General features: G+C 53.4%; 3 protein-coding genes across 3 annotated transcripts in view; all 3 read left to right on the top strand.

Annotated features, from left to right (window-relative positions):
* Positions 1–12,592, top strand: part of LOC132479144 (forkhead box protein J1-like) — a 14,199-nt gene extending 1,607 nt beyond the window's left edge. Inside the window, exons 3-4 of the mRNA XM_060082725.1 lie at positions 9,718–10,137; positions 11,825–12,592. Of these exons, the coding sequence (XP_059938708.1) occupies positions 9,718–10,137; positions 11,825–12,592 (1,188 nt within the window). The remainder of the gene's footprint in view (positions 1–9,717; positions 10,138–11,824) is intronic.
* A 20,999-nt stretch (positions 12,593–33,591) lies between these two features.
* On the top strand, positions 33,592–55,028 carry LOC132479143 (forkhead box protein J1-like). The gene is made up of 4 exons (XM_060082724.1): positions 33,592–33,732; positions 34,019–34,090; positions 52,166–52,573; positions 54,261–55,028. The coding sequence occupies exons 1-4, from the start codon at positions 33,592–33,594 to the stop codon at positions 55,026–55,028; spliced, it is 1,389 nt and encodes a 462-aa protein (XP_059938707.1).
* A 3,410-nt stretch (positions 55,029–58,438) lies between these two features.
* The window catches only part of LOC132479142 (forkhead box protein J1-like), a 14,193-nt gene continuing 2,428 nt past the window's right edge, over positions 58,439–70,203 (top strand). Inside the window, exons 1-3 of the mRNA XM_060082723.1 lie at positions 58,439–58,579; positions 58,866–58,937; positions 69,769–70,176. Coding sequence (XP_059938706.1) covers positions 58,439–58,579; positions 58,866–58,937; positions 69,769–70,176 — 621 coding nt within the window. The remainder of the gene's footprint in view (positions 58,580–58,865; positions 58,938–69,768; positions 70,177–70,203) is intronic.

The raw sequence follows: 70,203 nt of genomic DNA, 5'->3' as shown, positions 1-70,203 counted from the left end.
TCAGCAGCCTTCCTGGCTCTTTCTGGGCCTCTGAGCCAAGGCTGCAGAAGATACATGGAGTTCTCCACCTACGTTGAGTAGATCCTGAAGCTTCTTGGGCAACTGCCATCACCTTCCTTCCTGCTTCAGCTTCTCAGCTGAGTCTCACAGAACTGCTCTAGCAGCCCCAAAGTTCATCTGCAGCAGGAGAACAGCTTCCTCCCCTTGGGGGAACCGACTGTTAGGCAGTAGGTTTTCCTGCTTTAGTGAAGAAAACGGCTGATGTTACAGTAGCAGAAGGATCACAGCCCTGGCGGCACAGCAAAGGTGAGGTGAAGAGACGTTAGCAGCTCAGCGTACACTAGTGTTTGTAGGCTATTGGCACGAGTCTCTTTACCATCGTTCAGGCCTCAAGTAGATATTTTTTTTTAATTGGAAGAGTTGGTTTACAATGTTGTGTTAGTTTCTGCTGTACAGCAACGTGAATCAATTATACATATACATATATCCACTCTTTTTTTAGATTCTTTGCCCATATAGGCCATTACAGGGTACTGAGTAGAGTCCCCTGTGCTCTACAGCAGGTCCTTATTAGTTATCTATTTTATATATAGTAGTGTGTATATGTCAATCCCAATCTCCCAATTTATCCCTCCCCTCCCTTGCCCCCCGCCATAATCATAAGTTTGTTTTCTACACCTGTGACTCTATTTCTGTTTTGTAAATAAGGTCAACCATATCTTCAGTCGGAAGAATTTGGTTTCTAGTAAGCCAAGAAGCGAAGGAACGACCTACATATAGAGCAAGGAAGTGGCGGGGGGGGGAGGGTAGGCGAGCTGGGAATCCCACCTGGGAGTGTAGGACCAGGCGTCCCAGGAACCGGTGTCTCTTCCCTCTGCTCCTCTGAGGTGCCTCCACAGAAGGGCAACCTCCAGAGCAAACCTGGATCCCAGCCTGGATGCAGATGTCACACTAGTCACCTCTGCTTTGGCCATGGCAGTTGCTTGGGGGGCGGTGTGGTGTGCAGGGGTGCGCATGCGCACATGACCACTCTCTCCTGGCCAAGTAGTGCCGGAGGAGGGGTGGTCGCCCAGGCTGTGCCTCTGCCACACGCACACGCCAACCAAGCCGGGGTTGGGCGCTACCTCCCCTCGGTTGATGTCTTCAGGGCACAAGGCTCCGAGATCTCCATTGTGATTGCCGTCCCCAGTAGAATATTTGCTTCTAAAAGGCACAGGGCAGTACGTGGTTTCCGCCTGACATTCCATATGTGGTTTCCACCTGACATGCCGTACGCAGTAGATGTATGTTTCTTCCTCTCCCTTTCACCAAGGAAAAAAAAACGAGTGGGGTGCTTGAAAAAATAACATCTAAAACTGTCCCCTTCCCATCTTACACGACTGTAGGTTTCTGGTCAGCCCCTTAAAACATCCTCAGAATAGCAAATTAAGTCTCAAAGAAAATAAATCGTAATTTTGTGAACAATGCGATTCTTTGATTTGAGGTGCAAAATTACGGGACCAAAGAGCTTTAATTGCCATTTTATGTATTAGTCATTTCGCAGAGCCTTGTGGTCATAAACACACCCCACGTGCACCGACAGACACAGGCCGGAGTCCGGGGTCACTTCCCCCGTGGCTCTCCTAGCTCTTCCAGCCTGGCTTAGCTCTACTGTGGGCCCGGGTCTGCGTGTCCGAATCCCACAGACCTCCCCAGGGTCTGATTTCCCAGGAACGAAGGCTGGAAAGGGGCCAGTTAAGGAAACAGAGCAGAACAGAGCGAGAACACAAACGTACCCACACAGTTTCCTTTATTGTCCACTCTACCCACTTAATTCTTGTTTTTAATTTTAATTATTTATTTTTTTTAACATATGATTTGATGTTTTTTGTCTCCATCCTTAAGATTTTTATTTTAAGGACAGCAAAGCAGAGAAAAACACAGCCAGGTCCTCTCTAACTGCCTTAACTCCGTTACAGGCCAGAGGACATTCGCATTTCTAGGTATGGAGTGTGACAATAACAATGACTTTGACATCGCCAGCATGAAAGCACTGGACAATAAGCTGTGCTCTGCGGTCTGCTTACCCGGTGAGTGGCAGTCTGCTGAACATGAACTTGGTGGGAGACGCTCCCCTGCTCGCACCCCTGCTCTCACCCTGGGACACCCATCTCCTGCCCTGCAGTTCCTGCAAGAAGGCATGGGCTTTGCTAAGGTGCTGGGAGCCAGTTGCTGAAAGGAAGTGAGGCGGCCTCGGGAGAGTCCTTGGGCAAAGAGCGACTCTGCTCTAAGCGAAACTATTTGGGCATGGAGAAAGGCACAAAAATACCTCCAAAGCCTTCCAATTTGACCTGGCCGTGTCCTCTCCATCATGATCTTGCAGATCTCATGGCAGGGGGCCTGGTCTTGTTTCCATCAACAGGCAGTTTAAGGCAGACACGGCGTCTGTGATAAGGTCTTGGAAAGAGAGCCTGAGCCCTTGAAAAGGGAACCTGTAGCCCCTCAGAGGAGAGTGGTTAGTTAGGATCAGAGAGGAATTTCAAAGGCTGCATTTTATAGACTAGCTCTGTGACCCAGTGAGCACTGGGCCACCACCAGTTGCCTTGTGCTCCCTAGATTTGGATCCCAAAGGAACGATCAGGGGTCGAGGGTGACTCTTCTCCCTGGAGCCCTAACTCTGTAAATTCAATCAGGGCCATCAACGTGCCCCTTATTCCTTCTCATGACACTAAACTGAATCCGGGATGAGTTCTCAGGAGGAGCCCACCTGTCAGTCACACTCTGGGCACTGATGTCCCCCTGCTCCATGCTCACCAAGGGCTTCACCAACCATGGCTCTAAAGCCACGTCTTGCCCGGTGGACTAGGTCGAAATTGCCCCTTCTGGGTTCACGGCAGAGACTGCCTTCATGTTGCATGGTTTGTAATCTCTTAAACATGCCCTGGACATGTTTAAGCTTCAGGACAGCCACGTCCCATCGTGGGTCCAGTGCTTTACTCCCTTGGCAACGTGGCTACAGGTGCTGGAGGGACACAAACTCCTGTGGTTGCCACTCTCCATCAGCTTGCAAAAGACCCAGGTCCTCACCCCTCTGGCCCCATGCAGGCTTGTGGGGGAGGAAGCCGTAATCCCCAGAGACACCTCCCACGGCCTTCCCAGGGGCTCGCCAGCCTTTCCACTTAGCGTTGACCCAGCCAGGCCTGGGCCAGAGCGGCTGAGGTCCAGGGTACACTTCACTTCCTGCCTTCCCACTCTTTACCTGGCTTCTGTCTGTCCATTGGTTTCTCATGTCTTTTTGCCAAATGTACGTCTGTCTGTCCAGTTTGTTTATTTTGAAACTCATTTAGGTTATCCAGACTTCGTGTGAAAGTTCATGTTCACCCACACCCAACCCCAAGCTTGCTGGGCACGCGCACATCCGAGGGGCCCTCGCTGAGGCTTCCATTCCTAACTGGCAAGAGCCTGTATTTAATATGCTGAAATTTTCCAGGAAAAAAAATATTTGTGAGACTAGATTAATCCCTGTTCCACAAAAGCAGGGATGCTTCTGTGGCAAAGGTTACAGGCAGGATTTGTTTTGGTCACTAGTTGGGGAAGACGCCATCTCTGCCCTCACTCCGCCCTGAGTCTGGGGCAGCGGTGCCGGCCAGCCGCTCACTGGGCTTCAAGAGAGGAATCTAGGCTCCTGCCTCCCCGCAGTGGCCGCCCACCAACCCCCGAGTTTGGCAGAGAGAGCTCCTGGGAATTGTTTCAGCCACCCATGCTGTTGGAAACTGACCCCAGGCCTTGTGCTTCCTCCTCTCCCTAACTCCTTCGGGCCAACCTGCTGGTGGATGTTTATTCCACTCTGGGATGGCGGCAGGGGAGCGACACCTGGAAGGAAAACAATGCCTGGGCTTCTTTACAGTGATCTCGGGAGCCAGCCATTCTCAGATTAAACTGGCTTCACCGTTCAGGCCAGACATGAAACCGAATGACAGTGGCGGCTGCCGGGAGAGGGAGTTGAGGGTCGCATCGTAGCCTCACCCCGAGGTCTCAAGGGCTCTTACGGGAGAAGGAAAGTGCATCTGCTCTCTTGGTAAAAGGTTTCTCGGGTTCTGCTGTTAGCGTCACACTGGTAATAAAGAGCTGGGGAACTCTCTGGAAGCATCTGTCGGGTTAATGTCAGGTTAATGACAGGATCATCCACTGTGGTAGTTCCCGTGGAATCAACAGACCTCACCACGCTCAGCTGTAAGTTCAAAGTTCCATCCTATGACTGAGGTGCCTCAGGCTGGCTTGGCCGTCAGGACAGCTTCTCAGGCACTCGGTCTCCCTCTCCACGCTGTTTCCCTCCCCACACGGATGCCACTCCCCTCACGGAGCGCCCACAAGGAGGGAGCCCGGGGAGCATCCCATGGTCCACCCTCCCCAGGCCCAAAGGTGCTCTGCCAGGAGCCCCAGCTGGTGGCAAGTATGGCTCAGGTCCCCATCCTCGCTGCTCTCATCACCCTTGTGGGAGTGATGCTGAGAAAGGACCCGTGTCATTCCAGCACCTCTTCCCCTAAGAAGCCTCTGGGTCTTCTTTGGCCCCAAGACCAATGCGGTGCGGCGGGGGGGGGGGGGGGAGGCGATGGTATGTTCTGAGATTGTTCTGCAAGGTTCACAAAGGGAGGAAATCTGAGTTGACCATTGTAGGTGGTGAGCCGATTAGAATCACGAGGCCGTGCTAGGTAGACGGGCCTCCAAGGAATCTGATGGAGTATCACACAGGCGGCAGGATAGTGGCCAGGGGACCAGTGACAATTCTGTGAAAAGGCTCTGGGGCGTGTGATGGGAAAAAGCAAAGATAATTTGAGTTTATTAGTGGAAATACAAATGTTTTTGTTTTGTTTGGTTTTGTTTTTTGTGGTACGTGGGCCTCTCACTGTTGTGGACTCTCCCGTTGCAGAGCACAGGCTCCGGACGCACCGGCTCAACGGCCATGGCTCATGGGCCAAGCCGCTCCGTGGCATGCGGGATCTTCCCGGACCGGGGCACGAACCCATGTCCCCTGCATCGGCAGGCGGACTCTCAACCAAGGGTAAGCTGTGAAAAGGCGAAAGAGAGGCATGGACATATATACACTACCAAACGTAAGGTAGATAGATAGTGGGAAGCAGCCGCAGAGCACAGGGAGATCAGCTCGGTGCTTTGTGACCGCCTGGAGGGGTGGGATGGGGAGGGTGGGAGGGAGGGAGGTGCATGAGGGAAGGGATGTGGGAACAGATGTATATGTATGACTGATTCACTTTGTTATAAAGCAGAAACTAATAAAAAAATAAAAATAAAATAAAAATTAAAATAAAAGCAAAAAATACTTGGGAAGAAAAAAAAAACTTTGACTCAAGACAAGCTGGACATGGAGGAGTGAGAGAGGGCAAGGGGTAGAGGGAAAGACATGTTTCTGCGTGGGGGCTGGTGTACCATCCCCCGGGCACAGCTCCTGCGCAGAGGCTTGATATGGAGCCCTCACCTCCACCCACCCACAGCAATCAGAGAAGAAAAGGAAATAAAAGGAATCCAAATTGGAAAAGAAGATGTAAAGCTGTCACTGTTTGCAGATGACATGATACTAGACATAGAGAATCCTAAAGATGCTACCAGGAAAACTACTAGAGCTAATCAATGTATTTGGTAAAGTAGGATACAAAATTAATGCACAGAAATCTCTGGCATTCCCGTCCACTAATGATGAAGAATCTGAAAGTGAAATCAAGAAAACACTCCCGTTTACCATTGCAACAAAAAGAATAAAATACCTAAGAATAAACCTACCTAAGGAGACAAAAGACCTGTATGCAGAAAATTATAAGACACTGATGAAAGAAATTAAAGATGATACAAATAGATGGAGAGATATACCATGCTCCTGGATTGGAAGAATCGATATCGTGAAAATGACTCTACTACCCAAAGCAATCTACAGGTTCAATGCAATCCCTATCAAACTTCCACTGGCATTTTTCACAGAACTGGAACAAAACATTTCAAACTTTGTTTGGAAAAACAAAAGACTCCGAATAGCCAAAGCAATCTTGAGAACGAAAAACGGAGCTGGAGGAATCAGGCTCCCTGACTTCAGACTACACTACAAAGCTACAGTAATCAAGACAGTGTTTTACTGGCACAAAACCAGAAAGATAGATCAATGGAACAGGATAGAAAGCCCGGAGATAAACCCACGCACATATGGTCAACTGATCTTTGATCAAGGAGGCAGGAATGTACAGTGGAGAAAGGACAGCCTCTTCAATAAGTGGTGCTGGGAAAACTGGACAGGGACATGTAAAAGTATGAGATTAGATCATTCCCTAACACCATACACAAAAATAAGCTCAAAATGGATTAAAGACCTCAATGTAAGGCCAGAAACTATCAAAGTCTTAGAGGAAAACAGAGGCAGAACACTCTATGACATAAATCACAGCAAGATCCTTTTGGACCCACCTCCTAGAGAAATGGAAATAAAAACAAAGATAAACAAATGGGACCTAATGAAACTTCAAAGCTTTTGCACAGCAAAGGAAACCATAAACAAGACCAAAAGACAACCCTCAGAATGGGAGAAAATATTTGCAAATGAAGCAACTGACAAAGGATTAATCTCCAAAATTTAAAAACAGCTCATGCAGCTCAATAGCAAAAAAACAAACAACCCAATCCAAAATTGGGCAGAAGACTTAAATAGGCATTTCTCCAAAGAAGATATACAGACTGCCAACAAACACATGAAAGAATGCTCAACATCATTAATCATTAGAGAAATGCAAATCAAAACTACAATGAGATATCATCTCACACCAGTCAGAATGGCCATCATCAAGAAATCTAGAAACAATAAATGCTGGAGAGGGTGTGGAGAAAAGGGAACACTCTTGCACTGCTGGTGGGAATGTGAATTGGTACAGCCACTACGGAGAACAGTATGGAGGTTCCCTAAAAGACTAAAAATCGAACCACCATATGACCCAGCAATCCCACCACTAGGCATATACCCTGAGAAAACCATAATTCAAAAAGAGGCATGTACCAGAATGTTCATTGCAGCTCTATTCACAATAGCCCGGAGATGGAAACAACCTAAGTGTCCATCATCGGATGAATGGATAAAGAAGATGTGGCACATATATACAATGGAATATTACTCAGCCATAAAAAGAAACGAAACTGAGCTCTTTGTAATGAGGTGGATAGACCTAGAGTCTGTCATACGGAGTGAAGTAAGTCAGAAGGAGAAAGACAAATACCGTATGCTAACACATATATATGGAATTTTAAAAAAATGTCATGAAGAACCTAGGGTTAAAACAGGAATAAAGTCACAGACCTACTTGAGAATGGACTTGAGGATATGGGGAGGGGGAAGGGTAAGCTGTGACAAAGCGAAAGAGAGGCATGGACATATATACACTACCAAACGTAAGGTAGATAGATAGTGGGAAGCAGCCGCAGAGCACAGGGAGATCAGCTCGGTGCTTTGTGACCGCCTGGAGGGGTGGGATGGGGAGGGTGGGAGGGAGGGAGATGCATGAGGGAAGGGATGTGGGAACAGATGTATATGTATGACTGATTCACTTTGTTATAAAGCAGAAACTAATAAAAAAATAAAAATAAAATAAAAATAAAAACAATAAATACTTGGGAAGAAAAAAAAAACTTTGACTCAAGACAAGCTGGACATGGAGGAGTGAGAGAGGGCAAGGGGTAGAGGGAAAGACATGTTTCTGGGTGGGAGCTGGTGTACCATCCCCCGGGCACAGCTCCTGCGCAGAGGCCTGATAAGGAGCCCTCACCTCCACCCACCCCCTTCAACCAGAGAACTTCCAACTGCAGCTCCTCAGTAATTGAAGAGCAGGAAAGCTGGTGACTGGAGAGAGGCTGGGGGAGGGGAGGAGGAAGGACCACAGTCCACCGTTAGTCCGTCACTTAAAGGCTGGTGAAATTAATGGGGCAAATGACCCCAGTCAAAGAATTTGGCAAGTCCACGGCTTTCCTGGGTTTCACCCAGCGGCTCTGTTTCCTCGGCTATCTGGAAAGGAGGGAGAGCACTTGCGAAGAAGCCTCTGGAATGTCAGCTTCTGGGAATCTTGCTGAGGACGGGGCGGGGAGGGAGCGCTTACCGGGAAACACTGGAATACCCTAGCCGCCTTGGGGTGCCTGCGACCGGGGCTGCGGTTTCTGCGGACCTGAGCGGCAGGTGGCATCAGAGAGTCAGACCTGCTTGCGGGCACCAAGACGACACTCGGTCGGGAGACCGGGACAGGCCGCAGAAACGTGAGCAAGTGCCACTCGCAGCCCAGAGGAGAGGAAAGGAAAGCCCCAAGCATGCACCCAGCCCTGGCCCCCACGCCACGGGCTGCGTCCCAGGAGCCGTCGCCACCTCTGAGCAGCCCAGATGGGAAGGGGGTGGGGCGGAGGACGGTTCCCGCGGCGAACTGCTCGCCGAGGGCCCCGGGGCCTCTGCGGGAGCGCCAAGCCGCGCGCCTCTCCGAGCCCTGCGCGGGGCCCTCGGGCGGGAATGCGCGGAGCCGGGACGCGGTGGCGGGTAGGGGGCTGGGTCGCGCGCGGGAGAGGGCAGCAGGAGGGAGCTGGAAGAGAGTTACCGCGTGAGAGAGCGGTTAAGAGCGCGCGGTCTCTTTGGAGATGCCCTGGCCAATGGCAGAAGCGGAAGCTGTTTATATGGGCGGGGCGTCGCCACGGCAGCAGGAGACGCCTTGCGAGCGGCTACTGAGTGCCGGTCCCCGGCCGCTGGCTTTCAGAGAGGCGCCGTTGGGCGTGAGTGGCGACGAGGATTGCTGGCTGGGCCCTCGAGCTGGGAGCAGAGAGCCGCGGTGAGGGTGGGCGGTGGGAGGAATTTCTTTGAGAACCTTCCTTTGGCCCGGGCTGCGCTCTGAGCCAGGTAAGGGACGGGGAGGGCTGCAGGCCGTGGGAAGGGAGGGCGTCAGTACCAGCCCGCTCTCCCATCCGTCCCCGACGGAAGTGGTGGGCCCGGGGACTGACATCAGAGGCGTTTGGGGGACACTCACTTCCCACCCCCTTATAACTCTCTGTATTGTTTCCTTCCTTCCCCTTGATCCCCATCCTAATATCCCTTTTCAAAGATCAGACGACCTCCCCCGCCCCCCGACCCGTCGTACTGCCCTCCTGGACTCTCTCGCCCCATTTCCATTGGTTGTGGACGGAGAGAGGGGGGTTAATTCCCCGCTTTGAGGGAGAAAGGGGTGGCCTCGCATGCCCCTACACTCTTCCCTCGTTTGGCTAATTAAGTCTCCTCTAAAAGATCCAAGAGGAAAAGAGCGAGGCGAACCCCCTGTGGGTCGGACCCCCGGGCACACCTTCTGTTTCCCAGACCTCGGCAGTAAAAGATCCTCCCCAGCTGCAGGAAGGATTTTAGTAAGAGCCTCCCCCCTCGCCCACACTCTCCCCTCGGGGGTGGGGAAAGAGGGCTCAGTTCCCGCTCTGGTCCCCGCAGGCACCACACTCCGTTTGGAGGAGGCTACCCCCGGATCGCGGGATGGAAGCCCGCTTCCGGGAGGCTGCGTAACTGAAGCGGCGGGAGTCAGCGGGCCGGAGAGCTCGGCGGCCACCCTCGGCTCGGCTCGTGGATGTTGACAGCCCCCTCGGAGAGTCCCCGCAGATATGGCGGAGAGCTGGCTACGCGTCTCGGGAGCAGGGGCAGCGGAGGAGGCCGGACCGGAAGGCGGCCTGGAGGAGTCCAACGCCCTGAATGACAGCCTGACCAGCCTGCAGTGGCTGCAGGACTTCTCCTTTCTCAACGCCGAGGTCCCCGCCCTGCCTTCGGCGGACACCGACCCCCACGGCTACCACGAGCTGTCAGGCTCGGCCGAGCCGGGGTCTCCCCTGGCGGCGGACCCCGCCTGCCTGGGGCAGCCGCACACACCCGGCAAGCCCACGTCCTTGTGCACGCCGCGGAGCGCCCCCTCGGGGCTGCAGGCCTCGCCTCCCAACGACGTGGACTACGCCACCAACCCGCACGTGAAGCCGCCCTACTCGTATGCCACGCTCATCTGCATGGCCATGCAGGCCAGCAAGGCCACCAAGATCACCCTGTCGGCCATCTACAAGTGGATCACGGACAGTTTCTGTTACTTCCGCCACGCTGATCCCACCTGGCAGGTAGGGAGGCACTCCCTCCCTCCCTCCCCATGCCCGCGCGGACTGGACTCACATCCCAGATCCGCAGGCCAAGTAGGCGCGGTACGGCCAGGGCCCCGAGAGAGGAAGGCCGTCCAGGAAGGACCTCAAGGGAGCCCAGTGCTTGGACTGCTGCCCCTTTGACTTCAGAGACAGAGGAGGGAGGATGTTCAGAGGGCTGTAGGGGTGCCGACCTAGAGGTTCAAGTGGAAAGAACTTGTCACTCATCCGGCAGGCTCAGCCCAAAGACCAGGGCTGAACTATGCGTGGACACAGCCCCCCAGGGTAGGTTGATGGACTGAGGGACACATTTTTGTCCCAAGTCCTGGAATTCCTCGACACTACCCTCCTCAAGGTCAGTTTGTCAGGGCCTGACTGGAGGCAGAGCATCGTTCCTGCCAGGCTCTGCATCCCGCCTGCTTTCAGTTGGCTGGAGGGGCTCTGGGAGGGGAGAGGGGCGTGCTGCAGGGTGTGAAGGCCATCTGTGTCCCAGTGGAAGGGCTCCGGGGCCTTCCGAAAGCTGCCGTGCCAGCCCCCACCCCAAGCCCTCCCTAGTTTCCTGCCTACACTCCTCCCCCTCTTCTCATCAACCTCCCTGGGGGGACAATTACCTCAGCCACGTGCTTTCCACAGGGGCTCTTTCCTCCCACACTGGCTTCATGTTCCAAGTCTCCGGAACCTGGCACAGAGCAGCCAAGGGGCCCAGACCACCATGTAAATCTCCCAGTCTTGCCAGGGGGCACTACTCACCTGCCGGCCCCACCCACCAGGCCCCAGACCCCTGTGCCCCAGCGTGGTTTGGACTGTGCACCCAGGCGTGAACAAGGCAGGATGGTGATTCAGGCTGGGCACACACTGCCCTGAGCCTCTTCGACCATCAGGATGAGGGGCTACTTGGGGACAGAGACCCTGAGGATGCACAGATCCTTCCCTGTGGCACAGGTCACAGGATCAGAGTTCCTGTGATCACACCTATTCCACGTTTGCTTGGGCCCTGACCCTGGGGCAGGTACCATTTGTAACCTTGGTGAGAAAGCAGAGACCCTCCACCCCCCCCCACCCCACCCCAAGCCTGAGAGGCCCCAGGAATGAGCGCTATGCTCTTGGCTGGGTAATAATCAACTGAGGCCTCAGAGCCTGGGGTGGGAGGAGGGGGACATGGTGGGTGAGGGCCCAGGCCAGCAGCCGGCTCTAGAAACAAGGAAAGTCATCAGATCCTCCCACACTTCATCCCCCCCGCCACACACACCCCCTCACACCCACTCACTCATTTCACAAACAGAGAAGGCCAGCCAGGCCCAGGCAGAGGGAGATGGCCGTCCAGGACCTGGGGGAGCCAAGGCCTTTGAGCAGAGGCCGCAAGCAGCGGGGTAAGGGAGGGAGGGCAGGACAGGCTGGCACTGAGAGCCACCCTGCGGCTCAGGGCTCGGATGACTGAGCAGGCAGATATCCTGGCAAAAGGGAACAAAAGCCCCCGACAGCACTCCCAGCTCCTGGTGCCCCGTGGCTGGTGTCCCAGAGCCTCCCGCTCGGAGCAGCGCCTCTGTCTCCCCTGCCCGCATCGGAGAGAAGGTGGCGGTGGGACTGGCAGTGGCGCTAGGAGCCCCCCATCACTGACCCCACCCACTCTCCCAGCTGTCTTCCTTCTCTCCTATCTCCCTGTGTCCAGAACTCCATCCGCCACAACCTGTCCCTGAAGAAGGGCTTCATCAAGATGCCCCGGGAGAAAGACGAGCCAGGCAAGGGGGGCTTCTGGCGCATCGACCCCCAGTACGCCGAGCGGCTGCTGAGTGGGGCCTTGAAGAAGCGGCGGCTGCCCCCAGTCCACATCCACCCGGCCTTTGCCCGCCAGGCCGCGCCAGAGCCCAGCGCCGCCCCATGGGCCGGGTCACTGACCGTGAGCACCGAGGCCCAGCAGCTGCTGCGGGAGTTCGAGGAGGCCACTGGGGAGGCGGGCTGGGGTGCAGGCGAGGGCAGGCTGGGGCGTAAGCGTCAACAGCCGCTGCCCAAGCAGGAGGCCCAGGTCCCGCGGCCCTCCAGCCCCCTGCTGCTGACCCCGGAGGAGCAGGGTGAGCTGGAACCCCTCAAGGGCAACTTTGACTGGGAGGCCATCTTGGACGCTGGCACGCTGGACGGGGAGCTGGGCACGCTGGAGACCTCGGAGCTGATCCCGCCGCTGAGCCCTGCCTCCCACGGGGACGTGGACCTCACCATCCATGGCCACCACATCGACTGCCCTGTTACCTGGGGGCCTCCAGTGGAGCAGGCTACCGACAGCCTGGACTTCGATGAGACCTTCCTGGCCACATCCTTCCTGGAGCACCCCTGGGACGAGAGCACCCGTAGCTCCCTGCCCCCCGAGCCCCTCTTTGAGGCCGGGGATGCCACACTGGCCTCTGACCTGCATGACTGGGCCAGCCTGGGCGCCTTCTTGTAAGAAGCCAGGCCCTGCCCCACCTCCAGACAGCACCGAAGTCTGGGCCCAGACTGCCCCCCTCCCCGCCAGTGCAGGCCCATGGACACCCTACCGCCCAGGCAGGGGCTGGGCCAGGTCACCCCACCAGGCCACACGGCCCCCAGCCCAGGCCATCCTCAGATTCTAGTCCAGCAGGCTGAGAATTGGGGCCCAGGACCAAAATTGCTGCCTCCGCTCCCCAGCCCCCCATACACACAGTGTTTCATGGATCCACTTCTTCCCTGCCCCAGAGACACGCTAAGGGCCCTGCACTATGAGAGCTGCGGCTTGGAGGGGCCCTGGCCAAGCTGGAAACATCAGTACGGGGCCCGCCCCAAACACCTTAGCTTCTGAAGCTTCTCTCTCTCCTGCTCTCCTCCCCAGGTCTCTATCCAGAGCAAGTTCCCAGGTACAACACATGCTGATTAGGTGACTGCAAATTAACACCCAAGAGGCCTCTCCCGGCAGTCTGTGAGGAGGAGCTAGGCGGAGGGGGGAAGAGAGAGGAGACAGAAAGGAGGCCGGGGTGCCGGGTGGAACCAGGAGATTTTCTAAGACCTCTGGGATCTTCTGGCTTCATCCCTAGAGGTGGGGCAGAGGGTATGTGTCCCTAATCTTTGAGCCCAACTTGAGGCTGAGAGCAGCGGGGAGATGGGGATCTGGGGGTTAGGGGCTGGGGCAGCCAAGCTGCAGAGGGAAAGGGCACAGACAGACTAATGTAGTGAGTGTAGCTATAGCTGAGGCTTAACTGGGAGGGACGCAGTGCTTGCTAGAACCACTGGGACCAGGAATGGGGGGATGGCCCCGTGCCCTTGCTTGCACTCCTGCAGGGGAGTGTCTTGCTCCACCATAAACGCCCTGGCCTGCATCCCACATCCACTCTCCTAACCCGTCGGGCATTTTAACCTTTTTCATAGAAAGTTATTTACAATAAAAACAGTTTTAAAAATAAAGTTTTAAAAAGTCTCAAAATGGACCTGCTTGCAACTTTCTCTGGGGAAAAGCATGGGCCAGTTTTGGGGAGGCCACGGCCCAAGGGGGAATGGCTGGGAGGAAGATGGGGGGCACCAAAGGCCTGCAGAGTGTCCCCTGATGCACTCCTCATGATCTCTGGGTGCCCAGAGAGAAAGGGGGTGAGAGGCGGCCCTCGGGGGTCCCCTGCAGCCAGGGCCTCGGCACCTCTATATGTGCAATGGGGAGACTGTACCCACAGCCCCGAGGAGCAGGCGGCAAAGGAGGCCCAGCCCCCTCCCTGGCCCTGGGGACTCACTCACAAAGGCCGTTCTTGCCCAGGGCTCGGCTCACGTTCCCCACCTCGCCCAAGTTGAGGGCCTGCCCAGACTCACCTGCGGTCCTCGCCTGGGCCTGTCTCCAGCTCCTCCCTCCCTTGGTCCCTTCCTGAAGGGACAGGGTGTGAGGTCAGAGGGCCCCAGCCCCTGGGGCCCCACTTGCCACCCTGGGGTTCATTCACCCCGCCCAGGGCCTTCCCTCCAATGCAGGTTGGGGCTGAGGGAGGCCATCAGGGCAGACGGAAGACAGGGTGCCTAGACCCTACAGCTCCAGCCTGTGCGGAATCAACGTACCAGAGTTCTGATGGGGAAACTGAGGCACAGCAAATATGTGACACTCAGCAGGCACCTTTCAACCCCCTCACCCCAGCTTTGCCGGGAACCCATCTCTCCCCCGAGCCCGCACCTGGCCCCGCCAGCACGTCCTTGTGGTGCACAGCCCCTTCCCCCAGCACTCACGTGCACGTGCGCACAGACACACACACACACACACACACACACACACAAACGGGCACTGTCCTACACAATCCTGCCCATCCTCCACGGGCCCCTTTCTCCTGAAGCCCCTTTCTTTCCTTGCACTGGAGGCTGGCTCCAGAGCACCCTGGCATTCCCCCGCCAACTTGCTGCTTTCCCTTGCTAATTATTCCAAATATTTCAGAAGGGTGCGCCCACTGCAGGGCCAGCCGGGTTGGGGCCTTACAGAGCTCAGGAGGCAGCCCATCCCCTTCCCACCGCTTGCTGAAGAGGCTGCCCCAACCTCCCTCTGAGACTCCCTTCACCCCCTAAGCAACGACTCCCTCCCTCTCCCCACCACCCTCCGGCCTTCCTCCCCACGCTCCCCAGCACTGGGGGAACATGGGGGCTCCAGCCTCTCCACTGGTCCCCAGGCTCAGCCTCCAGCCCCCGCCAAAAGGGGTACACCCTGGATTGACAGGTGGGGCCGGTCACTGTCCCCCCTCCTCACCCTCTGCCTGGGCCCATGCTGGGGGAAGAGGGGCAAGGTCAGGGGCTGGCAGAACTGCCTGCCAGGTAAGGAAAGGCTGAAGAAGCTTCTGGCTGCCAGGAAGAATCCCCAGGAGCTCCTGGAAATCCCTATGCTTGGCACTAGCGTCTCTGGGGCTGGGACCCAAACACTGGCACTTTTAAGGGTCCATGGATGCTGCCAACGAGCAGCCAAAGCTAAGAGGGGGCTCCGAAGCGGCCAGAACACAGGGCTTCACACACCCTTTCAGCAGGCAGCGTTTGGGGGTTGGCGGTGGAGGGGGCGGGAAGCGTGAGTGGATCCTGTCCCTCCTATTCATCCCTGCCCCGGCCCTTGGCTGGGTGGCTTTTTCAAAAAACGTTCAGTGACTCCGTATTTATTTAGAGATTCAATGTAATCCCAGTCAATATATATTTGGCGCCCTTAACAGTAAGTTGCAGACAGGCTGCCCCATTAGCACTAGATACTTTAGTGTGTGTTTCCTTAGAACAAGGACATGCCTCCATAATCCCAGTACCACCATCACAATCAGGAAATGAACACTGACCTGGTAATCCCATGTAACCGCAGACCCCCTTCACATCTTGCAGATCACCCCAGTAATGCTCCTCTCCATTCCAGCATCCCAATCCAGGACCCCATGTTGCACTGAGTTGTCCTTTCTCTTTTGCCCTGTGTGGCTTTGAGCCCATGACTCAAGCTCTCTGGGCAGGTTTCGCATTTCCTTTGATCTCCACTTTTGAGGTGAGAAGCCCTTCAGCCACTTCAGCCTCAGGTGTGGTACAGTCCCTTCCCGAAGCAAGAAGCCAGCTTTCTGTCTCCTCACTTTCCACCTCTTCCCTATCCTCCCTCCCCCATGTATCGCCAGCCAGGAAAGGGATGAGGGGCAATGTTCAGGAACTCAGTGTTTGGGGACCCTCGCCGTCTGCCCACGGGACAGGCCACCCCCAGCTCCAGTGACGGCAAGGCCCCCGGGATGGGATTCCATGCTGGCCTGAAGCAAATGCGCCAGGCCTCCTGAAGAGCTGAGCTGAGGGCAGGAAACACTCTTCTCCCCGCCTCTGCCCCCCTCAACATACTGGGGACCCAGACTTGAAGAAGGAAGGTCATGTCCATGGTGTCCTCCCAGATCAGCACCGACACCGTCTCCTCCATGTCCGGCTCCTACATCGCCCCTGGCATGGAAGAGGACGGGGAGGCTCTCCCCTGCCCCCGGGCCGCCAGCAGGACGCCCTCAGAAGAAGGAGACGTAAGAGAGGAGCATGGGATCGCCCTCGCCGCTCTGCTCTGCTCTGTACTCGAGTCCCAAGGAGCTCAGTCCAGGGCCTGCCAGGGAGATCGGCAAAGCCCCCCAGTGCTCGGGAGGGGAGCCCTGGAAAACACGGTACCGGGTTGTTGAATCAAAGACTCCCTCAGATGTGATCTTCCATGTGGCACCACTTCTGTCCTGAGGACTTGGTTTGGGTTTGCTGCCAGGCGAGCTGGGTAGGAGAGCCGGTGGCATCTGCACCTTGACTTTTGTTGCTCCTTTGCAGGTGACGCCAGCGGCGTCTCCAGACTGCAACTTTGCGGGCCTCGTCGCCACCGCCGAAGAGCAGGATGCAGAGGTAAGAGCAAGGTGGACGCTGGTGCCCCTCCCCGGTCAGAGGGACTGCCGGCGCTGGCACAGGATGCAAATAGGATGGGGGCTCTTCTGGAAGAAGCCTTCCAAGGTGGTGCACTTGGATCTGTTAGAGGCAGGGTGCAGAGCAGAGGGACTGTCCAGTTAGCAGAGGGCGCTGGTCTCAGCGTAATAGGCGTGGGGTGAGTTCCAGAGGGAAGTCTTCCAGGCCAGACCCTTGAGAGGGCGTTTGTCCTCCAATTCACTTAGTATTTACCTGGCACAGGCATCTCACATCTTCCTGGCACTGGGGGACACAAAGACCGAGTGACATGGCTTTTGCCTGCCCACACCCCCAATCCACCCATCCCATCCATTCCGGAGCTCCATCTGATGGAGGAATCAGAGTTATAACTCAGCGTGAGAAGTGCTCTGACGGAGGTGTGCCTGAGGTATATGGAATGCCCAGCTCCCAGTGGGGACTCTACAACTTTCTCTTGAGCCAGATGTTCTCAAAGGAGTATCTGGATGGGATTGGGGATCCTAAAGGGTTTCTGAAAGTTTTATGATCTCACGGTTTGCTTTTTCATTTGGCAACTTTGATTTCCACCTGAGAGAAACAGTGTGAGCTAAACTATTACCAAGGCTATTCCTGACAGTCCCAGGGTCCCTCTGTAAGGTGCCTCAGACCTGGTCCCCCTGTAATGTGTCTCAGACCTGGTCCCTACGGGCCGATCCTGCCTCGCCAAGCAAAATCTGCCTCTGCTGGGCCTCCCAGCCATCTCACACGGACAGGAAATGTATGGATACCATGAGGGTGATTAGTTCTGTCTTCTGACAATCAGTAGACTCATTTCACTGCTTTATGGACTCACAGTGCCTTCCTTCTGTCCTAGGGGAATGATGTTCTAGAAGAAGAGGACGGATCACCCACACAAGAAGATGGTAAAAGACCTGGTCTTTTGCTCCCTTTTATTATATTTCTTTCCCGGGTATTCTCTGAAGGGTACAGAAAGGGGCACTGGTGTGACTTGGTGGCACTGCTCAAGGGTGTGGCTTTGGGGAAAGGTCGTCTTCTTGATGGAATATCAAAGCAAGCAGGGTATCTGAGGACCTCAGCAGCCTTCCTGGCTCTTTCTGGGCCTCTGAGCCAAGGCTGCAGTAGATACATGGAGTTCTCCACCTACGTTGAGTAGATCCTGAAGCTTCTTGGGCAACTGCCATCACCTTCCTTCCTGCTTCAGCTTCTCAGCTGAGTCTCACAGAACTGCTCTAGCAGCCCCAAAGTTCATCTGCAGCAGGAGAACAGCTTCCTCCCCTTGGGGGAACCGACTGTTAGGCAGTAGGTTTTCCTGCTTTAGTGAAGAAAACGGCTGATGTTACAGTAGCAGAAGGATCACAGCCCTGGCGGCACAGCAAAGGTGAGGTGAAGAGACGTTAGCAGCTCAGCGTACACTAGTGTTTGTAGGCTATTGGCACGAGTCTCTTTACCATCGTTCAGGCCTCAAGTAGATATTTTTTTTTAATTGGAAGAGTTGGTTTACAATGTTTTGTTAGTTTCTGCTGTACAGCAACGTGAATCAATTATACATATACATATATCCACTCTTTTTTTAGATTCTTTGCCCATATAGGCCATTACAGGGTACTGAGTAGAGTCCCCTGTGCTCTACAGCAGGTCCTTATTAGTTATCTATTTTATATATAGTAGTGTGTATATGTCAATCCCAATCTCCCAATTTATCCCTCCCCTCCCTTGCCCCCCGCCATAATCATAAGTTTGTTTTCTACACCTGTGACTCTATTTCTGTTTTGTAAATAAGGTCAACCATATCTTCAGTCGGAAGAATTTGGTTTCTAGTAAGCCAAGAAGCGAAGGAACGACCTACATATAGAGCAAGGAAGTGGCGGGGGGGGAGGGTAGGCGAGCTGGGAATCCCACCTGGGAGTGTAGGACCAGGCGTCCCAGGAACCGGTGTCTCTTCCCTCTGCTCCTCTGAGGTGCCTCCACAGAAGGGCAACCTCCAGAGCAAACCTGGATCCCAGCCTGGATGCAGATGTCACACTAGTCACCTCTGCTTTGGCCATGGCAGTTGCTTGGGGGGCGGTGTGGTGTGCAGGGGTGCGCATGCGCACATGACCACTCTCTCCTGGCCAAGTAGTGCCGGAGGAGGGGTGGTCGCCCAGGCTGTGCCTCTGCCACACGCACACGCCAACCAAGCCGGGGTTGGGCGCTACCTCCCCTCGGTTGATGTCTTCAGGGCACAAGGCTCCGAGATCTCCATTGTGATTGCCGTCCCCAGTAGAATATTTGCTTCTAAAAGGCACAGGGCAGTACGTGGTTTCCGCCTGACATTCCATATGTGGTTTCCACCTGACATGCCGTACGCAGTAGATGTATGTTTCTTCCTCTCCCTTTCACCAAGGAAAAAAAACCGAGTGGGGTGCTTGAAAAAATAACATCTAAAACTGTCCCCTTCCCATCTTACACGACTGTAGGTTTCTGGTCAGCCCCTTAAAACATCCTCAGAATAGCAAATTAAGTCTCAAAGAAAATAAATCGTAATTTTGTGAACAATGCGATTCTTTGATTTGAGGTGCAAAATTACGGGACCAAAGAGCTTTAATTGCCATTTTATGTATTAGTCATTTCGCAGAGCCTTGTGGTCATAAACACACCCCACGTGCACCGACAGACACAGGCCGGAGTCCGGGGTCACTTCCCCCGTGGCTCTCCTAGCTCTTCCAGCCTGGCTTAGCTCTACTGTGGGCCCGGGTCTGCGTGTCCGAATCCCACAGACCTCCCCAGGGTCTGATTTCCCAGGAACGAAGGCTGGAAAGGGGCCAGTTAAGGAAACAGAGCAGAACAGAGCGAGAACACAAACGTACCCACACAGTTTCCTTTATTGTCCACTCTACCCACTTAATTCTTGTTTTTAATTTTAATTATTTATTTTTTTAACATATGATTTGATGTTTTTTGTCTCCATCCTTAAGATTTTTATTTTAAGGACAGCAAAGCAGAGAAAAACACAGCCAGGTCCTCTCTAACTGCCTTAACTCCGTTACAGGCCAGAGGACATTCGCATTTCTAGGTATGGAGTGTGACAATAACAATGACTTTGACATCGCCAGCATGAAAGCACTGGACAATAAGCTGTGCTCTGCGGTCTGCTTACCCGGTGAGTGGCAGTCTTCTGAACATGAACTTGGTGGGAGACGCTCCCCTGCTCGCACCCCTGCTCTCACCCTGGGACACCCATCTCCTGCCCTGCAGTTCCTGCAAGAAGGCATGGGCTTTGCTAAGGTGCTGGGAGCCAGTTGCTGAAAGGAAGTGAGGCGGCCTCGGGAGAGTCCTTGGGCAAAGAGCGACTCTGCTCTAAGCGAAACTATTTGGGCATGGAGAAAGGCACAAAAATACCTCCAAAGCCTTCCAATTTGACCTGGCCGTGTCCTCTCCATCATGATCTTGCAGATCTCATGGCAGGGGGCCTGGTCTTGTTTCCATCAACAGGCAGTTTAAGGCAGACACGGCGTCTGTGATAAGGTCTTGGAAAGAGAGCCTGAGCCCTTGAAAAGGGAACCTGTAGCCCCTCAGAGGAGAGTGGTTAGTTAGGATCAGAGAGGAATTTCAAAGGCTGCATTTTATAGACTAGCTCTGTGACCCAGTGAGCCCTGGGCCACCACCAGTTGCCTTGTGCTCCCTAGATTTGGATCCCAAAGGAACGATCAGGGGTCGAGGGTGACTCTTCTCCCTGGAGCCCTAACTCTGTAAATTCAATCAGGGCCATCAACGTGCCCCTTATTCCTTCTCATGACACTAAACTGAATCCGGGATGAGTTCTCAGGAGGAGCCCACCTGTCAGTCACACTCTGGGCACTGATGTCCCCCTGCTCCATGCTCACCAAGGGCTTCACCAACCATGGCTCTAAAGCCACGTCTTGCCCGGTGGACTAGGTCGAAATTGCCCCTTCTGGGTTCACGGCAGAGACTGCCTTCATGTTGCATGGTTTGTAATCTCTTAAACATGCCCTGGACATGTTTAAGCTTCAGGACAGCCACGTCCCATCGTGGGTCCAGTGCTTTACTCCCTTGGCAACGTGGCTACAGGTGCTGGAGGGACACAAACTCCTGTGGTTGCCACTCTCCATCAGCTTGCAAAAGACCCAGGTCCTCACCCCTCTGGCCCCATGCAGGCTTGTGGGGGAGGAAGCCGTAATCCCCAGAGACACCTCCCACGGCCTTCCCAGGGGCTCGCCAGCCTTTCCACTTAGCGTTGACCCAGCCAGGCCTGGGCCAGAGCGGCTGAGGTCCAGGGTACACTTCACTTCCTGCCTTCCCACTCTTTACCTGGCTTCTGTCTGTCCATTGGTTTCTCATGTCTTTTTGCCAAATGTACGTCTGTCTGTCCAGTTTGTTTATTTTGAAACTCATTTAGGTTATCCAGACTTCGTGTGAAAGTTCATGTTCACCCACACCCAACCCCAAGCTTGCTGGGCACGCGCACATCCGAGGGGCCCTCGCTGAGGCTTCCATTCCTAACTGGCAAGAGCCTGTATTTAATATGCTGAAATTTTCCAAGAAAAAAAAATATATGTGAGACTAGATTAATCCCTGTTCCACAAAAGCGGGGATGCTTCTGTGGCAAAGGTTACAGGCAGGATTTGTTTTGGTCACTAGTTGGGGAAGATGCCATCTCTGCCCTCACTCCGCCCTGAGTCTGGGGCAGCGGTGCCGGCCAGCCGCTCACTGGGCTTCAAGAGAGGAATCTAGGCTCCTGCCTCCCCGCAGTGGACGCCCACCAACCCCCGAGTTTGGCAGAGAGAGCTCCTGGGAATTGTTTCAGCCACCCATGCTGTTGGAAACTGACCCCAGGCCTTGTGCTTCCTCCTCTCCCTAACTCCTTCGGGCCAACCTGCTGGTGGATGTTTATTCCACTCTGGGATGGCGGCAGGGGAGCGACACCTGGAAGGAAAACAATGCCTGGGCTTCTTTACAGTGATCTCGGGAGCCAGCCATTCTCAGATTAAACTGGCTTCACCGTTCAGGCCAGACATGAAACCGAATGACAGTGGCGGCTGCCGGGAGAGGGAGTTGAGGGTCGCATCGTAGCCTCACCCCGAGGTCTCAAGGGCTCTTACGGGAGAAGGAAAGTGCATCTGCTCTCTTGCTAAAAGGTTTCTCGGGTTCTGCTGTTAGCGTCACACTGGTAATAAAGAGCTGGGGAACTCTCTGGAAGCATCTGTCAGGTTAATGTCAGGTTAATGACAGGAGCATCCACTGTGGTAGTTCCCGTGGAATCAACAGACCTCACCACGCTCAGCTGTAAGTTCAAAGTTCCATCCTATGACTGAGGTGCCTCAGGCTGGCTTGGCCGTCAGGACAGCTTCTCAGGCACTCGGTCTCCCTCTCCACGCTGTTTCCCTCCCCACACGGATGCCACTCCCCTCACGGAGCGCCCACAAGGAGGGAGCCCGGGGAGCATCCCATGGTCCACCCTCCCCAGGCCCAAAGGTGCTCTGCCAGGAGCCCCAGCTGGTGGCAAGTATGGCTCAGGTCCCCATCCTCGCTGCTCTCATCACCCTTGTGGGAGTGATGCTGAGAAAGCACCTGTGTCATTCCAGCACCTCTTCCCCTAAGAAGCCTCTGGGTCTTCTTTGGCCCCAACACCAATGCGGTGCGGCGGGGGGGGGGGGGGGCGATGGTATGTTCTGAGATTGTTCTGCAAGGTTCACAAAGGGAGGAACTCTGAGTTGACCATTGTAGGTGGTGAGCCGATTAGAATCACGAGGCCGTGCTAGGTAGACGGGCCTCCAAGGAATCTGATGGAGTATCACACAGGCGGCAGGATAGTGGCCAGGGGACCAGTGACAATTCTGTGAAAAGGCTCTGGGGCGTGTGATGGGAAAAAGCAAAGATAATTTGAGTTTATTAGTGGAAATACAAATGTTTTTGTTTTGTTTGGTTTTGTTTTTTGTGGTACGTGGGCCTCTCACTGTTGTGGACTCTCCCGTTGCAGAGCACAGGCTCCGGACGCACCGGCTCAACGGCCATGGCTCATGGGCCAAGCCGCTCCGTGGCATGCGGGATCTTCCCGGACCGGGGCACGAACCCATGTCCCCTGCATCGGCAGGCGGACTTTCAACCAAGGGTAAGCTGTGAAAAGGCGAAAGAGAGGCATGGACATATATACACTACCAAACGTAAGGTAGATAGATAGTGGGAAGCAGCCGCAGAGCACAGGGAGATCAGCTCGGTGCTTTGTGACCGCCTGGAGGGGTGGGATGGGGAGGGTGGGAGGGAGGGAGGTGCATGAGGGAAGGGATGTGGGAACAGATGTATATGTATGACTGATTCACTTTGTTATAAAGCAGAAACTAATAAAAAAATAAAAATAAAATAAAAATTAAAATAAAAACAATAAATACTTGGGAAGAAAAAAAAAACTTTGACTCAAGACAAGCTGGACATGGAGGAGTGAGAGAGGGCAAGGGGTAGAGGGAAAGACATGTTTCTGCGTGGGGGCTGGTGTACCATCCCCCGGGCACAGCTCCTGCGCAGAGGCTTGATATGGAGCCCTCACCTCCACCCACCCACAGCAATCAGAGAAGAAAAGGAAATAAAAGGAATCCAAATTGGAAAAGAAGATGTAAAGCTGTCACTGTTTGCAGATGACATGATACTAGACATAGAGAATCCTAAAGATGCTACCAGAAAAACTACTAGAGCTAATCAATGTATTTGGTAAAGTAGGATACAAAATTAATGCACAGAAATCTCTGGCATTCCCGTCCACTAATGATGAAGAATCTGAAAGTGAAATCAAGAAAACACTCCCGTTTACCATTGCAACAAAAAGAATAAAATACCTAAGAATAAACCTACCTAAGGAGACAAAAGACCTGTATGCAGAAAATTATAAGACACTGATGAAAGAAATTAAAGATGATACAAATAGATGGAGAGATATACCATGCTCCTGGATTGGAAGAATCGATATCGTGAAAATGACTCTACTACCCAAAGCAATCTACAGGTTCAATGCAATCCCTATCAAACTTCCACTGGCATTTTTCACAGAACTGGAACAAAACATTTCAAACTTTGTTTGGAAAAACAAAAGACTCCGAATAGCCAAAGCAATCTTGAGAACGAAAAACGGAGCTGGAGGAATCAGGCTCCCTGACTTCAGACTACACTACAAAGCTACAGTAATCAAGACAGTGTTTTACTGGCACAAAACCAGAAAGATAGATCAATGGAACAGGATAGAAAGCCCGGAGATAAACCCACGCACATATGGTCAACTGATCTTTGATCAAGGAGGCAGGAATGTACAGTGGAGAAAGGACAGCCTCTTCAATAAGTGGTGCTGGGAAAACTGGACAGGGACATGTAAAAGTATGAGATTAGATCATTCCCTAACACCATACACAAAAATAAGCTCAAAATGGATTAAAGACCTCAATGTAAGGCCAGAAACTATCAAAGTCTTAGAGGAAAACAGAGGCAGAACACTCTATGACATAAATCACAGCAAGATCCTTTTGGACCCACCTCCTAGAGAAATGGAAATAAAAACAAAGATAAACAAATGGGACCTAATGAAACTTCAAAGCTTTTGCACAGCAAAGGAAACCATAAACAAGACCAAAAGACAACCCTCAGAATGGGAGAAAATATTTGCAAATGAAGCAACTGACAAAGGATTAATCTCCAAAATTTAAAAACAGCTCATGCAGCTCAATAGCAAAACAACAAACAACCCAATCCAAAATTGGGCAGAAGACTTAAATAGGCATTTCTCCAAAGAAGATATACAGACTGCCAACAAACACATGAAAGAATGCTCAACATCATTAATCATTAGAGAAATGCAAATCAAAACTACAATGAGATATCATCTCACACCAGTCAGAATGGCCATCATCAAGAAATCTAGAAACAATAAATGCTGGAGAGGGTGTGGAGAAAAGGGAACACTCTTGCACTGCTGGTGGGAATGTGAATTGGTACAGCCACTACGGAGAACAGTATGGAGGTTCCCTAAAAGACTAAAAATCGAACCACCATATGACCCAGCAATCCCACCACTAGGCATATACCCTGAGAAAACCATAATTCAAAAAGAGGCATGTACCAGAATGTTCATTGCAGCTCTATTCACAATAGCCCGGAGATGGAAACAACCTAAGTGTCCATCATCGGATGAATGGATAAAGAAGATGTGGCACATATATACAATGGAATATTACTCAGCCATAAAAAGAAACGAAACTGAGCTCTTTGTAATGAGGTGGATAGACCTAGAGTCTGTCATACGGAGTGAAGTAAGTCAGAAGGAGAAAGACAAATACCGTATGCTAACACATATATATGGAATTTTAAAAAAATGTCATGAAGAACCTAGGGTTAAAACAGGAATAAAGTCACAGACCTACTTGAGAATGGACTTGAGGATATGGGGAGGGGGAAGGGTAAGCTGTGACAAAGCGAAAGAGAGGCATGGACATATATACACTACCAAACGTAAGGTAGATAGATAGTGGGAAGCAGCCGCAGAGCACAGGGAGATCAGCTCGGTGCTTTGTGACCGCCTGGAGGGGTGGGATGGGGAGGGTGGGAGGGAGGGAGATGCATGAGGGAAGGGATGTGGGAACAGATGTATATGTATGACTGATTCACTTTGTTATAAAGCAGAAACTAATAAAAAAATAAAAATAAAATAAAAATAAAAACAATAAATACTTGGGAAGAAAAAAAAAACTTTGACTCAAGACAAGCTGGACATGGAGGAGTGAGAGAGGGCAAGGGGTAGAGGGAAAGACATGTTTCTGGGTGGGAGCTGGTGTACCATCCCCCGGGCACAGCTCCTGCGCAGAGGCCTGATAAGGAGCCCTCACCTCCACCCACCCCCTTCAACCAGAGAACTTCCAACTGCAGCTCCTCAGTAATTGAAGAGCAGGAAAGCTGGTGACTGGAGAGAGGCTGGGGGAGGGGAGGAGGAAGGACCACAGTCCACCGTTAGTCCGTCACTTAAAGGCTGGTGAAATTAATGGGGCAAATGACCCCAGTCAAAGAATTTGGCAAGTCCACGGCTTTCCTGGGTTTCACCCAGCGGCTCTGTTTCCTCGGCTATCTGGAAAGGAGGGAGAGCACTTGCGAAGAAGCCTCTGGAATGTCAGCTTCTGGGAATCTTGCTGAGGACGGGGCGGGGAGGGAGCGCTTACCGGGAAACACTGGAATACCCTAGCCGCCTTGGGGTGCCTGCGACCGGGGCTGCGGTTTCTGCGGACCTGAGCGGCAGGTGGCATCAGAGAGTCAGACCTGCTTGCGGGCACCAAGACGACACTCGGTCGGGAGACCGGGACAGGCCGCAGAAACGTGAGCAAGTGCCACTCGCAGCCCAGAGGAGAGGAAAGGAAAGCCCCAAGCATGCACCCAGCCCTGGCCCCCACGCCACGGGCTGCGTCCCAGGAGCCGTCGCCACCTCTGAGCAGCCCAGATGGGAAGGGGGTGGGGCGGAGGACGGTTCCCGCGGCGAACTGCTCGCCGAGGGCCCCGGGGCCTCTGCGGGAGCGCCAAGCCGCGCGCCTCTCCGAGCCCTGCGCGGGGCCCTCGGGCGGGAATGCGCGGAGCCGGGACGCGGTGGCGGGTAGGGGGCTGGGTCGCGCGCGGGAGAGGGCGGCAGGAGGGAGCTGGAAGAGAGTTACCGCGTGAGAGAGCGGTTAAGAGCGCGCGGTCTCTTTGGAGATGCCCTGGCCAATGGCAGAAGCGGAAGCTGTTTATATGGGCGGGGCGTCGCCACGGCAGCAGGAGACGCCTTGCGAGCGGCTACTGAGTGCCGGTCCCCGGCCGCTGGCTTTCAGAGAGGCGCCGTTGGGCGTGAGTGGCGACGAGGATTGCTGGCTGGGCCCTCGAGCTGGGAGCAGAGAGCCGCGGTGAGGGTGGGCGGTGGGAGGAATTTCTTTGAGAACCTTCCTTTGGCCCGGGCTGCGCTCTGAGCCAGGTAAGGGACGGGGAGGGCTGCAGGCCGTGGGAAGGGAGGGCGTCAGTACCAGCCCGCTCTCCCATCCGTCCCCGACGGAAGTGGTGGGCCCGGGGACTGACATCAGAGGCGTTTGGGGGACACTCACTTCCCACCCCCTTATAACTCTCTGTATTGTTTCCTTCCTTCCCCTTGATCCCCATCCTAATATCCCTTTTCAAAGATCAGACGACCTCCCCCGCCCCCCGACCCGTCGTACTGCCCTCCTGGACTCTCTCGCCCCATTTCCATTGGTTGTGGACGGAGAGAGGGGGGTTAATTCCCCGCTTTGAGGGAGAAAGGGGTGGCCTCGCATGCCCCTACACTCTTCCCTCGTTTGGCTAATTAAGTCTCCTCTAAAAGATCCAAGAGGAAAAGAGCGAGGCGAACCCCCTGTGGGTCGGACCCCCGGGCACACCTTCTGTTTCCCAGACCTCGGCAGTAAAAGATCCTCCCCAGCTGCAGGAAGGATTTTAGTAAGAGCCTCCCCCCTCGCCCACACTCTCCCCTCGGGGGTGGGGAAAGAGGGCTCAGTTCCCGCTCTGGTCCCCGCAGGCACCACACTCCGTTTGGAGGAGGCTACCCCCGGATCGCGGGATGGAAGCCCGCTTCCGGGAGGCTGCGTAACTGAAGCGGCGGGAGTCAGCGGGCCGGAGAGCTCGGCGGCCACCCTCGGCTCGGCTCGTGGATGTTGACAGCCCCCTCGGAGAGTCCCCGCAGATATGGCGGAGAGCTGGCTACGCGTCTCGGGAGCAGGGGCAGCGGAGGAGGCCGGACCGGAAGGCGGCCTGGAGGAGCCCAACGCCCTGAATGACAGCCTGACCAGCCTGCAGTGGCTGCAGGACTTCTCCTTTCTCAACGCCGAGGTCCCCGCCCTGCCTTCGGCGGACACCGACCCCCACGGCTACCACGAGCTGTCAGGCTCGGCCGAGCCGGGGTCTCCCCTGGCGGCGGACCCCGCCTGCCTGGGGCAGCCGCACACACCCGGCAAGCCCACGTCCTTGTGCACGCCGCGGAGCGCCCCCTCGGGGCTGCAGGCCTCGCCTCCCAACGACGTGGACTACGCCACCAACCCGCACGTGAACCCGCCCTACTCGTATGCCACGCTCATCTGCATGGCCATGCAGGCCAGCAAGGCCACCAAGATCACCCTGTCGGCCATCTACAAGTGGATCACGGACAGTTTCTGTTACTTCCGCCACGCTGATCCCACCTGGCAGGTAGGGAGGCACTCCCTCCCTCCCTCCCCATGCCCGCGCGGACTGGACTCACATCCCAGATCCGCAGGCCAAGTAGGCGCGGGTACGGCCAGGGCCCCGAGAGAGGAAGGCCGTCCAGGAAGGACCTCAAGGGAGCCCAGTGCTTGGACTGCTGCCCCTTTGACTTCAGAGACGGAGGAGGGAGGATGTTCAGAGGGCTGTAGGGGTTCCGACCTAGAGGTTCAAGTGGAAAGAACTTGTCACTCATCCGGCAGGCTCAGCCCAAAGACCAGGGCTGAACTATGCGTGGACACAGCCCCCCAGGGTAGGTTGATGGACTGAGGGACACATTTTTGTCCCAAGTCCTGGAATTCCTCGACACTACCCTCCTCAAGGTCAGTTTGTCAGGGCCTGACTGGAGGCAGAGCATCGTTCCTGCCAGGCTCTGCATCCCGCCTGCTTTCAGTTGGCTGGAGGGGCTCTGGGAGGGGAGAGGGGCGTGCTGCAGGGTGTGAAGGCCATCTGTGTCCCAGTGGAAGGGCTCCGGGGCCTTCCGAAAGCTGCCGTGCCAGCCCCCACCCCAAGCCCTCCCTAGTTTCCTGCCTACACTCCTGCCCCTCTTCTCATCAACCTCCCTGGGGGGACAATTACCTCAGCCACGTGCTTTCCACAGGGGCTCTTTCCTCCCACACTGGCTTCATGTTCCAAGTCTCCGGAACCTGGCACAGAGCAGCCAAGGGGCCCAGACCACCATGTAAATCTCCCAGTCTTGCCAGGGGGCACTACTCACCTGCCGGCCCCACCCACCAGGCCCCAGACCCCTGTGCCCCAGCGTGGTTTGGACTGTGCACCCAGGCGTGAACAAGGCAGGATGGTGATTCAGGCTGGGCACACACTGCCCTGAGCCTCTTCGACCATCAGGATGAGGGGCTACTTGGGGACAGAGACCCTGAGGATGCACAGATCCTTCCCTGTGGCACAGGTCACAGGATCAGAGTTCCTGTGATCACACCTATTCCACGTTTGCTTGGGCCCTGACCCTGGGGCAGGTACCATTTGTAACCTTGGTGAGAAAGCAGAGACCCTCCACCACCCCCCACCCCACCCCAAGCCTGAGAGGCCCCAGGAATGAGCGCTATGCTCTTGGCTGGGTAATAATCAACTGAGGCCTCAGAGCCTGGGGTGGGAGGAGGGGGACATGGTGGGTGAGGGCCCAGGCCAGCAGCCGGCTCTAGAAACAAGGAAAGTCATCAGATCCTCCCACACTTCATCCCCCCCGCCACACACACCCCCTCACACCCACTCACTCATTTCACAAACAGAGAAGGCCAGCCAGGCCCAGGCAGAGGGAGATGGCCGTCCAGGACCTGGGGGAGCCAAGGCCTTTGAGCAGAGGCCGCAAGCAGCGGGGTAAGGGAGGGAGGGCAGGACAGGCTGGCACTGAGAGCCACCCTGCGGCTCAGGGCTCGGATGACTGAGCAGGCAGATATCCTGGCAAAAGGGAACAAAAGCCCCCGACAGCACTCCCAGCTCCTGGTGCCCCGTGGCTGGTGTCCCAGAGCCTCCCGCTCGGAGCAGCGCCTCTGTCTCCCCTGCCCCCATCGGAGAGAAGGTGGTGGTGGGACTGGCAGTGGCGCTAGGAGCCCCCCATCACTGACCCCACCCACTCACCCAGCTGTCTTCCTTCTCTCCTATCTCCCTGTGTCCAGAACTCCATCCGCCACAACCTGTCCCTGAAGAAGGGCTTCATCAAGATGCCCCGGGAGAAGGACGAGCCAGGCAAGGGGGGCTTCTGGCGCATCGACCCCCAGTACGCCGAGCGGCTGCTGAGTGGGGCCTTGAAGAAGCGGCGGCTGCCCCCAGTCCACATCCACCCGGCCTTTGCCCGCCAGGCCGCGCCAGAGCCCAGCGCCGCCCCATGGGCCGGGTCACTGACCGTGAGCACCGAGGCCCAGCAGCTGCTGCGGGAGTTCGAGGAGGCCACTGGGGAGGCGGGCTGGGGTGCAGGCGAGGGCAGGCTGGGGCGTAAGCATCAACAGCCGCTGCCCAAGCAGGAGGCCAAGGTCCCGCGGCCCTCCAGCCCCCTGCTGCTGACCCAGGAGGAGCAAGGTGAGCTGGAACCCCTCAAGGGCAACTTTGACTGGGAGGCCATCTTGGACGCTGGCACGCTGGACGGGGAGCTGGGCACGCTGGAGACCTCGGAGCTGATCCCGCCGCTGAGCCCTGCCTCCCACGGGGACGTGGACCTCACCATCCATGGCCACCACATCGACTGCCCTGTTACCTGGGGGCCTCCAGTGGAGCAGGCTACCGACAGCCTGGACTTCGATGAGACCTTCCTGGCCACATCCTTCCTGGAGCACCCCTGGGACGAGAGCACCCGTAGCTCCCTGCCCCCCGAGCCCCTCTTTGAGGCCGGGGATGCCACACTGGCCTCTGACCTGCATGACTGGGCCAGCCTGGGCGCCTTCTTGTAAGAAGCCAGGCCCTGCCCCACCTCCAGACAGCACCGAAGTCTGGGCCCAGACTGCCCCCCTCCCCGCCAGTGCAGGCCCATGGACACCCTACCGCCCAGGCAGGGGCTGGGCCAGGTCACCCCACCAGGCCACACGGCCCCCAGCCCAGGCCATCCTCAGATTCTAGTCCAGCAGGCTGAGAATTGGGGCCCAGGACCAAAATTGCTGCCTCCGCTCCCCAGCCCCCCATACACACAGTGTTTCATGGATCCACTTCTTCCCTGCCCCAGAGACACGCTAAGGGCCCTGCACTATGAGAGCTGCGGCTTGGAGGGGCCCTGGCCAAGCTGGAAACATCAGTACGGGGCCCGCCCCGAACACCTTAGCTTCTGAAGCTTCTCTCTCTCCTGCTCTCCTCCCCAGGTCTCTATCCAGAGCAAGTTCCCAGGTACAACACATGCTGATTAGGTGACTGCAAATTAACACCCAAGAGGCCTCTCCCGGCAGTCTGTGAGGAGGAGCTAGGCGGAGGGGGGAAGAGAGAGGAGACAGAAAGGAGGCCGGGGTGCCGGGTGGAACCAGGAGATTTTCTAAGGCCTCTGGGATCTTCTGGCTTCATCCCTAGAGGTGGGGCAGAGGGTATGTGTCCCTAATCTTTGAGCCCAACTTGAGGCTGAGAGCAGCGGGGAGATGGGGATCTGGGGGTTAGGGGCTGGGGCAGCCAAGCTGCAGAGGGAAAGGGCACAGACAGACTAATGTAGTGAGTGTAGCTATAGCTGAGGCTTAACTGGGAGGGACGCAGTGCTTGCTAGAACCACTGGGACCAGGAATGGGGGGATGGCCCCGTGCCCTTGCTTGCACTCCTGCAGGGGAGTGTCTTGCTCCACCATAAACGCCCTGGCCTGCATCCCACATCCACTCTCCTAACCCGTCGGGCATTTTAACCTTTTTCATAGAAAGTTATTTACAATAAAAACAGTTTTAAAAATAAAGTTTTAAAAAGTCTCAAAATGGACCTGCTTGCAACTTTCTCTGGGGAAAAGCATGGGCCAGTTTTGGGGAGGCCACGGCCCAAGGGGGAATGGCTGGGAGGAAGATGGGGGGCACCAAAGGCCTGCAGAGTGTCCCCTGATGCACTCCTCATGATCTCTGGGTGCCCAGAGAGAAAGGGGGTGAGAGGCGGCCCTCGGGGGTCCCCTGCAGCCAGGGCCTCGGCACCTCTATATGTGCAATGGGGAGACTGTACCCACAGCCCCGAGGAGCAGGCGGCAAAGGAGGCCCAGCCCCCTCCCTGGCCCTGGGGACTCACTCACAAAGGCCGTTCTTGCCCAGGGCTCGGCTCACGTTCCCCACCTCGCCCAAGTTGAGGGCCTGCCCAGACTCACCTGCGGTCCTCGCCTGGGCCTGTCTCCAGCTCCTCCCTCCCTTGGTCCCTTCCTGAAGGGACAGGGTGTGAGGTCAGAGGGCCCCAGCCCCTGGGGCCCCACTTGCCACCCTGGGTTCATTCACCCCGCCCAGGGCCTTCCCTCCAATGCAGGTTGGGGCTGAGGGAGGCCATCAGGGCAGACGGAAGACAGGGTGCCTAGACCCTACAGCTCCAGCCTGTGCGGAATCAACGTACCAGAGTTCTGATGGGGAAACTGAGGCACAGCAAATATGTGACACTCAGCAGGCACCTTTCAACCCCCTCACCCCAGCTTTGCCGGGAACCCATCTCTCCCCCGAGCCCGCACCTGGCCCCGCCAGCACGTCCTTGTGGTGCACAGCCCCTTCCCCCAGCACTCACGTGCACGTGCGCACAGACACACACACACACACACACACACACACACACACAAACGGGCACTGTCCTACACAATCCTGCCCATCCTCCACGGGCCCCTTTCTCCTGAAGCCCCTTTCTTTCCTTGCACTGGAGGCTGGCTCCAGAGCACCCTGGCATTCCCCCGCCAACTTGCTGCTTTCCCTTGCTAATTATTCCAAATATTTCAGAAGGGTGCGCCCACTGCAGGGCCAGCCGGGTTGGGGCCTTACAGAGCTCAGGAGGCAGCCCATCCCCTTCCCACCGCTTGCTGAGGAGGCTGCCCCAACCTCCCTCTGAGACTCCCTTCACCCCCTAAGCAACGACTCCCTCCCTCTCCCCACCACCCTCCGGCCTTCCTCCCCACGCTCCCCAGCACTGGGGGAACATGGGGGCTCCAGCCTCTCCACTGGTCCCCAGGCTCAGCCTCCAGCCCCCGCCAAAAGGGGTACACCCTGGATTGACAGGTGGGGCCGGTCACTGTCCCTCCTCCTCACCCTCTGCCTGGGCCCATGCTGGGGGAAGAGGGGCAAGGTCAGGGGCTGGCAGAACTGCCTGCCAGGTAAGGAAAGGCTGAAGAAGCTCCTGGCTGCCAGGAAGAATCCCCAGGAGCTCCTGGAAATCCCTATGCTTGGCACTAGCGTCTCTGGGGCTGGGTCCCAAACACTGGCACTTTTAAGGGTCCATGGATGCTGCCAACGAGCAGCCAAAGCTAAGAGGGGGCTCCGAAGCGGCCAGAACACAGGGCTTCACACACCCTTTCAGCAGGCAGCGTTTGGGGGTTGGCGGTGGAGGGGGCGGGAAGCGTGAGTGGATCCTGTCCCTCCTATTCATCCCTGCCCCGGCCCTTGGCTGGGTGGCTTTTTCAAAAAACGTTCAGTGACTCCGTATTTATTTAGAGATTCAATGTAATCCCAGTCAATATATATTTGGCGCCCTTAACAGTAAGTTGCAGACAGGCTGCCCCATTAGCACTAGATACTTTAGTGTGTGTTTCCTTAGAACAAGGACACGCCTCCATAATCCCAGTACCACCATCACAATCAGGAAATGAACACTGACCTGGTAATCCCATGTAACCGCAGACCCCCTTCACATCTTGCAGATCACCCCAGTAATGCTCCTCTCCATTCCAGCATCCCAATCCAGGACCCCATGTTGCACTGAGTTGTCCTTTCTCTTTTGCCCTGTGTGGCTTTGAGCCCATGACTCAAGCTCTCTGGGCAGGTTTCGCATTTCCTTTGATCTCCACTTTTGAGGTGAGAAGCCCTTCAGCCACTTCAGCCTCAGGTGTGGTACAGTCCCTTCCCAAAGCAAGAAGCCAGCTTTCTGTCTCCTCACTTTCCACCTCTTCCCTATCCTCCCTCCCCCATGTATCGCCAGCCAGGAAAGGGATGAGGGGCAATGTTCAGGAACTCAGTGTTTGGGGACCCTCGCCGTCTGCCCACGGGACAGGCCACCCCCAGCTCCAGTGACGGCAAGGCCCCCGGGATGGGATTCCATGCTGGCCTGAAGCAAATGCGCCAGGCCTCCTGAAGAGCTGAGCTGAGGGCAGGAAACACTCTTCTCCCCGCCTCTGCCCCCCTCAACATACTGGGGACCCAGACTTGAAGAAGGAAGGTCATGTCCATGGTGTCCTCCCAGATCAGCACCGACACCGTCTCCTCCATGTCCGGCTCCTACATCGCCCCTGGCATGGAAGAGGACGGGGAGGCTCTCCCCTGCCCCCGGGCCGCCAGCAGGACGCCCTCAGAAGAAGGAGACGTAAGAGAGGAGCATGGGATCGCCCTCGCCGCTCTGCTCTGCTCTGTACTCGAGTCCCAAGGAGCTCAGTCCAGGGCCTGCCAGGGAGATCGGCAAAGCCCCCCAGTGCTCGGGAGGGGAGCCCTGGAAAACACGGTACCGGGTTGTTGAATCAAAGACTCCCTCAGATGTGATCTTCCATGTGGCACCACTTCTGTCCTGAGGACTTGGTTTGGGTTTGCTGCCAGGCGAGCTGGGTAGGAGAGCCGGTGGCATCTGCACCTTGACTTTTGTTGCTCCTTTGCAGGTGACGCCAGCGGCGTCTCCAGACTGCAACTTTGCGGGCCTCGTCGCCACCGCCGAAGAGCAGGATGCAGAGGTAAGAGCAAGGTGGACGCTGGTGCCCCTCCCCGGTCAGAGGGACTGCCGGCGCTGGCACAGGATGCAAATAGGATGGGGGCTCTTCTGGAAGAAGCCTTCCAAGGTGGTGCACTTGGATCTGTTAGAGGCAGGGTGCAGAGCAGAGGGACTGTCCGGTTAGCAGAGGGCGCTGGTCTCAGCGTAATAGGCGTGGGGTGAGTTCCAGAGGGAAGTCTTCCAGGCCAGACCCTTGAGAGGGCGTTTGTCCTCCAATTCACTTAGTATTTACCTGGCACAGGCATCTCACATCTTCCTGGCACTGGGGGACACAAAGACCGAGTGACATGGCTTTTGCCTGCCCACACCCCCAATCCACCCATCCCATCCATTCCGGAGCTCCATCTGATGGAGGAATCAGAGTTATAACTCAGCGTGAGAAGTGCTCTGACGGAGGTGTGCCTGAGGTATATGGAATGCCCAGCTCCCAGTGGGGACTCTACAACTTTCTCTTGAGCCAGATGTTCTCAAAGGAGTATCTGGATGGGATTGGGGATCCTAAAGGGTTTCTGAAAGTTTTATGATCTCACGGTTTGCTTTTTCATTTGGCAACTTTGATTTCCACCTGAGAGAAACAGTGTGAGCTAAACTATTACCAAGGCTATTCCTGACAGTCCCAGGGTCCCTCTGTAAGGTGCCTCAGACCTGGTCCCCCTGTAATGTGTCTCAGACCTGGTCCCTACGGGCCGATCCTGCCTCGCCAAGCAAAATCTGCCTCTGCTGGGCCTCCCAGCCATCTCACACGGACAGGAAATGTATGGATACCATGAGGGTGATTAGTTCTGTCTTCTGACAATCAGTAGACTCATTTCACTGCTTTATGGACTCACAGTGCCTTCCTTCTGTCCTAGGGGAATGATGTTCTAGAAGAAGAGGACGGATCACCCACACAAGAAGATGGTAAAAGACCTGGTCTTTTGCTCCCTTTTATTATATTTCTTTCCCGGGTATTCTCTGAAGGGTACAGAAAGGGGCACTGGTGTGACTTGGTGGCACTGCTCAAGGGTGTGGCTTTGGGGAAAGGTCGTCTTCTTGATGGAATATCAAAGCAAGCAGGGTATCTGAGGACCTCAGCAGCCTTCCTGGCTCTTTCTGGGCCTCTGAGCCAAGGCTGCAGTAGATACATGGAGTTCTCCACCTACGTTGAGTAGATCCTGAAGCTTCTTGGGCAACTGCCATCACCTTCCTTCCTGCTTCAGCTTCTCAGCTGAGTCTCACAGAACTGCTCTAGCAGCCCCAAAGTTCATCTGCAGCAGGAGAACAGCTTCCTCCCCTTGGGGGAACCGACTGTTAGGCAGTAGGTTTTCCTGCTTTAGTGAAGAAAACGGCTGATGTTACAGTAGCAGAAGGATCACAGCCCTGGCGGCACAGCAAAGGTGAGGTGAAGAGACGTTAGCAGCTCAGCGTACACTAGTGTTTGTAGGCTATTGGCACGAGTCTCTTTACCATCGTTCAGGCCTCAAGTAGATATTTTTTTTTAATTGGAAGAGTTGGTTTACAATGTTTTGTTAGTTTCTGCTGTACAGCAACGTGAATCAATTATACATATACATATATCCACTCTTTTTTTAGATTCTTTGCCCATATAGGCCATTACAGGGTACTGAGTAGAGTCCCCTGTGCTCTACAGCAGGTCCTTATTAGGTATCTATTTTATATATAGTAGTGTGTATATGTCAATCCCAATCTCCCAATTTATCCCTCCCCTCCCTTGCCCCCCGCCATAACCATAAGTTTGTTTTCTACACCTGTGACTCTATTTCTGTTTTGTAAATAAGGTCAATCATATCTTCAGTCGGAAGAATTTTGTTTTTAGTAAGCCGAGAAGTGAAGGAACAACCTACATATAGAGCAAGGAAGTGGGGGTGGGGAGGTGACCTGGGAATCCCACCTGGGAGTGTAGGACCAGGCGTCCCAGGAACCGGTGTCTCTTCCCTCTGCTCCTCTGAGGTGCCTCCACAGAAGGGCAACCTCCAGAGCAAACCTGGATCCCAGCCTGGATGCAGATGTCACACTAGTCACCTCTGCTTTGGCCATGGCAGTTGCTTGGGGGGCGGTGTGGTGTGCAGGGGTGCGCATGCGCACATGACCACTCTCTCCTGGCCAAGTAGTGCCGGAGGAGGGGTGGTCGCCCAGGCTGTGCCTCTGCCGCACGCACACGCCAACCCAGCCGGGGTTGGGCGCTACCTCCCCTCGGTTGATGTCTTCAGGGCACAAGGCTCCGAGATCTCCATTGTGATTGTCGTCCCCAGTAGAATATTTGCTTCTAAAAGGCACAGGGCAGTACGTGGTTTCCGCCTGACATTCCATATGTGGTTTCCACCTGACATGCCGTACGCAGTAGATGTATGTTCCTTCCTCTCCCTTTCACCAAGGAAAAAAAACCGAGTGGGCAGCTTGAAAAAGTAACATCTAAAACTGTCCCCTTCCCATCTTAGACGACTGTAGGTTTCTGGTCAGCCCCTTAAAACATCCTCAGAATAGCAAATTAAGTCTCAAAGAAAATAAATCATAATTTTGTGAACAATGCGATTCTTTGATTTGAGGTGCAAAATTACGGGACCAAAGAGCTTTAATTGCCATTTTATGTATTAGTCATTTCGCAGAGCCTTGTGGTCATAAACACACCCCACGTGCACCGACAGACACAGGCCGGAGTCCGGGGTCACTTCCCCCGTGGCTCTCCTAGCTCTTCCAGCCTGGCTTAGCTCTACTGTGGGCCCGGGTCTGCGTGTCCGAATCCCACAGACCTCCCCAGGGTCTGGTTTCCCAGGAACGAAGGCTGGAAAGGGGCCAGTTAAGGAAACAGAGCAGAACAGAGCGAGAACACAAACGTACCCACACAGTTTCCTTTATTGTCCACTCTACCCACTTAATTATTGTTTTTAATTTTAATTATTTATTTTTTTTAACATATGATTTGATGTTTTTTGTCTCCATCCTTAAGATTTTTATTTTAAGGACAGCAAAGCAGAGAAAAACACAGCCAGGTCCTCTCTAACTGCCTTAACTCTGTTACAGGCCAGAGGACATTCGCATTTCTAGGTATGGAGTGTGACAATAACAATGACTTTGACATCGCCAGCATGAAAGCACTGGACAATAAGCTGTGCTCTGCGGTCTGCTTACCCGGTGAGTGGCAGTCTGCTGAACATGAACTTGGTGGGAGACGCTCCCCTGCTCGTACCCCTGCTCTCACCCTGGGACACCCATCTCCTGCCCTGCAGTTCCTGCAAGAAGGCATGGGCTTTGCTAAGGTGCTGGGAGCCAGTTGCTGAAAGGAAGTGAGGCGGCCTCGGGAGAGTCCTTGGGCAAAGAGCGACTCTGCTCTAAGCGAAACTATTTGGGCATGGAGAAAGGCACAAAAATACCTCCAAAGCCTTCCAATTTGACCTGACCGCGTCCTCTCCATCATGATCTTGCAGATCCCATGGCAGGGGGCCTGGTCTTGTTTCCATCAACAGGCAGTTTAAGGCAGACACGGCGTCTGTGATAAGGTCTTGGAAAGAGAGCCTGAGCCCTTGAAAAGGGAACCTGTAGCCCCTCAGAGGAGAGTGGTTAGTTAGGATCAGAGAGGAATTTCAAAGCCAGCATTTTATAGACTATCTCTGTGACCCAGTGAGCCCTGGGCGACCACCAGTTGCCTTGTGCTCCCTAGATTTGGATCCCAAAGGAACGATCAGGGGTCGAGGGTGACTCTTCTCCCTGGAGCCCTAACTCTGTAAATTCAATCAGGGCCATCAACGTGCCCCTTATTCCTTCTCATGACACTAAACTGAATCCGGGATGAGTTCTCAGGAGGAGCCCACCTGTCAGTCACACTCTGGGCACTGATGTCCCCCTGCTCCTTGCTCACCAAGGGCTTAACCAACCATGGCTCTAAAGCCACATCTTGCCCGGTGGACTAGGTTGAAATTGCCCCTTCTGGGTTCACGGCAGAGACTGCCTTCATGTTGCATGGTTTGTAATCTCTTAAACATGCCCTGGACATGTTTAAGCTTCAGGACAGCCACGTCCCATCGTGGGTCCAGTGCTTTACTCCCTTGGCAACGTGGCTACAGGTGCTGGAGGGACACAAACTCCTGTGGTTGCCACTCTCCATCAGCTTGCAAAAGACCCAGGTCCTCACCCCTCTGGCCCCATGCAGGCTTGTGGGGGAGGAAGCCGTAATCCCCAGAGACACCTCCCACGGCCTTCCCAGGGGCTCGCCAGCCTTTCCACTTAGCGTTGACCCAGCCAGGCCTGGGCCAGAGCGGCTGAGGTCCAGGGTACACTTCACTTCCTGCCTTCCCACTCTTTACCTGGCTTCTGTCTGTCCATTGGTTTCTCATGTCTTTTTGCCAAATGTACGTCTGTCTGTCCAGTTTGTTTATTTTGAAACTCATTTAGGTTATCCAGACTTCGTGTGAAAGTTCATGTTCACCCACACCCAACCCCAAGCTTGCTGGGCACGCGCACATCCGAGGGGCCCTCGCTGAGGCTTCCATTCCTAACTGGCAAGAGCCTGTATTTAATATGCTGAAATTTTCCAGGAAAAAAAATATTTGTGAGACTAGATTAATCCCTGTTCCACAAAAGCGGGGATGCTTCTGTGGCAAAGGTTACAGGCAGGATTTGTTTTGGTCACTAGTTGGGGAAGATGCCATCTCTGCCCTCACTCCGCCCTGAGTCTGGGGCAGCTGTGCCGGCCAGCCGCTCACTGGGCTTCAAGAGAGGAATCTAGGCTCCTGCCTCCCCGCAGTGGCCGCCCACCAACCCCCGAGTTTGGCAGAGAGAGCTCCTGGGAATTGTTTCAGCCACCCATGCTGTTGGAAACTGACCCCAGGCCTTGTGCTTCCTCCTCTCCCTAACTCCTTCGGGCCAACCTGCTGGTGGATGTTTATTCCACTCTGGGATGGCGGCAGGGGAGCGACACCTGGAAGGAAAACAATGCCTGGGCTTCTTTACAGTGATCTCGGGAGCCAGCCATTCTCAGATTAAACTGGCTTCACCGTTCAGGCCAGACATGAAACCGAATGACAGTGGCGGCTGCCGGGAGAGGGAGTTGAGGGTCGCATCGTAGCCTCACCCCGAGGTCTCAAGGGCTCTTACGGGAGAAGGAAAGTGCATCTGCTCTCTTGCTAAAAGGTTTCTCGGGTTCTGCTGTTAGCGTCACACTGGTAATAAAGAGCTGGGGAACTCTCTGGAAGCATCTGTCAGGTTAATGTCAGGTTAATGACAGGAGCATCCACTGTGGTAGTTCCCGTGGAATCAACAGACCTCACCACGCTCAGCTGTAAGTTCAAAGTTCCATCCTATGACTGAGGTGCCTCAGGCTGGCTTGGCCGTCAGGACAGCTTCTCAGGCACTCGGTCTCCCTCTCCACGCTGTTTCCCTCCCCACACGGATGCCACTCCCCTCACGGAGCGCCCACAAGGAGGGAGCCCGGGGAGCATCCCATGGTCCACCCTCCCCAGGCCCAAAGGTGCTCTGCCAGGAGCCCCAGCTGGTGGCAAGTATGGCTCAGGTCCCCATCCTCGCTGCTCTCATCACCCTTGTGGGAGTGATGCTGAGAAAGCACCTGTGTCATTCCAGCACATCTTCCCCTAAGAAGCCTCTGGGTCTTCTTTGGCCCCAACACCAATGCGGTGCGGCGGGGGGGGGGGGGCGATGGTATGTTCTGAGATTGTTCTGCAAGGTTCACAAAGGGAGGAACTCTGAGTTGACCATTGTAGGTGGTGAGCCGATTAGAATCACGAGGCCGTGCTAGGTAGACGGGCCTCCAAGGAATCTGATGGAGTATCACACAGGCGGCAGGATAGTGGCCAGGGGACCAGTGACAATTCTGTGAAAAGGCTCTGGGGCGTGTGATGGGAAAAAGCAAAGATAATTTGACTTTATTAGTGGAAATACAAATGGTTTTGTTTTGTTTTGTTTTGTTTTTTGTGGTACGTGGGCCTCTCACTGTTGTGGCCTCTCCCGTTGCAGAGCACAGGCTCCGGACGCACCGGCTCACCGGCCATGGCTCATGGGGCAAGCCGCTCCGTGGCATGCGGGATCTTCCCGGACCGGGGCTCAAACCCATGTCCCCTGCATCGGCAGGCGGACTCTCAACCAAGGGTAAGCTGTGAAAACGCGAAAGAGAGGCATGGACATATATACACTACCAAACGTGAGGTAGATAGATAGTGGGAAGCAGCCGCAGAGCACAGGGAGATCAGCTCGGTGGTTTGTCACTGCCTGGAGGGGTGGGATGGGGAGGGTGGGAGGGAGGGAGGTGCATGAGGGAAAGGATGTGGGAACAGATGTATATGTATGACTGATTCACTTTGTTATAAAGCAGAAACTAATAAAAAAATAAAAATAAAATAAAAATAAAAATAAAAACAATAAATACTTGGGAAGAAAAAAAAACTTTGACTCAAGACAAGCTGGACATGGAGGAGTGAGAGAGGGCAAGGGGTAGAGGGAAAGACATGTTTCTGGGTGGGAGCTGGTGTACCATCACTTGGGCACAGCTCCTGCGCAGAGGTTTGATATGGAGCCCTCACCTCCACCCACCCACAGCAATCAGAGAAGAAAAGGAAATAAAAGGAATCTAAATTGGAAAAGAAGATGTAAAGCTGTCACTGTTTGCAGATGACATGATACTAGACATAGAGAATCCTAAAGATGCTACCAGAAAACTACTAGAGCTAATCAATGTATTTGGTAAAGTAGCAGGATACAAAATTAATGCACAGAAATCTCTGGCATTCCCGTCCACTAATGATGAAGAATCTGAAAGTGAAATCAAGAAAACACTCCCGTTTACCATTGCAACAAAAAGAATAAAATACCTAAGAATAAACCTACCTAAGGAGACAAAAGACCTGTATGCAGAAAATTATAAGACACTGGTGAAAGAAATTAAAGATGATACAAATAGATGGAGAGATATACCATGCTCCTGGATTGGAAGAATCGATATCGTGAAAATGACTCTACTACCCAAAGCAATCTACAGGTTCAATGCAATCCCTATCAAACTTCCACTGGCATTTTTCACAGAACTGGAACAAAACATTTCAAACTTTGTTTGGAAAAACAAAAGACTCCGAATAGCCAAAGCAATCTTGAGAACGAAAAACGGAGCTGGAGGAATCAGGCTCCCTGACTTCAGACTACACTACAAAGCTACAGTAATCAAGACAGTGTTTTACTGGCACAAAACCAGAAAGATAGATCAATGGAACAGGATAGAAAGCCCAGAGATAAACCCACGCACATATGGTCAACTGATCTTTGATCAAGGAGGCAGGAATGTACAGTGGAGAAAGGACAGCCTCTTCAATAAGTGGTGCTGGGAAAACTGGACAGGGACATGTAAAAGTATGAGATTAGATCATTCCCTAACACCATACACAAAAATAAGCTCAAAATGGATTAAAGACCTCAATGTAAGGCCAGAAACTATCAAAGTCTTAGAGGAAAACAGAGGCAGAACACTCTATGACATAAATCACAGCAAGATCCTTTTGGACCCACCTCCTAGAGAAATGGAAATAAAAACAAAGATAAACAAATGGGACCTAATGAAACTTCAAAGCTTTTGCACAGCAAAGGAAACCATAAACAAGACCAAAAGACAACCCTCAGAATGGGAGAAAATATTTGCAAATGAAGCAACTGACAAAGGATTAATCTCCAAAATTTAAAAACAGCTCATGCAGCTCAATAGCAAAACAACAAACAACCCAATCCAAAATTGGGCAGAAGACTTAAATAGGCATTTCTCCAAAGAAGATATACAGACTGCCAACAAACACATGAAAGAATGCTCAACATCATTAATCATTAGAGAAATGCAAATCAAAACTACAATGAGATATCATCTCACACCAGTCAGAATGGCCATCATCAAGAAATCTAGAAACAATAAATGCTGGAGAGGGTGTGGAGAAAAGGGAACACTCTTGCACTGCTGGTGGGAATGTGAATTGGTACAGCCACTATGGAGAACAGTATGGAGGTTCCCTAAAAGACTAAAAATCGAACTACCATATGACCCAGCAATCCCACCACTAGGCATATACCCTGAGAAAACCATAATTCAAAAAGAGGCATGTACCAGAATGTTCATTGCAGCTCTATTCACAATTGCCCGGAGATGGAAACAACCTAAGTGTCCATCATCGGATGAATGGATAAAGAAGATGTGGCACATATATACAATGGAATATTACTCAGCCATAAAAAGAAACGAAACTGAGCTCTTTGTAATGAGGTGGATAGACCTAGAGTCTGTCATACAGAGTGAAGTAAGTCAGAAGGAGAAAGACAAATACCGTATGCTAACACATATATATGGAATTTTTAAAAAATGTCATGAAGAACCTAGGGGTAAAACAGGAATAAAGTCACAGACCACTTGAGAATGGACTTGAGGATATGGGGAGGGGGAAGGGTAAGCTGTGACAAAGCGAAAGAGAGGCATGGACATATATACACTACCAAACGTAAGGTAGATAGATAGTGGGAAGCAGCCGCAGAGCACAGGGAGATCAGTTCGGTGCTTTGTGACCGCCTGGAGGGGTGGGATGGGGAGGGTGGGAGGGAGGGAGATGCATGAGGGAAGGGATGTGGGAACAGATGTATATGTATGACTGATTCACTTTGTTATAAAGCAGAAACTAATAAAAAAATAAAAATAAAAATAAAAATAAGAATAAAAACAATAAATACTTGGGAAGAAAAAAAAAATTTTGACTCAAGACAAGCTGGACATGGAGGAGTGAGAGAGGGCAAGGGGTAGAGGGAAAGACATGTTTCTGGGTGGGAGCTGGTGTACCATCCCCCGGGCACAGCTCCTGCGCAGAGGCTTGATATGGAGCCCTCACCTCCACCCACCCACAGCAATCAGAGAAGAAAAGTAAATAAAAGGAATCCAAATTGGAAAAGAAGATGTAAAGCTGTCACTGTTTGCAGATGACATGATACTAGACATAGAGAATCCTAAAGATGCTACCAGAAAACTACTAGAGCTAATCAATGTATTTGGTAAAGTAGCAGGATACAAAATTAATGCACAGAAATCTCTGGCATTCCCGTCCACTAATGATGAAGAATCTGAAAGTGAAATCAAGAAAACACTCCCGTTTACCATTGCAACAAAAAGAATAAAATACCTAAGAATAAACCTACCTAAGGAGACAAAAGACCTGTATGCAGAAAATTATAAGACACTGGTGAAAGAAATTAAAGATGATACAAATAGATGGAGAGATATACCATGCTCCTGGATTGGAAGAATCGATATCGTGAAAATGACTCTACTACCCAAAGCAATCTACAGGTTCAATGCAATCCCTATCAAACTTCCACTGGCATTTTTCACAGAACTGGAACAAAACATTTCAAACTTTGTTTGGAAAAACAAAAGACTCCGAATAGCCAAAGCAATCTTGAGAACGAAAAACGGAGCTGGAGGAATCAGGCTCCCTGACTTCAGACTACACTACAAAGCTACAGTAATCAAGACAGTGTTTTACTGGCACAAAACCAGAAAGATAGATCAATGGAACAGGATAGAAAGCCCAGAGATAAACCCACGCACATATGGTCAACTGATCTTTGATCAAGGAGGCAGGAATGTACAGTGGAGAAAGGACAGCCTCTTCAATAAGTGGTGCTGGGAAAACTGGACAGGGACATGTAAAAGTATGAGATTAGATCATTCCCTAACACCATACACAAAAATAAGCTCAAAATGGATTAAAGACCTCAATGTAAGGCCAGAAACTATCAAAGTCTTAGAGGAAAACAGAGGCAGAACACTCTATGACATAAATCACAGCAAGATCCTTTTGGACCCACCTCCTAGAGAAATGGAAATAAAAACAAAGATAAACAAATGGGACCTAATGAAACTTCAAAGCTTTTGCACAGCAAAGGAAACCATAAACAAGACCAAAAGACAACCCTCAGAATGGGAGAAAATATTTGCAAATGAAGCAACTGACAAAGGATTAATCTCCAAAATTTAAAAACAGCTCATGCAGCTCAATAGCAAAACAACAAACAACCCAATCCAAAATTGGGCAGAAGACTTAAATAGGCATTTCTCCAAAGAAGATATACAGACTGCCAACAAACACATGAAAGAATGCTCAACATCATTAATCATTAGAGAAATGCAAATCAAAACTACAATGAGATATCATCTCACACCAGTCAGAATGGCCATCATCAAGAAATCTAGAAACAATAAATGCTGGAGAGGGTGTGGAGAAAAGGGAACACTCTTGCACTGCTGGTGGGAATGTGAATTGGTACAGCCACTATGGAGAACAGTATGGAGGTTCCCTAAAAGACTAAAAATCGAACTACCATATGACCCAGCAATCCCACCACTAGGCATATACCCTGAGAAAACCATAATTCAAAAAGAGGCATGGGGCCTCCCTGGTGGCGCAAGTGGTTGAGAGTCCGCCTGCCGATGCAGGGGATACGGGTTCGTGCCCCGGTCTGGGAGGATCCCATATGCCGCGGAGCGGCTGGGCCCGTGAGCCATGGCCGCTGAGCCTGCGCGTCCGGAGCCTGCGCGTCCGGAGCCTGTGCTCCGCAACGGGGGAGGCCACAACAGTGAGAGGCCCGCATACCGCAAAAAAAAAAAAAAAAAAAAAAAAAAAAAAAAAAAAAAAAAAAAGAGGCATGTACCAGAATGTTCATTGCAGCTCTATTCACAATAGCCCGGAGATGGAAACAACCTAAGTGTCCATCATCGGATGAATGGATAAAGAAGATGTGGCACATATATACAATGGAATATTACTCAGCCATAAAAAGAAACGAAACTGAGCTCTTTGTAATGAGGTGGATAGACCTAGAGTCTGTCATACAGAGTGAAGTAAGTCAGAAGGAGAAAGACAAATACCGTATGCTAACACATATATATGGAATTTTAAAAAAATGTCATGAAGAACCTAGGGGTAAAAGAGGAATAAAGTCACAGACCACTTGAGAATGGACTTGAGGATATGGGGAGGGGGAAGGGTAAGCTGTGACAAAGCGAAAGAGAGGCATGGACATATATACACTACCAAACGTAAGGTAGATAGATAGTGGGAAGCAGCCGCAGAGCACAGGGAGATCAGTTCGGTGCTTTGTGACCGCCTGGAGGGGTGGGATGGGGAGGGTGGGAGGGAGGGAGATGCATGAGGGAAGGGATGTGGGAACAGATGTATATGTATGACTGATTCACTTTGTTATAAAGCAGAAACTAATAAAAAAATAAAAAAAAATAAAAATAAAAATAAAAACAATAAATACTTGGGAAGAAAAAAAAAACTTTGACTCAAGACAAGCTGGACATGGAGGAGTGAGAGAGGGCAAGGGGTAGAGGGAAAGACATGTTTCTGGGTGGGAGCTGGTGTACCATTCCCCGGGCACAGCTCCTGTGCAGAGGCTTGATATGGAGCCCTCACCTCCACCCACCCACAGCAATCAGAGAAGAAAAGTAAATAAAAGGAATCCAAATTGGAAAAGAAGATGTAAAGCTGTCACTGTTTGCAGATGACATGATACTAGACATAGAGAATCCTAAAGATGCTACCAGAAAACTACTAGAGCTAATCAATGTATTTGGTAAAGTAGCAGGATACAAAATTAATGCACAGAAATCTCTGGCATTCCCGTCCACTAATGATGAAGAATCTGAAAGTGAAATCAAGAAAACACTCCCGTTTACCATTGCAACAAAAAGAATAAAATACCTAAGAATAAACCTACCTAAGGAGACAAAAGACCTGTATGCAGAAAATTATAAGACACTGATGAAAGAAATTAAAGATGATACAAATAGATGGAGAGATATACCATGCTCCTGGATTGGAAGAATCGATATCGTGAAAATGACTCTACTACCCAAAGCAATCTACAGGTTCAATGCAATCCCTATCAAACTTCCACTGGCATTTTTCACAGAACTGGAACAAAACATTTCAAACTTTGTTTGGAAAAACAAAAGACTCCGAATAGCCAAAGCAATCTTGAGAACGAAAAACGGAGCTGGAGGAATCAGGCTCCCTGACTTCAGACTACACTACAAAGCTACAGTAATCAAGACAGTGTTTTACTGGCACAAAACCAGAAAGATAGATCAATGGAACAGGATAGAAAGCCCAGAGATAAACCCACGCACATATGGTCAACTGATCTTTGATCAAGGAGGCAGGAATGTACAGTGGAGAAAGGACAGCCTCTTCAATAAGTGGTGCTGGGAAAACTGGACAGGGACATGTAAAAGTATGAGATTAGATCATTCCCTAACACCATACACAAAAATAAGCTCAAAATGGATTAAAGACCTCAATGTAAGGCCAGAAACTATCAAAGTCTTAGAGGAAAACAGAGGCAGAACACTCTATGACATAAATCACAGCAAGATCCTTTTGGACCCACCTCCTAGAGAAATGGAAATAAAAACAAAGATAAACAAATGGGACCTAATGAAACTTCAAAGCTTTTGCACAGCAAAGGAAACCATAAACAAGACCAAAAGACAACCCTCAGAATGGGAGAAAATATTTGCAAATGAAGCAACTGACAAAGGATTAATCTCCAAAATTTAAAAACAGCTCATGCAGCTCAATAGCAAAACAACAAACAACCCAATCCAAAATTGGGCAGAAGACTTAAATAGGCATTTCTCCAAAGAAGATATACAGACTGCCAACAAACACATGAAAGAATGCTCAACATCATTAATCATTAGAGAAATGCAAATCAAAACTACAATGAGATATCATCTCACACCAGTCAGAATGGCCATCATCAAGAAATCTAGAAACAATAAATGCTGGAGAGGGTGTGGAGAAAAGGGAACACTCTTGCACTGCTGGTGGGAATGTGAATTGGTACAGCCACTATGGAGAACAGTATGGAGGTTCCCTAAAAGACTAAAAATCGAACTACCATATGACCCAGCAATCCCACCACTAGGCATATACCCTGAGAAAACCATAATTCAAAAAGAGGCATGTACCAGAATGTTCATTGCAGCTCTATTCACAATAGCCCGGAGATGGAAACAACCTAAGTGTCCATCATCGGATGAATGGATAAAGAAGATGTGGCACATATATACAATGGAATATTACTCAGCCATAAAAAGAAACGAAACTGAGCTCTTTGTAATGAGGTGGATAGACCTAGAGTCTGTCATACAGAGTGAAGTAAGTCAGAAGGAGAAAGACAAATACCGTATGCTAACACATATATATGGAATTTTAAAAAAATGTCATGAAGAACCTAGGGGTAAAACAGGAATAAAGTCACAGACCTACTTGAGAATGGACTTGAGGATATGGGGAGGGGGAAGGGTAAGCTGTGACAAAGCGAAAGAGAGGCATGGACATATATACACTACCAAACGTAAGGTAGATAGATAGTGGGAAGCAGCCGCAGAGCACAGGGAGATCAGTTCGGTGCTTTGTGACCGCCTGGAGGGGTGGGATGGGGAGGGTGGGAGGGAGGGAGATGCATGAGGGAAGGGATGTGGGAACAGATGTATATGTATGACTGATTCACTTTGTTATAAAGCAGAAACTAATAAAAAAATAAAAATAAAAATAAAAATAAGAATAAAAACAATAAATACTTGGGAAGAAAAAAAAAACTTTGACTCAAGACAAGCTGGACATGGAGGAGTGAGAGAGGGCAAGGGGTAGAGGGAAAGACATGTTTCTGGGTGGGAGCTGGTGTACCATCCCCCGGGCACAGCTCCTGCGCAGAGGCTTGATATGGAGCCCTCACCTCCACCCACCCACAGCAATCAGAGAAGAAAAGGAAATAAAAGGAATCCAAATTGGAAAAGAAGATGTAAAGCTGTCACTGTTTGCAGATGACATGATACTAGACATAGAGAATCCTAAAGATGCTACCAGAAAACTACTAGAGCTAATCAATGTATTTGGTAAAGTAGCAGGATACAAAATTAATGCACAGAAATCTCTGGCATTCCCGTCCACTAATGATGAAGAATCTGAAAGTGAAATCAAGAAAACACTCCCGTTTACCATTGCAACAAAAAGAATAAAATACCTAAGAATAAACCTACCTAAGGAGACAAAAGACCTGTATGCAGAAAATTATAAGACACTGATGAAAGAAATTAAAGATGATACAAATAGATGGAGAGATATACCATGCTCCTGGATTGGAAGAATCGATATCGTGAAAATGACTCTACTACCCAAAGCAATCTACAGGTTCAATGCAATCCCTATCAAACTTCCACTGGCATTTTTCACAGAACTGGAACAAAACATTTCAAACTTTGTTTGGAAAAACAAAAGACTCCGAATAGCCAAAGCAATCTTGAGAAAGAAAAACGGAGCTGGAGGAATCAGGCTCCCTGACTTCAGACTACACTACAAAGCTACAGTAATCAAGACAGTGTTTTACTGGCACAAAACCAGAAAGATAGATCAATGGAACAGGATAGAAAGCCCAGAGATAAACCCACGCACATATGGTCAACTGATCTTTGATCAAGGAGGCAGGAATGTACAGTGGAGAAAGGACAGCCTCTTCAATAAGTGGTGCTGGGAAAACTGGACAGGGACATGTAAAAGTATGAGATTAGATCATTCCCTAACACCATACACAAAAATAAGCTCAAAATGGATTAAAGACCTCAATGTAAGGCCAGAAACTATCAAAGTCTTAGAGGAAAACAGAGGCAGAACACTCTATGACATAAATCACAGCAAGATCCTTTTGGACCCACCTCCTAGAGAAATGGAAATAAAAACAAAGATAAACAAATGGGACCTAATGAAACTTCAAAGCTTTTGCACAGCAAAGGAAACCATAAACAAGACCAAAAGACAACCCTCAGAATGGGAGAAAATATTTGCAAATGAAGCAACTGACAAAGGATTAATCTCCAAAATTTAAAAACAGCTCATGCAGCTCAATAGCAAAACAACAAACAACCCAATCCAAAATTGGGCAGAAGACTTAAATAGGCATTTCTCCAAAGAAGATATACAGACTGCCAACAAACACATGAAAGAATGCTCAACATCATTAATCATTAGAGAAATGCAAATCAAAACTACAATGAGATATCATCTCACACCAGTCAGAATGGCCATCATCAAGAAATCTAGAAACAATAAATGCTGGAGAGGGTGTGGAGAAAAGGGAACACTCTTGCACTGCTGGTGGGAATGTGAATTGGTACAGCCACTATGGAGAACAGTATGGAGGTTCCTTAAAAGACTAAAAATCGAACTACCATATGACCCAGCAATCCCACCACTAGGCATATACCCTGAGAAAACCATAATTCAAAAAGAGGCATGTACCAGAATGTTCATTGCAGCTCTATTCACAATAGCCCGGAGATGGAAACAACCTAAGTGTCCATCATCGGATGAATGGATAAAGAAGATGTGGCACATATATACAATGGAATATTACTCAGCCATAAAAAGAAACGAAACTGAGCTCTTTGTAATGAGGTGGATAGACCTAGAGTCTGTCATACAGAGTGAAGTAAGTCAGAAGGAGAAAGACAAATACCGTATGCTAACACATATATATGGAATTTTTAAAAAATGTCATGAAGAACCTAGGGGTAAAACAGGAATAAAGTCACAGACCTACTTGAGAATGGACTTGAGGATATGGGGAGGGGGAAGGGTAAGCTGTGACAAAGCGAAAGAGAGGCATGGACATATATACACTACCAAACGTAAGGTAGATAGATAGTGGGAAGCAGCCGCAGAGCACAGGGAGATCAGCTCGGTGCTTTGTGACCGCCTGGAGGGGTGGGATGGGGAGGGTGGGAGGGAGGGAGGTGCATGAGGGAAGGGATGTGGGAACAGATGTATATGTATGACTGATTCACTTTGTTATAAAGCAGAAACTAATTAAAAAAATAAAAATTAAATAAAAATTAAAATAAAACAATACATACTTGGGAAGAAAAAAAAAACTTTGACTCAAGACAAGCTGGACATGGAGGAGTGAGAGAGGGCAAGGGGTAGAGGGAAAGACATGTTTCTGGGTGGGAGCTGGTGTACCATCCCCCGGGCACAGCTCCTGCGCAGAGGCCTGATAAGGAGCCCTCACCTCCACCCACCCCCTTCAACCAGAGAACTTCCAACTGCAGCTCCTCAGTAATTGAAGAGCAGGAAAGCTGGTGACTGGAGGGAGGCTGGGGGAGGGGAGGAGGAAGGACCACAGTCCACCGTTAGTCCGTCACTTAAAGGCTGGTGAAATTAATGGGGCAAATGACCCCAGTCAAAGAATTTGGCAAGTCCACGGCTTTCCTGGGTTTCACCCAGCGGCTCTGTTTCCTCGGCTATCTGGAAAGGAGGGAGAGCACTTGCGAAGAAGCCTCTGGAATGTCAGCTTCTGGGAATCTTGCTGAGGACGGGGCGGGGAGGGAGCGCTTACCGGGAAACACTGGATTACCCTAGCCGCCTTGGGGTGCCTGCGACCGGGGCTGCGGTTTCTGCGGACCTGAGCGGCAGGTGGCATCGGAGAGTCAGACCTGCTTGCGGGCACCAAGACGACACTCGGTCGGGAGACCGGGACAGGCCGCAGAAACGTGAGCAAGTGCCACTCGCAGCCCAGAGGAGAGGAAAGGAAAGCCCCAAGCATGCACCCAGCCCTGGACCCCACGCCACGGGCTGCGTCCCAGGAGCCGTCGCCACCTCTGAGCAGCCCAGATGGGAAGGGGGTGGGGCGGAGGACGGTTCCCGCGGCGAACTGCTCGCCGAGGGCCCCGGGGCCTCTGCGGGAGCGCCAAGCCGCGCGCCTCTCCGAGCCCTGCGCGGGGCCCTCGGGCGGGAATGCGCGGAGCCGGGACGCGGTGGCGGGTAGGGGGCTGGGTCGCGCGCGGGAGAGGGCGGCAGGAGGGAGCTGGAAGAGAGTTACCGCGTGAGAGAGCGGTTAAGAGCGCGCGGTCTCTTTGGAGATGCCCTGGCCAATGGCAGAAGCGGAAGCTGTTTATATGGGCGGGGCGTCGCCACGGCAGCAGGAGACGCCTTGCGAGCGGCTACTGAGTGCCGGTCCCCGGCCGCTGGCTTTCAGAGAGGCGCCGTCGGGCGTGAGTGGCGACGAGGATTGCTGGCTGGGCCCTCGAGCTGGGAGCAGAGAGCCGCGGTGAGGGTGGGCGGTGGGAGGACTTTCTTTGAGAACCTTCCTTTGGCCCGGGCTGCGCTCTGAGCCAGGTAAGGGACGGGGAGGGCTGCAGGCCGTGGGAAGGGAGGGCGTCAGTACCAGCCCGCTCTCCCATCCGTCCCCGACGGAAGTGGTGGGCCCGGGGACTGACATCAGAGGCGTTTGGGGGACACTCACTTCCCACCCCCTTATAACTCTCTGTATTGTTTCCTTCCTTCCCCTTGATCCCCATCCTAATATCCCTTTTCAAAGATCAGACGACCTCCCCCGCCCCCCGACCCGTCGTACTGCCCTCCTGGACTCTCTCGCCCCATTTCCATTGGTTGTGGACGGAGAGAGGGGGGTTAATTCCCCGCTTTGAGGGAGAAAGGGGTGGCCTCGCATGCCCCTACACTCTTCCCTCGTTTGGCTAATTAAGTCTCCTCTAAAAGATCCAAGAGGAAAAGAGCGAGGCGAACCCCCTGTGGGTCGGACCCCCGGGCACACCTTCTGTTTCCCAGACCTCGGCAGTAAAAGATCCTCCCCAGCTGCAGGAAGGATTTTAGTAAGAGCCTCCCCCCTCGCCCACACTCTCCCCTCGGGGGTGGGGAAAGAGGGCTCAGTTCCCGCTCTGGTCCCCGCAGGCACCACACTCCGTTTGGAGGAGGCTACCCCCGGATCGCGGGATGGAAGCCCGCTTCCGGGAGGCTGCGTAACTGAAGCGGCGGGAGTCAGCGGGCCGGAGAGCTCGGCGGCCACCCTCGGCTCGGCTCGTGGATGTTGACAGCCCCCTCGGAGAGTCCCCGCAGATATGGCGGAGAGCTGGCTACGCGTCTCGGGAGCAGGGGCAGCGGAGGAGGCCGGACCGGAAGGCGGCCTGGAGGAGCCCAACGCCCTGAATGACAGCCTGACCAGCCTGCAGTGGCTGCAGGACTTCTCCTTTCTCAACGCCGAGGTCCCCGCCCTGCCTTCGGCGGACACCGACCCCCACGGCTACCACGAGCTGTCAGGCTCGGCCGAGCCGGGGTCTCCCCTGGCGGCGGACCCCGCCTGCCTGGGGCAGCCGCACACACCCGGCAAGCCCACGTCCTTGTGCACGCCGCGGAGCGCCCCCTCGGGGCTGCAGGCCTCGCCTCCCGACGACGTGGACTACGCCACCAACCCGCACGTGAAGCCGCCCTACTCGTATGCCACGCTCATCTGCATGGCCATGCAGGCCAGCAAGGCCACCAAGATCACCCTGTCGGCCATCTACAAGTGGATCACGGACAGTTTCTGTTACTACCGCCACGCTGATCCCACCTGGCAGGTAGGGAGGCACTCCCTCCCTCCCTCCCCATGCCCGCGCGGACTGGACTCACATCCCAGATCCGCAGGCCAAGTAGGCGCGGTACGGCCAGGGCCCCGAGAGAGGAAGGCCGTCCAGGAAGGACCTCAAGGGAGCCCAGTGCTTGGACTGCTGCCCCTTTGACTTCAGAGACGGAGGAGGGAGGATGTTCAGAGGGCTGTAGGGGTGCCGACCTAGAGGTTCAAGTGGAAAGAACTTGTCACTCATCCGGCAGGCTCAGCCCAAAGACCAGGGCTGAACTATGCGTGGACACAGCCCCCCAGGGTAGGTTGATGGACTGAGGGACACATTTTTGTCCCAAGTCCTGGAATTCCTCGACACTACCCTCCTCAAGGTCAGTTTGTCAGGGCCTGACTGGAGGCAGAGCATCGTTCCTGCCAGGCTCTGCATCCCGCCTGCTTTCAGTTGGCTGGAGGGGCTCTGGGAGGGGAGAGGGGCGTGCTGCAGGGTGTGAAGGCCATCTGTGTCCCAGTGGAAGGGCTCCGGGGCCTTCCGAAAGCTGCCGTGCCAGCCCCCACCCCAAGCCCTCCCTAGTTTCCTGCCTACACTCCTCCCCCTCTTCTCATCAACCTCCCTGGGGGGACAATTACCTCAGCCACGTGCTTTCCACAGGGGCTCTTTCCTCCCACACTGGCTTCATGTTCCAAGTCTCCGGAACCTGGCACAGAGCAGCCAAGGGGCCCAGACCACCATGTAAATCTCCCAGTCTTGCCAGGGGGCACTACTCACCTGCTGGCCCCACCCACCAGGCCCCAGACCCCTGTGCCCCAGCGTGGTTTGGACTGTGCACCCAGGCGTGAACAAGGCAGGATGGTGATTCAGGCTGGGCACACACTGCCCTGAGCCTCTTCGACCATCAGGATCAGGGGCTACTTGGGGACAGAGACCCTGAGGATGCACAGATCCTTCCCTGTGGCACAGGTCACAGGATCAGAGTTCCTGTGATCACAGCTATTCCACGTTTGCTTGGGCCCTGACCCTGGGGCAGGTACCATTTGTAACCTTGGTGAGAAAGCAGAGACCCTCCACCACCCCCCACCCCACCCCAAGCCTGAGAGGCCCCAGGAATGAGCGCTATGCTCTTGGCTGGGTAATAATCAACTGAGGCCTCAGAGCCTGGGGTGGGAGGAGGGGGACATGGTGGGTGAGGGCCCAGGCCAGCAGCCGGCTCTAGAAACAAGGAAAGTCATCAGATCCTCCCACACTTCATCCCCCCCGCCACACACACCCCCTCACACCCACTCACTCATTTCACAAACAGAGAAGGCCAGCCAGGCCCAGGCAGAGGGAGATGGCCGTCCAGGACCTGGGGGAGCCAAGGCCTTTGAGCAGAGGCCGCAAGCAGCGGGGTAAGGGAGGGAGGGCAGGACAGGCTGGCACTGAGAGCCACCCTGCGGCTCAGGGCTCGGATGACTGAGCAGGCAGGTATCCTGGCAAAAGGGAACAAAAGCCCCCGACAGCACTCCCAGCTCCTGGTGCCCCGTGGCTGGTGTCCCAGAGCCTCCCGCTCGGAGCAGCGCCTCTGTCTCCCCTGCCCCCATCGGAGAGAAGGTGGTGGTGGGACTGGCAGTGGCGCTAGGAGCCCCCCATCACTGACCCCACCCACTCTCCCAGCTGTCTTCCTTCTCTCCTATCTCCCTGTGTCCAGAACTCCATCCGCCACAACCTGTCCCTGAAGAAGGGCTTCATCAAGATGCCCCGGGAGAAGGACGAGCCAGGCAAGGGGGGCTTCTGGCGCATCGACCCCCAGTACGCCGAGCGGCTGCTGAGTGGGGCCTTGAAGAAGCGGCGGCTGCCCCCAGTCCACATCCACCCGGCCTTTGCCCGCCAGGCCGCGCCAGAGCCCAGCGCCGCCCCATGGGCCGGGTCACTGACCGTGAGCACCGAGGCCCAGCAGCTGCTGCGGGAGTTCGAGGAGGCCACTGGGGAGGCGGGCTGGGGTGCAGGCGAGGGCAGGCTGGGGCGTAAGCGTCAACAGCCGCTGCCCAAGCAGGAGGCCAAGGTCCCGCGGCCCTCCAGCCCCCTGCTGCTGACCCCGGAGGAGCAGGGTGAGCTGGAAGCCCTCAAGGGCAACTTTGACTGGGAGGCCATCTTGGACGCTGGTACGCTGGACAGGGAGCTGGGCATGCTGGAGACCTCGGAGCTGATCCCGCCGCTGAGCCCTGCCTCCCACGGGGACATGGACCTCACCATCCATGGCCACCACATCGACTGCCCTGTTACCTGGGGGCCTCCAGTGGAGCAGGCTACCGACAGCCTGGACTTCGATGAGACCTTCCTGGCCACATCCTTCCTGGAGCACCCCTGGGACGAGAGCACCCGTAGCTCCCTGCCCCCCGAGCCCCTCTTTGAGGCCGGGGATGCCACACTGGCCTCTGACCTGCATGACTGGGCCAGCCTGGGCGCCTTCTTGTAAGAAGCCAGGCCCTGCCCCACCTCCAGACAGCACCGAAGTCTGGGCCCAGACTGCCCCCCTCCCCGCCAGTGCAGGCCCATGGACACCCTACCGCCCAGGCAGGGTCTGGGCCAGGTCACCCCACCAGGCCACACGGCCCCCAGCCCAGGCCATCCTCAGATTCTAGTCCAGCAGGCTGAGAATTGGGGCCCAGGACCAAAATTGCTGCCTCCGCTCCCCAGCCCCCCATACACACAGTGTTTCATGGATCCACTTCTTCCCTGCCCCAGAGACACGCTAAGGGCCCTGCACTATGAGAGCTGCGGCTTGGAGGGGCCCTGGCCAAGCTGGAAACATCAGTACGGGGCCCACCCCGAACACCTTAGCTTCTGAAGCTTCTCTCTCTCCTGCTCTCCTCCCCAGGTCTCTATCCAGAGCAAGTTCCCAGGTACAACACATGCTGATTAGGTGACTGCAAATTAACACCCAAGAGGCCTCTCCCGGCAGTCTGTGAGGAGGAGCTAGGCGGAGGGGGGAAGAGAGAGGAGACAGAAAGGAGGCCGGGGTGCCGGGTGGAGCCAGGAGATTTTCTAAGGCCTCTGGGATCTTCTGGCTTCATCCCTAGAGGTGGGGCAGAGGGTATGTGTCCCTAATCTTTGAGCCCAACTTGAGGCTGAGAGCAGCGGGGAGATGGGGATCTGGGGGTTAGGGGCTGGGGCAGCCAAGCTGCAGAGGGAAAGGGCACAGACAGACTAATGTAGTGAGTGTAGCTATAGCTGAGGCTTAACTGGGAGGGACGCAGTGCTTGCTAGAACCACTGGGACCAGGAATGGGGGGATGGCCCCGTGCCCTTGCTTGCACTCCTGCAGGGGAGTGTCTTGCTCCACCATAAACGCCCTGGGCTGCATCCCACATCCACTCTCCTAACCCGTCGGGCATTTTAACCTTTTTCATAGAAAGTTATTTACAATAACAACATTTTTAAAAATAAAGTTTTAAAAAGTCTCAAAATGGACCTGCTTGCAACTTTCTCTGGGGAAAAGCATGGGCCAGTTTTGGGGAGGCCACGGCCCAAGGGGGAATGGCTGGGAGGAAGATGGGGGGCACCAAAGGCCTGCAGAGTGTCCCCTGATGCACTCCTCATGATCTCTGGGTGCCCAGAGAGAAAGGGGCTGAGAGGCGGCCCTCGGGGGTCCCCTGCAGCCAGGGCCTCGGCACCTCTATATGTGCAATGGGGAGACTGTACCCACAGCCCCGAGGAGCAGGCAGCAAAGGAGGCCCAGCCCCCTCCGTGGCCCTGGGGACTCACTCACAAAGGCCGTTCTTGCCCAGGGCTCGGCTCACGTTCCCCACCTCGCCCAAGTTGAGGGCCTGCCCAGACTCACCTGCGGTCCTCGCCTGGGCCTGTCTCCAGCTCCTCCCTCCCTTGGTCCCTTCCTGAAGGGACAGGGTGTGAGGTCAGAGGGCCCCAGCCCCTGGGGCCCCACTTGCCACCCTGGGGTTCATTCACTCCGCCCAGGGCCTTCCCTCCAATGCAGGTTGGGGCTGAGGGAGGCCATCAGGGCAGACGGAAGACAGGGTGCCTAGACCCTACAGCTCCAGCCTGTGAGGAATCAACGTACCAGAGTTCTGATGGGGAAACTGAGGCACAGCAAATATGTGACACTCAGCAGGCACCTTTCAACCCCCTCACCCCAGCTTTGCCGGGAACCCATCTCTCCCCCGAGCCCGCACCTGGCCCCGCCAGCACGTCCTTGTGGTGCACAGCCCCTTCCCCCAGCACTCACGTGCACGTGCGCACAGACACACAAACACACACACACACACACACACACACACACACAAACGGGCACTGTCCTACACAATCCTGCCCATCCTCCACGGGCCCCTTTCTCCTGAAGCCCCTTTCTTTCCTTGCACTGGAGGCTGGCTCCAGAGCACCCTGGCATTCCCCCGCCAACTTGCTGCTTTCCCTTGCTAATTATTCCAAATATTTCAGAAGGGTGCGCCCACTGCAGGGCCAGCCAGGTTGGGGCCTTACAGAGCTCAGGAGGCAGCCCATCCCCTTCCCACCGCTTGCTGAGGAGGCTGCCCCAACCTCCCTCTGAGACTCCCTTCACCCCCTAAGCAACGACTCCCTCCCTCTCCCCACCACCCTCCGGCCTTCCTCCCCACGCTCCCCAGCACTGGGGGAACATGGGGGCTCCAGCCTCTCCACTGGTCCCCAGGCTCAGCCTCCAGCCCCCGCCAAAAGGGGTACACCCTGGATTGACAGGTGGGGCCGGTCACTGTCCCCCCTCCTCACCCTCTGCCTGGGCCCATGCTGGGGGAAGAGGGGCAAGGTCAGGGGCTGGCAGAACTGCCTGCCAGGTAAGGAAAGGCTGAAGAAGCTTCTGGCTGCCAGGAAGAATCCCCAGGAGCTCCTGGAAATCCCTATGCTTGGCACTAGCGTCTCTGGGGCTGGGACCCAAACACTGGCACTTTTAAGGGTCCATGGATGCTGCCAACGAGCAGCCAAAGCTAAGAGGGGGCTCCGAAGCGGCCAGAACACAGGGCTTCACACACCCTTTCAGCAGGCAGCGTTTGGGGGTTGGCGGTGGAGGGGGCGGGAAGCGTGAGTGGATCCTGTCCCTCCTATTCATCCCTGCCCCGGCCCTTGGCTGGGTGGCTTTTTCAAAAAACGTTCAGTGACTCCGTATTTATTTAGAGATTCAATGTAATCCCAGTCAATATATATTTGGCGCCCTTAACAGTAAGTTGCAGACAGGCTGCCCCATTAGCACTAGATACTTTAGTGTGTGTTTCCTTAGAACAAGGACACGCCTCCATAATCCCAGTACCACCATCACAATCAGGAAATGAACACTGACCTGGTAATCCCATGTAACCGCAGGCCCCCTTCACATCTTGCAGATCACCCCAGTAATGCTCCTCTCCATTCCAGCATCCCAATCCAGGACCCCATGTTGCACTGAGTTGTCCTTTCTCTTTTGCCCTGTGTGGCTTTGAGCCCATGACTCAAGCTCTCTGGGCAGGTTTCGCATTTCCTTTGATCTCCACTTTTGAGGTGAGAAGCCCTTCAGCCACTTCAGCCTCAGGTGTGGTACAGTCCCTTCCCAAAGCAAGAAGCCAGCTTTCTGTCTCCTCACTTTCCACCTCTTCCCTATCCTCCCTCCCCCATGTATCGCCAGCCAGGAAAGGGATGAGCGGCAATGTTCAGGAACTCAGTGTTTGGGGACCCTCGCCGTCTGCCCACGGGACAGGCCACCCCCAGCTCCAGTGACGGCAAGGCCCCCGGGATGGGATTCCATGCTGGCCTGAAGCAAATGCGCCAGGCCTCCTGAAGAGCTGAGCTGAGGGCAGGAAACACTCTTCTCCCCGCCTCTGCCCCCCTCAACATACTGGGGACCCAGACTTGAAGAAGGAAGGTCATGTCCATGGTGTCCTCCCAGATCAGCACCGACACCGTCTCCTCCATGTCCGGCTCCTACATCGCCCCTGGCATGGAAGAGGACGGGGAGGCTCTCCCCTGCCCCCGGGCCGCCAGCAGGACGCCCTCAGAAGAAGGAGACGTAAGAGAGGAGCATGGGATCGCCCTCGCCGCTCTGCTCTGCTCTGTACTCGAGTCCCAAGGAGCTCAGTCCAGGGCCTGCCAGGGAGATCGGCAAAGCCCCCCAGTGCTCGGGAGGGGAGCCCTGGAAAACACGGTACCGGGTTGTTGAATCAAAGACTCCCTCAGATGTGATCTTCCATGTGGCACCACTTCTGTCCTGAGGACTTGGTTTGGGTTTGCTGCCAGGCGAGCTGGGTAGGAGAGCCGGTGGCATCTGCACCTTGACTTTTGTTGCTCCTTTGCAGGTGACGCCAGCGGCGTCTGCAGACTGCAACTTTGCGGGCCTCGTCGCCACCGCCGAAGAGCAGGATGCAGAGGTAAGAGCAAGGTGGACGCTGGTGCCCCTCCCCGGTCAGAGGGACTGCCAGCGCTGGCACAGGATGCAAATAGGATGGGGGCTCTTCTGGAAGAAGCCTTCCAAGGTGGTGCACTTGGATCTGTTAGAGGCAGGGTGCAGAGCAGAGGGACTGTCCGGTTAGCAGAGGGTGCTGGTCTCAGCGTAATAGGCGTGGGGTGAGTTCCAGAGGGAAGTCTTCCAGGCCAGACCCTTGAGAGGGCGTTTGTCCTCCAATTCACTTAGTATTTACCTGGCACAGGCATCTCACATCTTCCTGGCACTGGGGGACACAAAGACCGAGTGACATGGCTTTTGCCTGCCCACACCCCCAATCCACCCATCCCACCCATTCCGGAGCTCCATCTGATGGAGGAATCAGAGTTATAACTCAGCGTGAGAAGTGCTCTGACGGAGGTGTGCCTGAAGTATATGGAATGCCCAGCTCCCAGTGGGGACTCTACAACTTTCTCTTGAGCCAGATGTTCTCAAAGGAGTATCTGGATGGGATTGGGGATCCTAAAGGGTTCCTGAAAGTTTTATGATCTCACGGTTTGCTTTTTCATTTGACAACTTTGATTTCCACCTGAGAGAAACAGTGTGAGCTAAACTATTACCAAGGCTATTCCTGACAGTCCCAGGGTCCCTCTGTAAGGTGCCTCAGACCTGGTCCCTCTGGAACGTGCCTCAGACCTGGTCCCTACGGGCCGATCCTGCCTCGCCAAGCAAAATCTGCCTCTGCTGGGCCTCCCAGCCATCTCACACGGACAGGAAATGTATGGATACCATGAGGGTGATTAGTTCTGTCTTCTGACAATCAGTAGACTCCTTTCACTGCTTTATGGACTCACAGTGCCTTCCTTCTGTCCTAGGGAAATGATGTTCTAGAAGAAGAGGACGGATCACCCACACAAGAAGATGGTAAAAGACCTGGTCTTTTGCTCCCTTTTATTATATTTCTTTCCCGGGTATTCTCTGAAGGGTACAGAAAGGGGCACTGGTGTGACTTGGTGGCACTGCTCAAGGGTGTGGCTTTGGGGAAAGGTCGTCTTCTTGATGGAATATCAAAGCAAGCAGGGTATCTGAGGACGTCAGCAGCCTTCCTGGCTCTTTCTGGGCCTCTGAGCCAAGGCTGCAGAAGATACATGGAGTTCTCCATCTACGTTGAGTAGATCCTAAAGCTTCTTGGGCAACTGCCATCACCTTCCTTCCTGCTTCAGCTTCTCAGCTGAGTCTCACAGAACTGCTCTAGCAGCCCCAAAGTTCGGCTGCAGCAGGAGAACAGCTTCCTCCCCTTGGGGGAACCGACTGTTAGGCAGTAGGTTTTCCTGCTTTAGTGAAGAAAACGGCTGATGTTACAGTAGCAGAAGGATCACAGCCCTGGCGGCACAGCAAAGGTGAGGTGAAGAGACGTTAGCAGCTCAGCGTACACTAGTGTTTGTAGGCTATTGGCACGAGTCTCTTTACCATCGTTCAGGCCTCAAGTAGATATTTTTTTTAATTGGAAGAGTTGGTTTACAATGTTGTGTTAGTTTCTGCTGTACAGCAACGTGAATCAATTATACATATACATATATCCACTCTTTTTTTAGATTCTTTGCCCATATAGGCCATTACAGGGTACTGAGTAGAGTCCCCTGTGCTCTACAGCAGGTCCTTATTAGGTATCTATTTTATATATAGTAGTGTGTATATGTCAATCCCAATCTCCCAATTTCTCCCTCCCCTCCCTTGCCCCCCGCCATAACCATAAGTTTGTTTTCTACACCTGTGACTCTATTTCTGTTTTGCAAATAAGGTCAACCATATCTTCAGTCGGAAGAATTTTGTTTCTACTAAGCCGAGAAGCGAAGGAACGACCTACATATAGAGCAAGGAAGTGGGGGTGGGGAGGTAACCTGGGAATCCCACCTGGGAGTGTAGGACCAGGCGTCCCAGGAACCGGTGTCTCTTCCCTCTGCTCCTCTGAGGTGCCTCCACAGAAGGGCAACCTCCAGAGCAAACCTGGATCCCAGCCTGGATGCAGATGTCACACTAGTCACCTCTGCTTTGGCCATGGCAGTTGCTTGGGGGGCGGTGTGGTGTGCAGGGGTGCGCATGCGCACATGACCACTCTCTCCTGGCCAAGTAGTGCCGGAGGAGGGGTGGTCGCCCAGGCTGTGCCTCTGCCACACGCACACGCCAACCAAGCCGGGGTTGGGCGCTACCTCCCCTCGGTTGATGTCTTCAGGGCACAAGGCTCCGAGATCTCCATTGTGATTGTCGTCCCCAGTAGAATATTTGCTTCTAAAAGGCACAGGGCAGTACGTGGTTTCCGCCTGACATTCCATATGTGGTTTCCACCTGACATGCCGTACGCAGTAGATGTATGTTTCTTCCTCTCCCTTTCACCAAGGAAAAAAAACCGAGTGGGCAGCTTGAAAAAGTAACATCTAAAACTGTCCCCTTCCCATCTTACACGACTGTAGGTTTCTGGTCAGCCCCTTAAAACATCCTCAGAATAGCAAATTAAGTCTCAAAGAAAATAAATCGTAATTTTGTGAACAATGCGATTCTTTGATTTGAGGTGCAAAATTACGGGACCAAAGAGCTTTAATTGCCATTTTATGTATTAGTCATTTCACAGAGCCTTGTGGTCATAAACACACCCCACGTGCACCGACAGACACAGGCCGGAGTCCGGGGTCACTTCCCCCATGGCTCTCCTAGCTCTTCCAGCCTGGCTTAGCTCTACTGTGGGCCCGGGTCTGCGTGTCCGAATCCCACAGACCTCCCCAGGGTCTGATTTCCCAGGAACGAAGGCTGGAAAGGGGCCAGTTAAGGAAACAGAGCAGAACAGAGCGAGAACACAAACGTACCCACACAGTTTCCTTTATTGTCCACTCTACCCACTTAATTCTTGTTTTTAATTTTAATTATTTACTTATTTTTAACATATGATTTGATGTTTTTTGTCTCCATCCTTAAGATTTTTATTTTAAGGACAGCAAAGCAGAGAAAAACACAGCCAGGTCCTCTCTAACTGCCTTAACTCCGTTACAGGCCAGAGGACATTCGCATTTCTAGGTATGGAGTGTGACAATAACAATGACTTTGACATCGCCAGCATGAAAGCACTGGACAATAAGCTGTGCTCTGTGGTCTGCTTACCCGGTGAGTGGCAGTCTGCTGAACATGAACTTGGTGGGAGACGCTCCCCTGCTCGTACCCCTGCTCTCACCCTGGGACACCCATCTCCTGCCCTGCAGTTCCTGCAAGAAGGCATGGGCTTTGCTAAGGTGCTGGGAGCCAGTTGCTGAAAGGAAGTGAGGCGGCCTCGGGAGAGTCCTTGGGCAAAGAGCGACTCTGCTCTAAGCGAAACTATTTGGGCATGGAGAAAGGCACAAAAATACCTCCAAAGCCTTCCAATTTCACCTGACCGTGTCCTCTCCATCATGATCTTGCAGATCCCATGGCAGGGGGCCTGGTCTTGTTTCCATCAACAGGCAGTTTAAGGCAGACACGGCGTCTGTGATAAGGTCTTGGAAAGAGAGCCTGAGCCCTTGAAAAGGGAACCTGTAGCCCCTCAGAGGAGAGTGGTTAGTTAGGATCAGAGAGGAATTTCAAAGCCAGCATTTTATAGACTAGCTCTGTGACCCAGTGAGCCCTGGGCCACCACCAGTTGCCTTGTGCTCCCTAGATTTGGATCCCAAAGGAACGATCAGGGGTCGAGGGTGACTCTTCTCCTTGGAGCCCTAACTCTGTAAATTCAATCAGGGCCATCAACGTGCCCCTTATTCCTTCTCATGACACTAAACTGAATCCGGGATGAGTTCTCAGGAGGAGCCCACCTGTCAGTCACACTCTGGGCACTGATGTCCCCCTGCTCCTTGCTCACCAAGGGCTTCACCAACCATGGCTCTAAAGCCACATCTTGCCCGGTGGACTAGGTCGAAATTGCCCCTTCTGGGTTCACGGCAGAGACTGCCTTCATGTTGCATGGTTTGTAATCTCTTAAACATGCCCTGGACATGTTTAAGCTTCAGGACAGCCACGTCCCATCGTGGGTCCAGTGCTTTACTCCCTTGGCAACGTGGCTACAGGTGCTGGAGGGACACAAACTCCTGTGGTTGCCACTCTCCATCAGCTTGCAAAAGACCCAGGTCCTCACCCCTCTGGCCCCATGCAGGCTTGTGGGGGAGGAAGCCGTAATCCCCAGAGACACCTCCCACGGCCTTCCCAGGGGCTCGCCAGCCTTTCCACTTAGCGTTGACCCAGCCAGGCCTGGGCCAGAGCGGCTGAGGTCCAGGGTACACTTCACTTCCTGCCTTCCCACTCTTTACCTGGCTTCTGTCTGTCCATTGGTTTCTCATGTCTTTTTGCCAAATGTACGTCTGTCTGTCCAGTTTGTTTATTTTGAAACTCATTTAGGTTATCCAGACTTCGTGTGAAAGTTCATGTTCACCCACACCCAACCCCAAGCTTGCTGGGCACGCGCACATCCGAGGGGCCCTCGCTGAGGCTTCCATTCCTAACTGGCAAGAGCCTGTATTTAATATGCTGAAATTTTCCAGGAAAAAAAATATTTGTGAGACTAGATTAATCCCTGTTCCACAAAAGCGGGGATGCTTCTGTGGCAAAGGTTACAGGCAGGATTTGTTTTGGTCACTAGTTGGGGAAGATGCCATCTCTGCCCTCACTCCGCCCTGAGTCTGGGGCAGCTGTGCCGGCCAGCTGCTCACTGGGCTTCAAGAGAGGAATCTAGGCTCCTGCCTCCCCGCAGTGGCCGCCCACCAACCCCCGAGTTTGGCAGAGAGAGCTCCTGGGAATTGTTTCAGCCAACCATGCTGTTGGAAACTGACCCCAGGCCTTGTGCTTCCTCCTCTCCCTAACTCCTTCGGGCCAACCTGCTGGTGGATGTTTATTCCACTCTGGGATGGCGGCAGGGGAGCGACACCTGGAAGGAAAACAATGCCTGGGCTTCTTTACAGTGATCTCGGGAGCCAGCCATTCTCAGATTAAACTGGCTTCACCGTTCAGGCCAGACATGAAACCGAATGACAGTGGCGGCTGCCGGGAGAGGGAGTTGAGGGTCGCATCGTAGCCTCACCCCGAGGTCTCAAGGGCTCTTACGGGAGAAGGAAAGTGCATCTGCTCTCTTGCTAAAAGGTTTCTCGGGTTCTGCTGTTAGCGTCACACTGGTAATAAAGAGCTGGGGAACTCTCTGGAAGCATCTGTCAGGTTAATGTCAGGTTAATGACAGGAGCATCCACTGTGGTAGTTCCCGTGGAATCAACAGACCTCACCACGCTCAGCTGTAAGTTCAAAGTTCCATCCTATGACTGAGGTGCCTCAGGCTGGCTTGGCCATCAGGACAGCTTCTCAGGCACTCGGTCTCCCTCTCCACGCTGTTTCCCTCCCCACACGGATGCCACTCCCCTCACGGAGCACCCACAAGGAGGGAGCCCGGGGAGCATCCCATGGTCCACCCTCCCCAGGCCCAAAGGTGCTCTGCCAGGAGCCCCAGCTGGTGGCAAGTATGGCTCAGGTCCCCATCCTCGCTGCTCTCATCACCCTTGTGGGAGTGATGCTGAGAAAGCACCTGTGTCATTCCAGCACCTCTTCCCCTAAGAAGCCTCTGGGCCTTCTTTGGCCCCAACACCAATGCGGTGCGGCGGGGGGGTGGGGTGATGGTATGTTCTGAGATTGTTCTGCAAGGTTCACAAAGGGAGGAACTCTGAGTTGACCATTGTAGGTGGTGAGCCGATTAGAATCACGAGGCCGTGCTAGGTAGACGGGCCTCCAAGGAATCTGATGGAGTATCACACAGGCGGCAGGATAGTGGCCAGGGGACCAGTGACAATTCTGTGAAAAGGCTCTGGGGCGTGTGATGGGAAAAAGCAAAGATAATTTGACTTTATTAGTGGAAATACAAATGTTTTTGTTTTGTTTTGTTTTGTTTTTTGTGGTACGTGGGCCTCTCACTGTTGTGGCCTCTCCCGTTGCAGAGCACAGGCTCCGGATGCACCGGCTCAACGGCCATGGCTCATGGGCCAAGCCGCTCCGTGGCATGCGGGATCTTCCCGGACCGGGGCTCGAACCCATGTCCCCTGCATCGGCAGGCGGACTCTCAACCAAGGGTAAGCTGTGAAAATGCGAAAGAGAGGCATGGACATATATACACTACCAAACGTGAGGTAGATAGATAGTGGGAAGCAGCCGCAGAGCACAGGGAGATCAGCTCGGTGGTTTGTCACTGCCTGGAGGGGTGGGATGGGGAGGGTGGGAGGGAGGGAGGTGCATGAGGGAAGGGATGTGGGAACAGATGTATATGTATGACTGATTCACTTTGTTATAAAGCAGAAACTAATAAAAAATTAAAAATAAAATAAAAATAAAAATAAAAACAATAAATACTTGGGAAGAAAAAAAAACTTTGACTCAAGACAAGCTGGACATGGAGGAGTGAGAGAGGGCAAGGGGTAGAGGGAAAGACATGTTTCTGGGTGGGAGCTGGTGTACCATCACTTGGGCACAGCTCCTGCGCAGAGGCTTGATATGGAGCCCTCACCTCCACCCACCCACAGCAATCAGAGAAGAAAAGTAAATAAAAGGAATCCAAATTGGAAAAGAAGATGTAAAGCTGTCACTGTTTGCAGATGACATGATACTAGACATAGAGAATCCTAAAGATGCTACCAGAAAACTACTAGAGCTAATCAATGTATTTGGTAAAGTAGCAGGATACAAAATTAATGCACAGAAATCTCTGGCATTCCCGTCCACTAATGATGAAGAATCTGAAAGTGAAATCAAGAAAACACTCCCGTTTACCATTGCAACAAAAAGAATAAAATACCTAAGAATAAACCTACCTAAGGAGACAAAAGACCTGTATGCAGAAAATTATAAGACACTGGTGAAAGAAATTAAAGATGATACAAATAGATGGAGAGATATACCATGCTCCTGGATTGGAAGAATCGATATCGTGAAAATGACTCTACTACCCAAAGCAATCTACAGGTTCAATGCAATCCCTATCAAACTTCCACTGGCATTTTTCACAGAACTGGAACAAAACATTTCAAACTTTGTTTGGAAAAACAAAAGACTCCGAATAGCCAAAGCAATCTTGAGAACGAAAAACGGAGCTGGAGGAATCAGGCTCCCTGACTTCAGACTACACTACAAAGCTACAGTAATCAAGACAGTGTTTTACTGGCACAAAACCAGAAAGATAGATCAATGGAACAGGATAGAAAGCCCAGAGATAAACCCACGCACATATGGTCAACTGATCTTTGATCAAGGAGGCAGGAATGTACAGTGGAGAAAGGACAGCCTCTTCAATAAGTGGTGCTGGGAAAACTGGACAGGGACATGTAAAAGTATGAGATTAGATCATTCCCTAACACCATACACAAAAATAAGCTCAAAATGGATTAAAGACCTCAATGTAAGGCCAGAAACTATCAAAGTCTTAGAGGAAAACAGAGGCAGAACACTCTATGACATAAATCACAGCAAGATCCTTTTGGACCCACCTCCTAGAGAAATGGAAATAAAAACAAAGATAAACAAATGGGACCTAATGAAACTTCAAAGCTTTTGCACAGCAAAGGAAACCATAAACAAGACCAAAAGACAACCCTCAGAATGGGAGAAAATATTTGCAAATGAAGCAACTGACAAAGGATTAATCTCCAAAATTTAAAAACAGCTCATGCAGCTCAATAGCAAAACAACAAACAACCCAATCCAAAATTGGGCAGAAGACTTAAATAGGCATTTCTCCAAAGAAGATATACAGACTGCCAACAAACACATGAAAGAATGCTCAACATCATTAATCATTAGAGAAATGCAAATCAAAACTACAATGAGATATCATCTCACACCAGTCAGAATGGCCATCATCAAGAAATCTAGAAACAATAAATGCTGGAGAGGGTGTGGAGAAAAGGGAACACTCTTGCACTGCTGGTGGGAATGTGAATTGGTACAGCCACTATGGAGAACAGTATGGAGGTTCCCTAAAAGACTAAAAATCGAACTACCATATGACCCAGCAATCCCACCACTAGGCATATACCCTGAGAAAACCATAATTCAAAAAGAGGCATGTACCAGAATGTTCATTGCAGCTCTATTCACAATAGCCCGGAGATGGAAACAACCTAAGTGTCCATCATCGGATGAATGGATAAAGAAGATGTGGCACATATATACAATGGAATATTACTCAGCCATAAAAAGAAACGAAACTGAGCTCTTTGTAATGAGGTGGATAGACCTAGAGTCTGTCATACAGAGTGAAGTAAGTCAGAAGGAGAAAGACAAATACCGTATGCTAACACATATATATGGAATTTTTAAAAAATGTCATGAAGAACCTAGGGGTTAAACAGGAATAAAGTCACAGACCACTTGAGAATGGACTTGAGGATATGGGGAGGGGGAAGGGTAAGCTGTGACAAAGCGAAAGAGAGGCATGGACATATATACACTACCAAACGTAAGGTAGATAGATAGTGGGAAGCAGCCGCAGAGCACAGGGAGATCAGCTCGGTGCTTTGTGACCGCCTGGAGGGGTGGGATGGGGAGGGTGGGAGGGAGGGAGGTGCATGAGGGAAGGGATGTGGGAACAGATGTATATGTATGACTGATTCACTTTGTTATAAAGCAGAAACAAATTAAAAAAATAAAAATTAAATAAAAATTAAAATAAAACAATACATACTTGGGAAGAAAAAAAAAAACTTTGACTCAAGACAAGCTGGACATGGAGGAGTGAGAGAGGGCAAGGGGTAGAGGGAAAGACATGTTTCTGGGTGGGAGCTGGTGTACCATCCCCCGGGCACAGCTCCTGCGCAGAGGCCTGATAAGGAGCCCTCACCTCCACCCACCCCCTTCAACCAGAGAACTTCCAACTGCAGCTCCTCAGTAATTGAAGAGCAGGAAAGCTGGTGACTGGAGGGAGGCTGGGGGAGGGGAGGAGGAAGGACCACAGTCCACCGTTAGTCCGTCACTTAAAGGCTGGTGAAATTAATGGGGCAAATGACCCCAGTCAAAGAATTTGGCAAGTCCACGGCTTTCCTGGGTTTCACCCAGCGGCTCTGTTTCCTCGGCTATCTGGAAAGGAGGGAGAGCACTTGCGAAGAAGCCTCTGGAATGTCAGCTTCTGGGAATCTTGCTGAGGACGGGGCGGGGAGGGAGCGCTTACCGGGAAACACTGGATTACCCTAGCCGCCTTGGGGTGCCTGCGACCGGGGCTGCGGTTTCTGCGGACCTGAGCGGCAGGTGGCATCGGAGAGTCAGACCTGCTTGCGGGCACCAAGACGACACTCGGTCGGGAGACCGGGACAGGCCGCAGAAACGTGAGCAAGTGCCACTCGCAGCCCAGAGGAGAGGAAAGGAAAGCCCCAAGCATGCACCCAGCCCTGGCCCCCACGCCACGGGCTGCGTCCCAGGAGCCGTCGCCACCTCTGAGCAGCCCAGATGGGAAGGGGGTGGGGCGGAGGACGGTTCCCGCGGCGAACTGCTCGCCGAGGGCCCCGGGGCCTCTGCGGGAGCGCCAAGCCGCGCGCCTCTCCGAGCCCTGCGCGGGGCCCTCGGGCGGGAATGCGCGGAGCCGGGACGCGGTGGCGGGTAGGGGGCTGGGTCGCGCGCGGGAGAGGGTGGCAGGAGGGAGCTGGAAGAGAGTTACCGCGTGAGAGAGCGGTTAAGAGCGCGCGGTCTCTTTGGAGATGCCCTGGCCAATGGCAGAAGCGGAAGCTGTTTATATGGGCGGGGCGTCGCCACGGCAGCAGGAGACGCCTTGCGAGCGGCTACTGAGTGCCGGTCCCCGGCCGCTGGCTTTCAGAGAGGCGCCGTCGGGCGTGAGTGGCGACGAGGATTGCTGGCTGGGCCCTCGAGCTGGGAGCAGAGAGCCGCGGTGAGGGTGGGCGGTGGGAGGACTTTCTTTGAGAACCTTCCTTTGGCCCGGGCTGCGCTCTGAGCCAGGTAAGGGACGGGGAGGGCTGCAGGCCGTGGGAAGGGAGGGCGTCAGTACCAGCCCGCTCTCCCATCCGTCCCCGACGGAAGTGGTGGGCCCGGGGACTGACATCAGAGGCGTTTGGGGGACACTCACTTCCCACCCCCTTATAACTCTCTGTATTGTTTCCTTCCTTCCCCTTGATCCCCATCCTAATATCCCTTTTCAAAGATCAGACGACCTCCCCCGCCCCCCGACCCGTCGTACTGCCCTCCTGGACTCTCTCGCCCCATTTCCATTGGTTGTGGACGGAGAGAGGGGGGTTAATTCCCCGCTTTGAGGGAGAAAGGGGTGGCCTCGCATGCCCCTACACTCTTCCCTCGTTTGGCTAATTAAGTCTCCTCTAAAAGATCCAAGAGGAAAAGAGCGAGGCGAACCCCCTGTGGGTCGGACCCCCGGGCACACCTTCTGTTTCCCAGACCTCGGCAGTAAAAGATCCTCCCCAGCTGCAGGAAGGATTTTAGTAAGAGCCTCCCCCCTCGCCCACACTCTCCCCTCGGGGGTGGGGAAAGAGGGCTCAGTTCCCGCTCTGGTCCCCGCAGGCACCACACTCCGTTTGGAGGAGGCTACCCCCGGATCGCGGGATGGAAGCCCGCTTCCGGGAGGCTGCGTAACTGAAGCGGCGGGAGTCAGCGGGCCGGAGAGCTCGGCGGCCACCCTCGGCTCGGCTCGTGGATGTTGACAGCCCCCTCGGAGAGTCCCCGCAGATATGGCGGAGAGCTGGCTACGCGTCTCGGGAGCAGGGGCAGCGGAGGAGGCCGGACCGGAAGGCGGCCTGGAGGAGCCCAACGCCCTGAATGACAGCCTGACCAGCCTGCAGTGGCTGCAGGACTTCTCCTTTCTCAACGCCGAGGTCCCCGCCCTGCCTTCGGCGGACACCGACCCCCACGGCTACCACGAGCTGTCAGGCTCGGCCGAGCCGGGGTCTCCCCTGGCGGCGGACCCCGCCTGCCTGGGGCAGCCGCACACACCCGGCAAGCCCACGTCCTTGTGCACGCCGCGGAGCGCCCCCTCGGGGCTGCAGGCCTCGCCTCCCGACGACGTGGACTACGCCACCAACCCGCACGTGAAGCCGCCCTACTCGTATGCCACGCTCATCTGCATGGCCATGCAGGCCAGCAAGGCCACCAAGATCACCCTGTCGGCCATCTACAAGTGGATCACGGACAGTTTCTGTTACTTCCGCCACGCTGATCCCACCTGGCAGGTAGGGAGGCACTCCCTCCCTCCCTCC

Source organism: Mesoplodon densirostris, chromosome 18 (genome assembly GCF_025265405.1).
Source record: "Mesoplodon densirostris isolate mMesDen1 chromosome 18, mMesDen1 primary haplotype, whole genome shotgun sequence".
NCBI lineage: Eukaryota > Metazoa > Chordata > Mammalia > Artiodactyla > Ziphiidae > Mesoplodon > Mesoplodon densirostris.
Note: the sequence above shows the minus strand (reverse complement) of the source record. Positions and strands in the feature narration are given on the sequence as shown.

Excerpts from the sequence above, each read along its gene's own strand:
- LOC132479143 (XM_060082724.1), top strand. The coding sequence starts at position 33,592 with ATGTCCATGGTGTCCTCCCAGATCAGCACCGACACCGTCTCCTCCATG. Across the intron at positions 33,733-34,018 it reads CGCCCTCAGAAGAAGGAGAC|GTGACGCCAGCGGCGTCTCC; the intron begins GTAAGAGAGGAG and ends GCTCCTTTGCAG. Across the intron at positions 52,574-54,260 it reads ACGCTGATCCCACCTGGCAG|AACTCCATCCGCCACAACCT; the intron begins GTAGGGAGGCAC and ends CCCTGTGTCCAG.